Raw genomic sequence first — 60,948 nt, 5'->3', positions numbered from 1 at the left:
AGGCAACGTTTTTCCAATCTTCTATTGTCCAATTTCGATGAGCTTGTGCAAATTGTAGCCTCAGTTTCCCGTTCTTAGCTGAAAGGAGTGGCACCCGGAGTGGTCTTCTGCTGCTGTAGCCCATCTGCCTCAAAGTTTGACGTACTGTGCGTTCAGAGATGCTCTTCTGCCTACCTTGATTGTAACGGGTGGTTATTTGAGTTACTGTTGCCCTTCTATCAGCTCGAACCAGTCTGGCCATTCTCCTCTGACCTCTGGCATAAACAAGGCATTTCCGCCCACAGAACTGCCGCTCACTGGATATTTTTTCTTTTTCGGACCATTCTCTGTAAACCCTAGAGATGGTTGTGCGTGAAAATCCCAGTAGATCAGCAGTTTCTGAAATACTCAGACCAGCCCTTCTGGCACCAACAACCATGCCACGTTCAAATTCACTCAAATCACCTCTCTTCCCCATACTGATGCTCGGTTTGAACTGCAGGAGATTGTCTTAAACCATGTCTACATGCATAAATGCACTGAGTTGCCGCCATGTGATTGGCTGATCAGAAATTAAGTGTTAACGAGCAGTTGGACAGGCGTACCTAATAAAGTGGCCGTGAGTGTATACATATATATATTAGGGCTGTCAAAATTAACGCGTTAACAGGCAGTCAATTTTTTTTTTAAATTAATCATGTTAAAATATTTAACGCATGCGCAGAACAACCTACTCACGTATTGCCGCGAAAAGACACCGTTTTAAATATATTGAGAGTTAAGAGACAGAAACAAGCGAATGGAGTCGACACAGATATTCAGTGGAGCCGCGCTATTTAATGGTAAAAGTTTTGGCATCTCTTCCATAACAATTATATCTACTGTAGCAAGTGACATAAGAATGACAGGAGATCTTTTTCTTAACACCCTGTATTGTACACAACGCAGAGAAGATATACCGTTTGCAGTCACCACTGGCAGTCATGGTTGTCTAACTTCCCGACAATTATAACTATTGTGGCGAGCAACGTATGGAAGAATGACAGGAGATGATAATTTTCTTAAGACCCTGTGTTGTACACAACGCAGGGAAGATATACCATTTGCGGCCACCACTGACAGTCATGATAGCCCATCATGCATTTGGGCAGTTAAGTTAAAGGGGAAGTTCAGATTTTTTGACATCAGGCTTATTCTTCAAGATGGGGGGTTAAATAGTCAGTGGAGTTGATTTCAAAATATTCCGTATCATTTGTTAGTCTTCTATTATTCTTCAGGGCGCCGGAGTGGCTATGCTAATGCAAGTCAATATGGCCAATTAGCATGCTCATGAAAACAACATATGCACATAGGAGAATCACCGATGACGCATGCAATCAATAGTGTTGGCTATGTTTTCAGGATAAAGTTATTAAAACTTACCATTGTATGTCAATAACTGCAGTAAGAACAGCAACATTAGTAATTCAGTTGCCTTGCAGAGAAGAGAACGAGCTGGCTGCGCGGAGGGATATCACATTGGTCTTTTCACCGCTTTTTTTTTTCTTTTCTTTTTTGTGGCAACGAAGCGACTTCCCGCCCCCAAAATGCAGGGAAGAATTGGAGCTGAACTGTTTTCAGAACTCAATAAATGGTTGCAAGTGAACACCAAGACTTTTTCCCACTTCTCAACAAAGGTGTTCTTGAAACTTTTTTCTTCGTAGACAAGACCAACTGGAAAAAAACAGGCAGCTATCAATGAGGTAAGTGGAGTCCTGCATGCTTTATTTTGTCGCTGGGCGAATATTCGTATACTCTAAGCATAGTTCTACTTCAGGAAAGCAGCTATATCATCCCAACAGTAATGCATTGTGAGAGTAAAAGCATGTCAATATAAAAAGCAGTAGCAGTATGGCAATTATTTACAAGGATGTGCCTAAATTATCACGCAATATGTCAAAAATTAAAAACATAAAACTGACATAGGCAAATGTGTTGAACATAACTTCAAGTATTATTTCATGTATTTCAATTGCCGGTGATTGTCCCCTTAGAGCATAATGCATTTTATTTATAACGCACTTTACATTTGGAAAACAAATCTCAAAGTGCACAAGAGCACTTGATTTAAAAACTTGAAGTTACGTAATTTGCGGACTATAAGCCGCTACTTTTTTACCCCTCATTTTGAATCCAGCTGCATATAGTAGAGTGCTGCTTATGTGTTGGGAATATTGAACATGTGTCCAAGCTAGAGTTCTGTAACTTTTTTAAATAATGTATATAATTTTTTGATCTATCACATGATGATTTTGGCACTTTCTTTTTTAATCACCCTGTATTATGGTTTTGTTGTTTTAGGCAACTCCGATTGGTGGCATATAGGGTTGTTTTTGAGTGGGCGTTGAAAGGCAAACATCTGGGAAGAGGCCAGCGACGTGTTCTTCCATCATGTGTCGTCTCCTGCATCCGTGACAAGTGCACTTGTGGCATTGGGAACTACAATGGTTTTAGGGAAACTGAAGATGCTTTGCAATTATTCTCAGTACAACTCCTACATACCCAGAAACTTTTGATCTTTTAAACCTTCACATTTCACAAATAAGACAATATGTGTTTTTTTTTAATTATTATTATAGTACATTCAAAAATATCTATTAAAAAGAAAAAAGGAAAATGTCAGCCTAATTATTTTTTAAATCTACTGACATGTAAAATGACTTTCTTTATCAGGCCTTTTGATGCCTGGGGAACTGTAGTTGGAGGCTTGAAATAAAAGTCTGGATCAGCAAACTTCACTGATGAACCCTGCAGTCTTTCCAGGACATGCGCCACCAAATTCTGTCAGAATGTCTGCGTTGTTGGCTCGTAACTCCTCCGGGCAACCCATCTTTTTGTTTGCGTTGGAAACTCCAAGCTGTATCTCGAAGTCCCTAATAGAGTAAATTTGATTGAGATATGTACACATAAGAAGGGTAGACTGCAATTGGTAATGGGAAAAAAAGTTGATAGAGCCTACCATCAGCATTCCTCGCTTGCTGGCGCCCTTGCCTTCATGGAGTTGAAAACAAAGTGAAGCCTCTTCTGGGTGTACATAAAGCATCTCCAGGTCACCTAAAGATCACAGTAAAAAGTAGCTTGTTAGATGTGTCATAATAATAAGCCTGTGTTGTAGACACAACCGCACCACGGAATAAGGCAAACCCTAATATCTAAAAAAAAATTTCTTGGAATGTCATGTTCAGCAAAAAAGTTTTAGAATTATTTCTTAAATCGTATTTAGGAGCGCTGTTCAACGCTTTCCCAAAGACCAAATCGGAGATTACTTCTTGGTTTATTCCTTTATTTATTACAAGCTAGGTAGGTGTCACTTATCTAAGGACATAGAAAACCAAGTTATCACTCTGTACGCTCAAAAGGTTTCTTCTCAATTTTTCATGAAAGTGATAAAGTATTCCAATATCCCCCAGTTCACTCACAATCTTTATTATAAATAACCCTTCATTAACTGATTGGCTGAGGTGTCTGGGGCAAATAGTAAAGGTAAAAAAAAAATTGTATGATTGACATATTGATTACCGGTATTTACATACTACCGACTACTAGTCCCAATGAGGAAGAGTCAGAGTACGTGTCTGTGTGTGGGAGTGTGCAAAAAACGGCGGTTGCTCACGCACATAACCTACGAACGATTCGTAAACCAAATCCGAAGTGGAAGGATTTACTGCATTCGGGATGGTGATCTGGAAATTGACTGTACTGTTCCCCTTGTGTGTGTGTGTGTGCGTGTGTGTGTGTGTAGGGGTGTGTGTGTGTGTGTGAGTGAGTGAACACAAGTGTAAAGTCAGCTAAACTCCATTCAAAATGAATACGGGAGGGAGGTAGCGTCCGAGCTCCAGATGCTTTATTGTGCTGCACTGTCGCATCCAAAAATGAATCGGAGTGAAAAGACGATCCCTTCGAAGGTACAAACAACACAACCAGCTCTCACCAAACGACGGATTGACTAAAATAATACAAAAATGGCAGCCACAGTACTTCCTTCCTGTCAAACGGCTGTTTAAATAATAGCACGAAGGAAAAATGCACTTCGTGAGATATTGGACAGAACATTGACCATTGTTTCCAATTTAAAAACGCGAACCATAAATATGCATGGCGTTTGTTACAAGCCTCACTAACGCGAGCTGCGATATCGAGGTGTGCATGCACATATATGTGATATATTTTCATATATGATTTTTTTTTTTTTTTTTTTACCTGTTTATCGGAAGCTCTTGAAGACGTTTGGACACTCGAAGGCACAGCAATTGGGTAACAGGAGAGGATACCAATGAAAATGGGCGCTGCAAATACTCCAAAGCAGTACTTTTCCACCGGTGTGTGTGTATGTCATATCCAGCAGAGTAACCACATTTTATATAGTTCCTCGTCCATCACAGGCAAGCGGTGGAAACTTTCCTTTGTCCGTTTCTTCTGTATGTTTCCACAGCTTCTAAAAGCACATTTCACCATGTTGACGTCCTTCCGTGAACACTCTGCATAGCAGACCAAGGTGAATGCGAGTGGCCATAGCACTCCTCTGTTGTGGTGCCGTTACGCATATGGAAAAATAGTCCCGCAGAATTAAATGAATTACGGCAGTTTGGTGAGACATTGTTTTGGCTGCAGGGGGTTTTTGAACATCGAGCTGCGTTTTGAATTTATTTGACAATGTTAGATCTGTGAATATCGTTTTTTATTCGCATGCTAATTGGCCATATTGACTTGCATTAGCATAATCACTCCGGAGCCCTGAAGAATAATAGAAGACTAACAAACGACACGGAATATTTTGAAATCAACTCCACTGACCATTTAACCCCCCCTAACTCGAAGAGTAAGCCTGATGTCAAAAAATCTGAACTTCCCCTTTAAGTAATTTGCGGACTATAAGCCGCTACTTTTTCCCCCTCATTTTGAATCGTGCTGCTTATTTGTTGGGAATATTGAACATGTGTCCAAGCTAGAGTTCTGTAACTTTTTTAAATAATATATATAATTTTTTGATCTATCACATGATGATTTTGGCACTTTCTTTTTTAATCACCCTGTATTATGGTTTTGTTGTTTTAGGCAACTCCGATTGGTTGCATATAGGGTTGTTCTTGAGTGGGCGTTGAAAGGCAAACATCTGGGAAGAGGCCAGCGACGTGTTCTTCCATCATGTGTCGTCTCCTGCATCCGTGACAAGTGCACTTCTGTCAGTGGGAACTACAATGGTTTTAGGGAAACTGAAGATGCTCTGCAATAGTTCTAAGTACAACTCCTACAGTATATACCCAGAAACTTTCGATCTTTTAAACCTTCACATTTCACAAATAAGACAATATGTTTTTTTTTTTATTATAGTACATTCAAAAATATCTATCAAAAAGAAAAAAGGAAAATGTCAGCCTAATTATTTTTTAAATCTACTGACATGTAAAATGACTTTCTTTATCAGGCCTTTTGATGCCTGGGGAATTGTAGTTGGAGGCTTGAAATAAAAGTCTGGATCAGCAAACTTCACCGATGAATCCTGCAGTCTTTCCAGGACATGCGCCTCCAAATTCTGTCAGAATGTCTGCGTTGTTGGCTCGTAACTCCTCCAGGCAACCCATCTTTTTGTTTGCTTTGAAACTTCAAGCTGTATCTCGAAGTCCCTAATAGAGTAAATTTATATATATTATATATAATTGATATATAATTTATAGGGCTGTCAAAATTATCGCGTTAACGGGCGTTAATTAATTTTTTAAATTAATCACGTTAAAATATTTGACGCAATTAACGCACTAGGCCCGCTCAGACAGATTTAAATGTCAGTACAGTGAAAGGCCAACTTCTTAATTGTGTTTTATGGAGTTTTTCCACCCTCTGCTGGCGCTTGGGTGTGACTTGCATATGTTATGTGGCGTAATGTCGCCCTCTGCTGGCGATTCAGTGCAGCTAATTATTTGGGTTTCGGTGCGCTTTTCTGACGTGATTATACGTCGACGCGAACTCACACTAATAGACAGTGCTATTCAGACCAGCTAATGTCTGCATCCAGTATTCAGTGGCAGTTCTCATAGCCCCATCACACTGTTTGTGTCTAATACATGCATCGCTTGTGAGTTATATTCCTCCTTTGTTTATATTCATGAGCATTAGATAGTTATTGATGATATGTATTTGAATTTGTTCACATATATGGTGAAATGCAGTTACATTGTTAGATGCTTGTGAGCTAATTGGCTAGTGCTACTGCTCAAATGGACACGTGTGTGTACATTTTATGTTATTTTGTTATTTATGCAAGTTATTGACACATTGCCTTGTTATTTTCAGTTTTACAAAAATACAAGAAACGTGCTCCTGTCAAAAAGAGATGACTTCAGTAAAGCCCATGCAACTTTGCCACACCGTCTGATTTCTTTTTGGAACTTATGTTCGCTATCTGTCAATTTGTGTACTCACACACATTGAGGACAGAATAGGGCTATAGTTTATTTTTTGATTGAAAATTTTACAAATTTTATTAAAACGAAAACATTAAGAGGCGTTTTAATACAACATTTCTATAACTTGTACTAATATTCATCTTTTAAGAACTACAAGTCTTTCTATCCATGGATCACTTTAACAGAATGTTAATAATGTTAATGCCATCTTGTTGATTTATTGGTATAATAAACAAATACAGTCCTTATGTACCGTATGTTGAATGTATATATCCATCTTGTCTTATCTTTCCATTCCAACAATAATTACCAGAATAATATGTCATATTTTATAGATGGTTTGAATTGCGATTAATTGCGATTAATTACGATTAATTAATTTTTAAGCTGTAATTAACTCGATTAAAAATTTTAATCGTTTGACAGCCCTAATAATTTAATATAAATATACATATATATATATACACATATATATGCACATATACGTATATATACATATATATAAATATATATATATATATACACAGTGGGGGTGGGGGAGAACAAGTATTTGATACACTGCATATATATATATATATAGGGCAGCTGGATAGCTCAGTGGTAATAGCACTGACTTTGGCATGGGAGGTCGGAGGTTCAAACCGGTCAGGTCAGGAGCATAATGATATCCAGGTGGGTCCTTAGACCAGGCCCTTCATGCTCAAAGCCCTAGCTAGCCGCCTAAAGAGGTACACAGGAGAAGTAGAGCCCAGGAGAATAAACACTATGTTCTCCAATATTCCAGCTAAGGTCTAATCTCAGTGGCAGGGTACCAAGACCCACCCAGGGCTGAGACTGAACAATACTGGAAGAGTATCTGGGAAAAAGAGGCGTCTCACAACACGAACGCCCAATGGCTGGCAGACCTGCAGTCAGAACATCGCAACATCCCAGAACAAGACCCAGTACTCATCACAACAGCAGACATCCAGACAAGATGAAGAACTGGACAGCTCCAGGGCCCGACAAGATTCATGCCTACTGGCTTAAGAACCTAACTGCACTCCATGAACGCCTAGCAGCACAAATGAACCAGCTGCTGAGGTCGGGGACCCACCCAGAGTGGCGGTTGGACAGTCCTGATCATGAAAGACCCCCAGAAGGGGACAGTACCATCCAACTACCGGCCTGTCACCTGCCTCAGCACCACATGGAAGCTCCTATCAGGCATCATAGCGGCTAAAATGAGCAGGTACATGGAGCAATACATGCACAGGGCACAGAAAGGGATTGATAATAACACTAGGGGAGCCAAGCACCAACTACTGGTGGACAGGGCAGTCGCCAGGGACTGCAAAGCTAGGAGCACCAACCTGTGCACTGCCTGGATTGACTACAAGAAAGCCTATGACTCAATGCCACACTCAAGGATACTGGAATGCTTGAAGCTGTATAACATGAAAAGGACACTAAGGACCTTCCTCCAGAACTCGATGGGGCTGTGGAAGACAACTTTAGAAGCCAACTCGAAGCCAGTTGCACATGTGAGCATCAAATGCGGTATCTACCAAGGAGATGCTCTGTCACCCCTGCTGTTCTGCATAGGCCTACAGCCCCTCAGCCAGATCATCACCAAGAGTGGTTTCGGGTACCGGTTACGAAGTGGAACAACCATCAGTCACTTCCTTTACATGGATGACATCAAGCTGTATCCCAAGAACAAGCGTGACATCGACTCCCTGATCCACCTCACGAGAATATACAGCAATGACATTGGGATGTCATTCGGACTAGATAAGTGTGGGCGAATGGTATCCAGAAGAGGGAAGGTGATCTCAACTGAAGGGGCTGAACTACCTGAAGGTAACATAACAGATGTGCAGGACAGCTACAAGTACCTGGGGATCTCACAGGCAATTGGAAACCATGAGGAAGCAACTAGAAGGTCTGCCACAACCAAATACCTACAGAGGGTGAGGCAGGTCCTCAAGAGTCAGCTGAATGGCAAGAATAAGATCCAGGCCATTAACAGCTATGCCCTACCAGTAATCAGATACCCTGCTGGCATCGTATCCTGGCCACTGGAAGAGATGCAGGCTACCGACATCAAGACAAGGAAGCTCCTTACAATGCACGGAGGGTTTCACCCTAAGTCCAGCATCCTGAGGCTCTACACAAAGCGGAAAGAGGGAGGCCGAGGACTAGTGAGCATCAGAGCCACGATCCAGGAGGACACTACATCCCTCCAAGAGTACATCATGAAAATGGCCCCCAGTGATGACCTGCTCGGTGAATGCCTCAGGCAACAGAAGCCCAATAAGGAGGAGGACCCTGAGGAGCTATCATGGATGGACAAGACCCTGCATGGTGTGTACCACCAACAAATTGAGGAGTTAGCTGACATGAGGAAAACATACCAGTGGCTGGAAAAGGCCGGACTGAAAGACAACACGGAGGCACCGATCATGGCAGCACAAGAACAGGCCCTTAACACAAGAGCAATAGAGGCTGGGGTCTACCACACCAGACAGGACCCCAGGTGCAGGCTATGCAAAGAGGCCCCTGAGACAGTCCAGCACATCACGGCAGGGTGTAAGATGCTAGCAGGCAAGGCATACATGGAACGACATAACCAGGTAACAGGCATAGTGTATAGGAACATCTGTGCCGAGTACGGACTGGAGACCCCAGAGTCAAGGTGGGCGACACCTCCGAAGGTGGTCGAGAACAACCGAGCCAAGATCCTGTGGGACTTCCAGATCCAGATAGACAAACTGGTGATGGCCAACCAGCCTGACATAGTAGTGGTGGATAAACATCAGAAGACAGCAGTAGTGATAGATGTAGCAATCCCGAGCGATAGCAACATCAGGAAAAAAGAACATGAAAAGCTGGAGAAATATCAAGGGTTGAAGGAAGAGTTGGAGAAAATGTGGGGAGTGATGGCAAGAGTGGTGCCAGTAGTGATCGGGACACTAGGGGCAGTAACCCCCAAGTTGGGTGCATGGCTCCAACAGATACCAGGAACAACGTCCGACGTCTCCATTCAGAAGAGCGCAATCCTAGGGACAGCTAAGATCCTGCGCAGGACCCTCAAGCTCCCAGGCCTCTGGTAGAGGACCCGAGCTTGAAAGGAGAGACCATACCGCCCGGGTGGGCGAGACGGCAATTTTATATATATGTATATATATATATATATATACACATACATTTGCTAGATTAAATTGTTGTGATTAAGCTAAAGTATATTCATATAGATACGTACATATTCTCTCTATGGTGCAGTCAAACCGATTTTCTTATCTCACCTTTTGCCATTTCAATTCATTCATGAGAGAGCTCACTCTTCAAGATCCTAATTAACTACTTCAGCTGCTCCAAGTAAGGTTGCTTTATTTCAAATACAAACGACAAAATAGTTGCAAAAATGGAAAAACATGTGTAAATACAGAATAACCACAGGAGATTGTGTAGCACAATTTGAATGATTCAGTGAACTTCACTTACGATGTTAAAAACAAAGGGAGCATCCAGAACAGCGTACAGAGCATACTACAAAAGGATAAATGCATAAATATCGCAGAAGACGAAATTTAGACAATTAAACTCACTTACCATCAACATGAAGATGCCACAGTCATTCCCATATGGCTGTTCCGGAAAACCCTGACGTAAGAATTTAGCTGAGTCACCACCTTGAAGTTTTGATACAGTAAATATGGAAACTTTTACAAATACCTGTATTTTTGTTCCAATCCTCTCTTTCCAAGTCCCTGGATTCATAGACTGGCAACGTTTTCTGCATTTGAAAATACAGATTCATATCAAATACAGTAGTCAAACAATTACGAACGTTTTAATGCAAACACAGCACACCAAACAGTCAGGTTCAAATGACTCATGCAAACAAAACATACTCCATTTCAGCAGGCTTTTTACAGTGCCATTTTATAAATTCTGCTTCACATTATTGAATGAATCATTTGGAACGCAATGCTGTTTTAATTGAAGGGACACTATAAACACACTGGAACACAGGAATACCTTCAAAGAAAAACCAAATCAAGCTTTTTCGGAACGTCACGGAAACACCATGCCAATAGGAACGGATATTGAATTTTGTCAGTAAACTCAAAAGCTCTCTCATCTTCTGATCACCAAATGCACAGTTGGAGTCCAAAAAGACTATGTCTCTCTGTAATGGCTTCAAAACCTACATTGCTGTCCAAAAGTATTGGCACCCCTGCAATCCTGTCAGATCATTCTCAATTTTTTTCCTAGAAAATGATTGCAATTACAAATGGTTTGGTAGTAATATCTTCATTTATTTTGCTGGCAATGGAAAAAAAACCAACGAGAATGGGACAAAAATTAAATCATTATCATTTTACACGTCCAAAACTGGGCCGGACAAAAGTATTGGAACCCTTTGAAAAATCGTGATGCTTGGCTAATTTGCACCTGTTACTTATACATAACAGGTGGTGGCAATAACTAAATCACACTTGCAGCCAGTTAAAATGGATTAAAGTCGACTCAACCTCTGTCCTGTGTCCTTGTGTGTACCACATTGAGCATGGAAAAAAGAAGACCAAAGAACTGTCTGAGGACTTGAGAAGCAAAATTGTGAGGAAGCATGCATGGGCAATCTCAAGGCTACAAGTCCATCTACAAAGATCTGAATGTTCCTGTGTCTACCGTGCGCAGTGTCACCAATAAGTGTAAAGTCCATGGCTCGGTGGCTAACGGAAAAGAAAAAAATTGAGAGAAATTTCAAGAAAAGATTGTGCGGATCCTCGACTAACATCCAAACAAATTCAAGCTGTCCCGCAGTCTGAGGGCACAACAGTGTCAACCCGAATTATCCGTCAGCATCTGAATGAAAAGGGACTCTATGGCGCCGTGTAAATTTTCACCAATGTGACGCAATCCAGACTTTGGAGTTAAGAAAAATTCCCATTTCTTTTAGCACATGGGATGAAATGTGAATAAACCAGTTACAGCATTTGTTTAAAGATAATACATTCATGTCATATGAAAAAATACTACAAGATTTCAAAACCAGGGGGGTCAATTTCCTTCAATACAATAAAATCAGGGCAGGCAAGCAAATTCCCATGACTAACGGGTATGTTAGATCCACCACATTTTTTTAATAAATAAGCAAACATTCGTCCTCCTGGGTTGGCCCGGCCAGAGCCGCGTCTCCTCGTACCGGGGAGGTCCTCCCTGGTGTCATACCACGTATCCCTTCCGGCCGTTCAATAATAGGAAAAATAAAAAACGAATATAAATACAAAAATAAGAAATAGGGTACAAAAATTAAATATAAATACAAAAATAAATAGCTAATTAAATAAAAGGAGAAATAAAAATGAATATATATACAAAAATAAGAAATTACATTAAAAATGTAAGAATAAATACAAAAATAAATGTGGAAAAAAATACAAAAATAAATATATTGATTGAAATAAATGTCAATCAATAAATAAAAGCGCTTTGCCTTATATTTACTTATTTCATTGTCAGCACGAACGTGCAAGTGGAAATACTATTCAAATGAGGGGGCGGTCCTACATGTGTTGAACTATTCACCCATTGGTCGGTCGACACTCGTGCAGCGATCCTCTCGATCGACTTTGCCTGCTGGCCTGCCTGGCTGCTTGTTGCTAGCTTCGTAAAATAATGGGACTCGACGAAAAGGTCGGCGTCCAAGCCGCTACGGGAACGGGAATCTGGCAATCGGTTGGATGAGGACAAGGTACGTATTAAATTGGTAATTTGCTGTGTTTTTTAACTTTTTACTTAATTTGGTGTATTTTTTTTTTTTTTACTTTTTACTTAAGTCCAGTTGAGGTATGTTGAATCTATATCATTTTTAATAAGCTAATACATCGCAGTGGGTCTCAGGAAGGGGAGGCAAGGCGGGACACGGATAAATTTGCTAACAATATTAAACTCACAAGGAATAGTTTAGCGTTAGTGCAAATTAGTGAAGCGAAATTTACACATTCAAGTTCGTGTTTACGCTCGTAAGGGCTCATGTAGACTGCACTGGCTGGTGTCTCGTCTAATGCTTTCGTTTACCCTAAAGCTCTCCGAAGACAATTTACATTTCAGGGAATAGTGATGGTGAGCAGCTGGCCAGTTTTAGGGGAGGAGATTTTTTTTTTTTTTTTGCATTGATGAACGAGTTAGTTGTGCTGGAAGTCCTTTTTTATAGATCAATTGCCTGTTTATTATTTGTATTGTATTACACTGGTCATCAATAAAATGTTACTTAGCAGAAAAACAATCATTGCCTTTATTATTTCTGCACACTGGTGAGGGACTGTCACATCAACCACAACCAACATGCTATGCTGTCATTTCAAACAAGTCCAAATATCTGATGCAGGATGGATAGTCTCGCTGTAGACATTCAATAAATTAGAAAATTCTGACATCTGCTGAATTTCTTCGGGAGTCGAGGCTTGTTGCAGCTGCACTTCAGGGACTGACACCTACCATCACATAAAACTCCAAATATGTAATGTAAAGTTGAACCAACTAGTCCTGAAATATAACTAAACATGCACACATCCTTTATGGCAAATTTATTGATTAGCTTAACCTGTATGTGCCTAGACTGTGAAAGTGTTTATTTATATAATTTTATTAAGAAGGGGGAAAAAATGGTTGAGGACAATGGACAAGACTGCAAAATGGAAAGGGTGACACTCAGTTGTTACTTTTAGGCCGTTTTACACATAACCTTAAAGTGGAAGTTTAAGAATTTTTTACATTAGACTTAACCCGTTCAGTCGTGCATTTTTTTTCTGCTGGGCAAAAAAAAAAAAAAAAAATCTATGTATTTTTACTCAAGTACCAGAACAAAGTGTAATTTTTTTTTGTCGGGGGATATTTCATGCTTTTATTGGTTATTTTTAATGTTATGTGTGAGAAACATGCACTTTACATGATCCTTTTTGAAGTTGCACTTGTTAAACCATTTTCAAAGAGCCAACAAGCAAAGAGGGCATGCCAAACCTCATGATTTGATTTCGATGGGTGAAATTTCATCCAATCATCTCCCAGAAGTGTCAACTAAAACTATACCAACATTTCTGCAATAACAAGATGTGTTGCAATGTTTTAAATTTTTTTTTTTTATTTTGAGACATTAAACTTGAGGGGTTTTTTTTTGCAAGCCATAAACATCAACATTTAACTCATTGGCTGCCATTGACAGCGCTTGACACCCAATCCATTTTGACTGGGAGAGGCTGGCAGCGAAAGCACTCCCAATCAAAATTGATTCCTAGTGCGTAATAAAAAATAAAAGCATGAAATATTTAAACTTAATTTAAAATGGTTTATATTATATAAGGGTTTACCTTTCCAAAATGGGTGAAAAAAATATGGTCTTGATTTATTTTTGTACTTCCTTCCTAGTTCCCCAACATAGAGCCTTAATTTATGAGTTTATGGTTGCCATAGATATGCCTTTGACTGTTGGGGGCTGGCACAGAATATGTTCTACGCCGAACAGTTTGTAGTTGTAGTGTGCGGACAATTCCCGGTGGATCCAGACGTCGCATGGATTCTTGCACGCGAAGTCTTCCATGAAAAAACAGGAAAACAAGTTGCAATTTAAAAAGTTGCATTGCATAATAGCTGAAAAAGTAATTTCTAGAGTTTTAACAGGACTTGAATTAACAAAATGGTTTAACCCTCATGGCAAAATCATGATTCGGCTTGTTTGGTATTTTTTTAAGAAATATTTCCTTTTGACACTTCATTTGAATGAGTGAAAACTATAGTCCAAGTCAAATTAGTTAATGACATTCACTTACTTTGAACCTTTGTCCTTGCATCATTTTGAACCCAGAATTTTGAGGAGATCCTGGGATCTCTGTAATCATCCAGCATCCAACGTTGCGATGTCAGTGGAATTATTCAGGTCAGAAACTCTAAAAACAACGTTACATGGTGAGCAGGAATATCGTTTGCTATCATGAGAACTTAGTTGTAACTTCTGCTAAGCTACACTGGAGCAGTTACAAATAGCTTTGATACCCGTGGTAGTCAGATATATAGAGTGCAGCATGCCATACGAATAACCAAGTTTTCATTTTAAAAAATGCCACTTACATACAAACTCACCTTATACCATGCTGTGACATTCAACGGTGGATATTCTCTCACTTCACACCATGTAGGTCGGCTAAATCGCTAACTGTAAAGTCACGTCTTCGGTGGCAGGCATGACTAGTAGATTTCAGAATGTCGATCAACCAATAAGCGAATAGTTCAACCCAGGGCCTTAGAAAGAGGGTTACGACACTCCCATAGAGATCCATTACACGATTTTACTTCCGGGTACTTCCGGGTTACGGAGCCTCGTGTAGTTCCAAACATGGCTTCGACGAGAGCGGACCGCATTCATACGAATGGCTGGCTGTAAAGTATATTCGGAGGTAAGTTGGTGAAAAAAACGATCCCTTTTGAATTTTCAACAGTCTGTATTCTATCAGAGGCGCTTTATGATGTATATGTTGAGCTTTATTTGTAGATGCGTAGCGTAATTATACATATATTTTATCTTGGTTGACGAGCGATGTTCTGCTACTTTTTAAGCTGAGTCTGCTAACTAGGAATGTATCGTCAGGGGTAAATTCATTGTCCCTACCTCTTTTAAGTTGTTAACTCTTTCAGAGGCCCTTTGTGACGTACACACTCATCTGTATTTGTGAGTATTGGTCGACGACCGGCTTATTAGCTCCATTTTGTAAGCTTTGAAGTAAGGTATCCCCCTCATAAAAGAGTAACAAGTCAATGCATGACAACCTGTATTCTTTACACCAAAATGTTTGACATTATTATATTTTAGAGATGTGCATAGATTGAAAAGTTATGTCAACAAATAATACACATTTATTTAAAAAAAGTAATGTATATTATTATTTTAGGTTACTTTTTCATGATCCACATCATGCTGCTGTCGGTCTACGTTCCTACCCTAACCTATAGTCACGACCCAGGACACGCTGGAGAGACTGTGTCTCGGCTGGCCTGGGAACGCCTTGGGACCTCGCCGGAGGAGCTGGATGAAGTGGCTGGGGAGAGGGAAGTCTGGGCTTCCCTGTTAAAGCTGCTGCCCCCGCGACCGGACCCCACAGCAAGTGGAAGATGATGGATGGATGGACATCATGCTGCTGGTGGTGCCTGCTGATGGTGACTGCTGGTTGTGCGCACTAAGACCATTTTTTAAATGGCAACAAACAAACAAACAAAAAAAAAAAAAAGCATTTTTTTCATGTTTTGACGACTGACCATTGGCATCCATTTTTTTCTGCTGCTCTTGGTCCTTGGGGAAACCATGCTGCACACAAACCATCACAGTCCACTGATCTATAAAATGTTAGGTGTAAACAATGAACCATGTCACCAATTTCACCAATTTTTCAATAAATATTGTGATTTTCTTGATCAAAGGTAATAAGTTGTTATTGTTATACATTACACCATGTTGAGGAAAATCATAAAATGTTTTTCCTGTCTTGTAATCATTTTGTGTTGCTTGGTTCCAAAATGAAAAATGCCTCTAAAGAAGTACAGGTTTGGTTTTGCTAAAATTAGAGGCTATATTCAAAATTTAGTTGTTTTGCACTGTTAAATGTCATTTGTTTGTGTTTCAGGTCAAACTAAGTCTATAAAATGGAAAATGTACTCACACATATATGTAAGCATTTGAAAGTGCAACAGGAAAGAAAAGTGGAAAATAGAATTTAAAAGCCGTGACCACAAACCCAAATTTTTGGGGAAACAAATGTTTTTATATGTCAATACGAGAAAACAAACTTTAAACTACCACTTAGAACTAAGGAACAAAATATGTTATACATGGGGTCATCTTTAATATATTACCACAGGTAGGTGAATCAAGGAAATCTAGAAATTTTCTGGAAAAACAGTATTTTAGTTGTGAAAAATGAAAAACCATAGTCATCTAGTATTTCAATGTAAAAGTCGATTTCCCGTGCTCATGCTAACATCAACATGACATGTTCACTCCATAACATGAGAAAGTTCCCTTCTGTGTTAGTTTACATAGTTCTCAATTGTCGCCTGACCACTCCAAATGTAAAACTAGCCCTTAGATATATGTCATAATGCAATGACATAATCAAACAAGTACTTAGATACGTGATTTGATCCATTTTTCCACAAATGTCGCAATTACCGCTGTCAGTTCCATTGCAAACCACGACAGCGCTGCTTGTGTTTGGAACTACATGAACCACGTGACCACCCGCGGCGAGAACAGAGTCGCGACTCTTGAAATGGCTCTGGTTCAACCCATTGCACCCGTAGGAACGCCTCCTCATTTGAATAGTATTTCCACTTGCACGGTCGTGATGACAAGTAAATATAAGGCAAAGCGCTTTTATTTATTTCAGTCAATATATTTATTTTTGTATTCTTACATTTTTAATGTAATTTCTTATTTTAGTATATATATTCATTTTTATTTCTTTTATTTAAGTAGCTATTTCCATATATTTTTTTGTATTTATTTTTAATTTTTGCATCCTATTTTTTATTTTGTTTTTATAGTCGTTTATATTTTGCCTTTTATTGATTCATTTTTAATTACTTTTATTTTTAATTTTGGCAGCTTTGGTCCTCCATACAATAGAACCTTTCTTGTCTACTATTAGTATTTCAGGAAAAAAAAAAAAACATTTTCCTTCAGTACATTGTCGCATCATGAGTAAATTGGCTGATAAAGTGAAAGTGTGAACATTGAAATAGTAATGGTTCATAAAAAATATATATATCACATAATATCAGGATAAAATATGAAAAGTACTTTGAAACATTGAAATATACATATCTATAACCAATGGATTGGAGCTGGATTTATTGGTGGAATGTTGGCCCAATCGTTTTGAATGGAAAATCTGTTATCTGGTGGTGAAAATTGTACACAACAAAATCTGCTTTCAACCTCCCAAAATATTATGGATAGGTTTAAGAAAAACCATAACAGCTCGGGACAAAGGACTTACTTATTTTGTAAAAGTAAGAATAAGGTCTTTTTGTTTCACAATTCAGTATTGGTAAGAGAGAATACTAAATAAATAATGCCTCTTAACTTATGAGAGTTAAATCAAGTGAGCCAATACTTGGCAATAGTGTGGATGCACATCATACAAGGATTGGAATAAGCACATGTTAGGCAACAAGTGCCACCCTCAACAGGATTCAAGGTAGCTCTACAGCAGGGTTCACTAAATCCGGACCTCGGTGCCACTTTTCCTGTCGGGTTTTCCATGTCTCACTCCACCAAGAAACCTGAATCAAAATAATCAGGATCATTATCAGGCTTCTGGAGAGGTTGCTGATGACATAATCATTTGATTCAGGTGTGTTAAGGGAGAGAGACGTGGAAAACACGACAGGAAAAGTGGCACCGAGGTCCGGATTTAGTGAACCCTGCTCTACAGAATACAATTGTCCTGCGTGCACAATCTAATGGAGCAAAATGAATGAACTACAGGCAAAACAGTCATTAGCTACTGCTTTTCACACCAACACACACGTGTCGCTTAATCCGATCCTTCCGAGTGAATCCTTGACCACAAACAGAGCAAGAAAAAGGTTTTTCTCCAGTGTGGGTTCTTGTGTGTGTTTTTAAATTGCTCTTGCGACTGAATCTTTGGCCACAAACTGAGCAGACAAAAGGTTTTTCTCCTGTGTGAATTCTTGTGTGTATTTTTAAGGTTTGTTTATGAGAGAATCTTTGGCCACAAAATGGGCAGGAGAAAGGTTTTTCTCCAGTGTGGGTTCTTGTGTGTCTTTTTAAGGTGCTGTTGCGACTGAATCCTTGGCCACAAAATGAGCAGACAAATAGTTTTTCACAAGTGTGGGTTCGAGTGTGTGTTTTCAACTGTCTCTTGCGAATGAATCTTTGACCACAAACTGAGCAGACAAAAGGTTTTTCACCTGTGTGGGTTCTTGTGTGTGTTTTTAACTGGCTCTTGCGAATGAATCTTTGCCCACAAACTGAGCAGGAAAAAGGCTTTTCTCCCGTGTGAGATCGTGTGTGTACTGTTAAGGTGCTCTTGTGACTGAATCTTTGACCACAAACTGAGCAGACAAAAGGTTTTTCACCAGTGTGGCTACTCATATGCCTACGACAAGAATACTTATTAGCAAAGGTTTTCCCACACTGAGAGCATTTGTCTTCACTGTGAGATTTTTTATGACCATCATCATTGTAAGGTGAGTGTGTCGTGGCGCCATTTCTATCTGATGGAGTGATGAAAATGTCTGCTTGCAATCCTTCTGTTGAGCAGTTGCTGCTGCTGCCGCCGCCGCTTGGAGGCTCCACCCCTCTGCTGGCCTCACTCGGACCATCTTCACTCGTCAAGGGCTCACCAGTCGACCTGGTGATACCTTTCTCCTCTTTAACGTATGGCAGCTCTTCCTCCTCCTTTTTGATTATAAGTTGCTTCTGTTGACAGGGCTCTGGCTCCTCCTCTTTGATTTGGGGGAGCCCAACATCCTCTTTAACGCCAGGAGATTCTGTCTCCTGCCGCTCACCGCCAATATATTTTCTGAAACCTGCAAGACCCAAGAAAACAAAAGATATATTTTATTATGCGCCAGCGCAGCCCTTCCCTCCTCACGCAGCTCCAGCAAGGGGGCTGCCATCATCCCAGGGCGGTCCCCCGGATCATCCGTGCCCCCATTGATGTGCCACGCCCCCCACAACCGCCTGCCAACCAGCCCACCAGCCACCGCTGCAACCCCACAACCAAGACGGCACACCACGGGACCACCAAGGCCAATTTGGCCCGGAGTAGAACAGGGTCCCCACCCAAAGTGGTCGACTCCCCGCCGACCCACCGGCAAGCGACACGCGCCGGAGCCCAAGTGAATACCCGGGCAGAAATGAGAGAGGAAGGTGAAAGCAGGAGAGCGCAGAGAAGTCGCAGCGGGGCGCGCGGGACCGGAGACCCGATCCCCCCCTAACCCCGCAACCAGCAGCCAGGTGGTGGTGGTGGTGGGGGGTCGGGGGCCATGCCTTGGGGAAAAAGTGTGGGACCCACCAACCACCTAGAGCCAGGCGGTTTCCCGAAAACTGACTGACCATGTCGGTAAATTCGGTTATTTAATGAAATGAAAAATTAGAATCTTTTCAGCTCGCTTTGACAATGTGTTGTTTGCAGGCATGAAAATCTCTCACCTTTCGGCGAAATTCGCCGTTTTGAAGTAAAAAAGGATGACCTACGTGAATTGTGTAGATCCGAGGAGAAATGTTTTAAGGGGGGGGGGGGGGGGGGTCGGGTGTAGGCATGTGCCGGTTACCTTCACGGTTTACCATGCTATTAAAACGTCGCGGTTACAAAACCACTAAAATTTTCCGTCATACAGTAGTACGTAATCGTTATTTTTCATGTGTCAAAAATGCAGCCAGAAGTGGCTTGGCGTGGCAGCGCTTACCCTTTCCCCTGTTTGATGCTGCGTGTGCCATTGACGCTATTCCAGCAAACCGAAAAACAAGCACTCCAAACGCAAGGCGTACTTTTCTGCAATTTATTGATCTCTCACATCGTGGCAACTGAAATATACCAAATGAATACATTTAAAATGTTGTACAATCGTATTTTTCCAAGTGTGAGTAGCTTCAACAGTTTAGCTTCATGAAAAAGTTCGCCAAAAAAACCCCCCACACATTTTCCTTTCAAATTCAATACACAAAGTTACTAAAAACTTACAAAGCAGAATGATAGGCAAGGCTTAGCAAGGAGAGCAACTTCATTGAGGTTAATCACAGCCGCTGAGAGAGAAACAAGTTTGAATGCAGGGGGGAGAAAGAGCGTCAAAGATCGTTAATTACGACAGATGATCTTGTTCAAAGCACAAATTCACGTTCGCTGGAAGAGGAGAGGTCTCACTCCCAATTTTTTTTTAGAGGAATGCATTTGCCAGCATATTGAATTTGGTGAGTAATGGTTTCGATCGTTTTCATATTTTGCGTTATGACAAGTTACTGCCGTTCGTTCCAGCTTGCATTGAACACTGCCAGAGCTAGCCAAATCTCTGGTGAAAAAAATAGCTCCCGTTAAGTTAGCGTCAAGCTTGTGTATTTAATGGTAATATAAAAGCAGTGTTGTCAGTAACGCGTTATGTGAGTAATGCGTAACAGTAATCTGATTACTTTCTTTCAGTAAAGAGCAATCTAACGCGTTCATGTTTCTAAATCCTTAATCTGATTAAAGTTACTTTCCTTGATGCCTGTGCGTTACTATTTTGTTATTGCCCCATAATGTATGTATAATGAGGAATACTGTAGTCATGGGAGTGACATCACGTGTCACATTTTCTAATCGGGGATGGAAAAAAAACAGGTGACGTGTTTTACCATGATGCGTGAGCCGTGAGCGCTGGGAATTTGCGGTCAAAACAACATAGCCTTGCTATCTCGCCAGGATGCAATTAAATAGGCAGGAGATATACTACAAACGGCTGCATTTGCACACTGGAAACACAGCCATTACTTCACATTTTTGTCCAGTAAAGATGACAAAAATATCTCCTTGCGCTGGCTCTAAAAGACTGTTGACCGCTTAAGCATCCAATTCAAGCACCACCTGGAATTACAGCACAACAGGTAACAAGACAGCCAGGACTTTTTGATACTGCTCGTGCTCAATCCTCTGTTCAAGCTCAGTCGTTGTTGAGGGTTTTGAAAGCTTAGGTTTAAAGAAATTCTAAATATCCATCTTGCCTCCTCAGCTGTAGTTTTGGCTAAGCAAAGCAAACGGCTGTCTCTCAGGTGCTATAGTCACAGGATCTGTTCGAAAAATAATTTGGACCCATTATGAAATACTTTGAAGGATTCTTATTCATTTCATTCATTTTTGTTGTTTTAATGCTCTAAAACTTTTATAGACAACATTTTAATGGTCATATTCAATGGTCTATACTCTATACTTTAAAGGGGAAGTTCAGAATTTTTTACATTAGGCTTAATCTTTGAGTTAGCCTGGGTTCAATTAGTCGCTGGAGTTGATTTGAACAAATTCTGTGCAGTTCGCCAGTTACTTGATAGTTTCAGGGCTTCGGAGTGAGAGCGCGAGTCAATGGTGGTTGAAATCAACTCCTTCAACTAATTAAACCCCTGCTAATTTGAATATTAAGCCTTATGTGAAAAATTAAAATTGTCAAATTCGTCTCATGTTTCGCCGACGGAGGACATTTTGGCAGAACGCCGGAACATATTTCCTCCACACCCTTCTCACCTTTTTAACCCCTGACCCATTTTCATGCCTGTGTTTGGTTATGCTCATCCCCCTTTAAGAAAATCCAGCCAGTGATGCAGGAGCAGTGCTATGTGCATGGACTACACCTAGCAATTAGTATGTCGTGTTATTTTGTATCTGTGTGTGTTATTTCCCTGATAGCTTTTATGATTGTACTATTTTTACCGTTTACGATCAGCTCAGCATTCAGAATCAAGTATAATCCATCAGTGTAGCCTATAGTATGACCGTTCAATGGCCACAGCTATTTTTCTCTCTGTGCTTGCTTTATTCTGTGTCCTTACTGCCATCATAAAATCTTAAATGTTTCATTGGCATAAGAGAGCATTACTGCTTAAAGTGCATGTGACACAAGAAATTAGTTTATTTCATATTACATGTGGTATTTTATGCTCCTGAATGAAATGTTTGTTTTTGCACTGATGGTTTATGGCTTTTTAATGTTCTTTCTTTTGTAGTTACTGTTTCTTCCTGCATTTTCTTCTGTCATTTGTCTGTTGGTTTGTGTGCTATGGACTCCCCATGTGATTCCTGAATAAAGATCATACACATATACATACATACATATACAGTGGTACCCCGATATACGATCACTTCGACACACGATATTTTCGACATCTGATGTAAAAATTGACTCGCCATTTGTTTCTACATCCGAAGACATGCTTGAAATACGCCGTTCTATGACAGTGCTGCAGTTTCTTTGTTTTCCCGCAAGACGAACGCATGGCGGATTTTCTTGTGAAAGAAATCAACATGGGTTCCAAGAATGTTGGCACAGGTGGTGAAAAAAAGGAAAAAGGTGAGGCTTACCATCGAAATGAAGATGGAAATTATAGACAAATATGAGCTAGTAGTGTCTAAAATGCAGATGTTAAATGTTTTGTCACAAAAACGTGTATTTGTTTATTAATAAAATTATATAAGAATTCGCATTTTAGAGTGAATAAGGAATGAGCCATCTGTGCAGCAATGCGAGACGGACATCGTTTTTTTACTTGTTTCAGCTGTACAAGAAAATTGAAAATAAAACATGATTAAATGTGTGGCAACAGACTAAAGTATTTAATCTCTGTCTGCACCACGCTACAGATGCATAGCTACCTGCCGCACCTGTCCTTAATGTCACCTGATCACTGGCTTGCCAAAGGAAAAAATGTTTGCGCCCAATACTGGTTGCTCTTTTTGACGCTTCCCCTGTGTCTCTTAGGCCCGCCAGGTTTTCCCCGAGGTCCTAACGTCCTTCCCATTACATAACTTTTTTTTTTTTAAATTGAAGATTTGTCTGCAAGCCAGATGCCGCCGTCAAAAGAGCCATATCTGGCTCGTGAGCCATAGGTTCCTGATCTATGCCTCCTCCATGGTGATATTTTTTTAGCACAAACATATCTATATGAACTGCTGTTATAATTATACTGTAAAATAGCCCATCACAAAACCACATTAAAACAAAGAAATACAAAAAAAATTGAATTCCGGCGAGAAAAAAAAAAAAAAAGACAGAAATGAAGCATAATTTGTCCAAAGAGCATGAGTGCCCTCTCGTGGGGAAAATAGTTAATAGTTTTTAGTAAATAGTTAATAGTGAAAGTGAAAAGTTCTTTTCGTAGTTAATCTTATATTTAAAAACTGGGAAAGAGGTTAAAATCCACGCTTTCGAGTCATGTTGAGGGCAGCGCTCTATGTCAAATACTTAGTTTTTTACGGTGCTTTAAACACGCCACGTGATTGAACAGGCTGGCGTGATCATGCAACGGCAAAATGTAAAAAATCAGTGTTACTCATTATTTGAGTATTCTTTTCACCAAATACTTTTTTTCTTTTTACATTTTTTGGATGACTACTTTTACTGAGTAATATTATTTTGATGTAACGCTACTCTTGAGTAAAATTTTTGGCTACTCTACCCAACTCTCCCCATTAATGTGTTTGGTGTAAAGACTGGGCTCCAGACAAGCATTTTTTACTAGGAGACCCTAACTTAAAATTTTAGGGGAATAAGCAGAAGATTCAGGGGCGCACGCTGTAAATCAACATGCAAAGTTTTCCTCTAATTTTCACTGTTTAACCGATAAATACCTTCATCATAAATGCATAAAACTACACACTCATTAATCTATATTTTATCCTCTATCAGTTTTGACATCAACCAGTATGCGTCTTAGAAATTAGGTTAACACGGGAATTTTGTTCTACAACCAATCGGCAACGGATTTATTGATCGACAAATCACCCGCGAGGACACTGGCAGACCACACGCCACGCTTTCTCAACATTGAGGAGGCTATCATTTTAGCAGTGTGCATCCAGCACATACTTTACGATACCTCTCGGTATGATTTCCGGGACATAAATAAAAAAAGAGGGAGTATGGGAAGTTGTCGGCGCTCATGAAAGACCGGGGGCTCACCAGTCCACTTGGGGATGTCCACCACCTCCTCTTTAACATATGAAGAGTCCTCCTCCTCCTTTTTGAGGGGATGAGATTGCTGCTGCTCCTCAATGTGGGGATTCTCAACTCTAATGAAATACTCCTCCTTCTCCTCTTTAATATGGACGAATTCTTCTTCCACCTTGATGTATGGCGACTCTTCATCCTCCTGTTCTTCCATGCGAGCAGACTCCCGGAGTACAGGACGATGTGTTTGACTGACATCTGCAAGACCAAGACTATAATCACACATGGATCAAACCTTGTTTCTTCATTTGCCATATTCAGTATGCAAACTATTTATTGTTTCAGAAATATTCTTCCGTGACAATTTTGCATTTATCCGTATCCTGTTGTCATCCATCACGACACAATGTAATTCAAATCACTTGACATCACATTTTGATAAGACACAAACATTAACCCTTTGATGTTCACTCCAAGAAAAAAACAATGAAAAAATGATTTTTGGGTATTTTTTAAGTTGTTGTGGCACAAGTAACAGAAATAAATTGGAAAAATGTATATGGACTCCCCAGTTTTTTAAATATAGGTCTCTACCAAATGGTTGAGATGTTGCTCGATGGTAAAATTACCTAATACATAATTGTGAATGAGTATTGACAAATAAATGGATCATTTAACACCTAGAAATATGAAAAAAGGAACTATAAAATGTAGAAATACCAGGAAACAACTCATGTCAAATTTTATTTCAACAAAAGACCTTTGGTCCATTTTGGCATAAACACAACATGGAGTCTTAGGCATTTCTTAGCCATTTCCCACAGTCAAATCAACATTGAAAGACCCACGAGTGTACCCAAAGAACTTAATAATGTTCTTGCTTTGAAAAAAATCAAAAACTAAACATCTCTCAAACAAAATGCCTTAACACAATAATGACCCATGGAAACATTGGCCACTTTATTTTTGATGATATGCTACAAAACATTCTCTCTCACCCAACAAGTACAGAAAACATTGCACTTCCCGCATTTCCATCTTGACACACCTTTTGGGCAGAGGCTGCACCGCCCCCGATTGTCAGTGTGAAGTGGCCAATGTCCATAGTTGTCGTAGCGCACATCTGGTTGTGGGGTTGTTGGGGGCAAGCGCTTCTTCTCACAGGACATATTTGGTGGACTGGCAGACGGTGGTCGGCCTACTCTGGATGCTGGCTTGTTGACTTGTTTCAAAGTGTGGGACACAGCCAAGCGAAACATTTTCAGAGGAATTGGTTTTTCCTTCGGAAGGCCACAGTCTCTCTTGTAGACCAGCCAGGAATTGAAGATGCAGAGATCTAGGGCGTATCCAAACAGGGGGAAGTACCAACGGGTTGACTTGGCTGGGGTCTTGTATAGGTGAACTAGCATGTCGGAAGGATCAATGCCACGTAACAGCATGAATCTCCTCTTTGGCATGATGTCAGCAATCACGTCAAAACGTGATGCAGGGCACCGGTAGTCTGCTATGGTCGGAAATTGAAGAATACCCATGAAAAATAGCATACCCAGGAAATCTTCAATCTCACTAGGTTTGTGTTTGATGGGATCCCCCAACTTCTGGGCAGAGTACAGGTTGGTTTGAAAAGCAATATGTTGAATCATCCCATCAGTGAAGAGCATTTTGAAGTACTGGAAGAGTGTCTTGACAGGATCTGGGGATGCAAAACATGAATCAGGGACCTGGAATTCCTCAATATCTACATGCTTCTAGATCCTCCTGGCTTCTTTTTGTTTCTTTTCTGACGTTTTCTTCTTCTTTGACACCGGGGTTGAAAAGGGAGCCTCATCCACCTCTTCTTTGAATGTTTCTAGGGTATTTTTCCTCTTTGCAGATGTGCTTTTAGAGGGCAACTCTTCATCTGAAGATTGAGTGCAAAGATCCCCGATCAACTCTACTTATTTGGGCAGAAAATCAGGATCCCCTACTGTGTCATCATCACTCAGATCAGCCTCAGAGTCTTGAGGATCTTCTGGTACAAAGGCCAGAAAATTCCATGTTCTTGAAACATAAAAACATTTAGCATCCATCTTTTGAATCTAATCTAAAAAAATAAAATAAAAAAAATGGAAGGCTAAAAATTTAATCATGCACCATTTTATATAAATGTATTATCATTATATAAGTGACATATTGACAACAATGGATTAACAGAAGTATTTATATTTCAATAAAATTAGCATAAATTCACCGTAGTAACCATATGGTTGAGCTGTCACTCCATACCAATTTTTACCATCAAGTGACAACTCAACCGTTTGATCAAGCACATTCATGAAAAATTATTTGACCCTTATAATGTGGTTTTATCTTGTATTAAGTTACATGATTCTGTAAAGTAACATGTTAGAAGAGCAAATATGTTGAAAAAAGGAATCTACCTGTCATATTGTAGCCAAAAGTTGCCCACATGTCAGGAGTGATTTTTCTGTTGAAACCTTGCTAGCAGAAGGATGAGTGAAAACTCATACCAACGAAAAATACAGTGGCCTCTAGTGGATTTTTTATGCACAGCATATCTCAACCAAGTTGTAGAGAGGACACAATCAGGTTGAGTTCAGTTCAACACATTATACCATAAATATAGGGACACAAAATGTGATCTACCAAATTGTCGAGCTAAACATCAAAGGGTTAATGGGGGAGGGGGTCTGAGTGTCCTTCAGGTCTGAACATGGGGGTTTGATCTACTCCCATTATGGTTGTTCATTATGTTTTATTTATTAGGAGAAAACGGTTATCAGAGGGGATTAAGCGGAAGAAAGGATGCAGACAGAAGTGGAAACAACAACAAAAAACTACATTATTACCAGTATTGTTAAAATCGGCGTTAGAATATAACAGCGTTATTTTTTTCAGTCATGAGTCTTCTCTTCCTTTCGGCTTTTCCCTTCAAGGGTCACTCACCACAGCCAATAAGTTGTCTCCGTCTTACCCTGTCCTTTGCTCTCATACCAGCTACCTTTATGTCCTGTTTAACTACATCCATAAACCTCCTCTTTGGTCGTCTTCTAGACCTCCTGCCTGGCAAATGGAAATTCAGCATCCTTTTGCCAATATACACTGCTGGCCAAAACTATTGGCACTCCTGCAATTCTGTCAGCTCAATTTCTCACAAAAAATGATTGCAATTACAAATGCTTTGGCATTAATATCTTAATTTATTTTGCTTGCAATGAAAAAACACAAAAGAGAATGGAAAAAAATGGGTGAAACACGGTAATATACAGTGCCTTGCAAAAGTATTCGGCCCCCTTGAACCTTGCAACCTTTCGCCACATTTCAGGCTTCAAACATAAAGATATAAAATTTTAATTGTTTGTCAAGAATCAGCAACAAGTGGGACACAATCATGAAGTGGAACAAAATTTATTGGATAATTTAAACTTTGTTAACAAATAAAAAACTGAAAAATGGGGCGTGCAATATTAATCGGCCCCTTTGCGTTAATACTTTGTAGCGCCACCTTTTGCTCCAATTACAGCTGCAAGTCGCTTGGGGTATGTTTCTATCAGTTTTGCACATCGAGAGGGTGACATTCTTGCCCATTCTTCCTTGCAAAACAGCTCGAGCTCAGTGAGGTTGGATGGAGAGTGTTTGTGAACAGCTGTCTTCAGCTCTTTCCACAGATTCTCGATTGGATTCAGGTCTGGACTTTGACTTGGCCATTCTAACACCTGGATACGTTTATTTTTGAACCATTCCATTGTAGATTTGGCTTTATGTTTTGGATCATTGTCCTGTTGGAAGATCTGGAAAATCTCCGTCCCAGTCTCAGGTCTTGTGCAGATACCAACAGGTTTTCTTCCAGAATGTTCCTGTATTTGGCTGCATCCATCTTCCCGTCAATTTTAACCATCTTCCCTGTCACTGCTGAAGAAAAGCAGGCCCAAACCATGATGCTGCCACCACCATGTTTGACAGTGGGGATGGTGTGTTCAGGGTGATGAGCTGTGTTGCTTTTACGCCAAACATATCGTTTTGCATTGTGGCCAAAAAGTTCAATTTTGGTTTCATCTGACCAGAGCACCTTCTTCCACATGTTTGGTGTGTCTCCCAGGTGGCTTGTGGCAAACTTTAAACGAGACTTTTTAAGGATATCTTTGAGAAATGGCTTTCTTCTTGCCACTCTTCCATAAAGGCCAGATTTGTGCAGTGTACGACTGATTGTTGTCCTATGGACAGACTCTCCCACCTCAACTCTGCAGTTCATCCAGAGTGATCATGGGCCTCTTGGCTGCATCTCTGATCAGTTTTCTCCTTGTTCGAGAAGAAAGTTTGGAAGGACGGCCGGGTCTTGGTAGATTTGCAGTGGTCTGATGCTCCTTTCATTTCAATATGATGGCTTGCACAGTGCTCCTTGAGATGTTTAAAGCTTGGGAAATCTTTTTGTATCCAAATCCGGCTTTAAACTTCTCCACAACAGTATCTCGGACCTGCCTAGTGTGTTCCTTGGTTTTCATAATGCTCTCTGCACTTTAAACAGAACCCTGAGACTATCACAGAGCAGGTGCATTTATACGGAGACTTGATTACACACAGGTGGATTCTATTTATCATCATCGGTCATTTAGGACAACATTGGATCATTCAGAGATCCTCACTGAACTTCTGGAGTGAGTTTGCTGCACTGAAAGTAAAGGGGCCGAATAATATTGCACGCCCCACTTTTCAGTTTTTTATTTGTTAAAAAAGTTTATATTATCCAATAAATGTTGTTCCACTTCACGATTGTGTCCCACTTGTTGTTGATTCTTGACAAAAAATTGAAATTTCATATCTTTATGTTTGAAGCCTGAAATGTGGCGAAAGGTTGCAAGATTCAAGGGGGCCGAATACTTTTTGCAAGGCACTGTAACAATGGACAACAAGGAGTGGTCAAGATTTTCTTTCTTAAATATTTACCCTTTGAAACTTTTTTATTTTTTCCAAATTTTCTTTGTTTGGATCGATTATCATCTAAAATATAGATGAAAATGCAACAGTAACAAAAAAAATACAATTAAACGATAGTTATGAGGTGGATATCCTTGACCTATTTCCAGACACTATTTTTTTCATCGTGATGTAATTTGTAAGTTTAAAAAATAATTCACTCACATATTTTAAAGTCGTGTTTTTTAAACTAAATGTTAGACATCAATAAATGATTCTAAGCTAAAAATGATAGCCATTTGAAAAATAATTACAGAGATCCCTCGTTTCTCACGATTATTGGGGACCAGAACTCGTCGCGATAAGTGAAAAAACTGCGAAGAAGCCCGTCAACTGATAGTGAAGTCTATGACATTGTCTCATTTTCATTAGCCTCTATGTAGTCATACTAATGTTTTACAATGTTTAATATAGATGTGTGTCCTTATTTTGTATGTCTTTCCAGAAAACAGAATTGGATGTTAAAATTCCTGTGGTCACGTGCAAAAGACTTCTCGATGAATGTTGGTGGTGAACATGGGGGAACTCATTTGTGGGGATGCATCATCAGTAGTGGTCCACTGGCCCTGGGTGTTTCGGCCTTCGACACTATACACCCTCTCCAGAGGCGGCCAGCTGCAGGATGATCAGCCCTGAGCTTGCGTCCCAAGCCCAATCAGCCAAGACAGTCGCCTTGATGCAATGTGGCAAAAAACCCCAAGGGGACTATGCATGGCAGGGGTGTCCAGTTCCCTGAGCCAGGCCAAGGCTGACTGCATACCTCCTGACACACTACCTGGGGGCCCAGCTTGGGTCATTCCTCTTTAGCCATAGCCACTGCTTCTGACACAGCTTTAATCGCTGTGCGTTGGCTCTGGCCCCTGACTCCCTCAGGAGCTTTGTGTTGATGTTCCCACAAAGCCTCTGCACCCAACTTCCACTGGGTGGACTTCAGCGTTCCAGCCACGCTGTTGAGCTTCAGCGGCTAGCTCGAAGTACCGCAGGTGTTTCTGCTCACATGCCTCTTCTATGGAGTCCTCCCATGGTACAGTGAGTTCGATGAACTTTAAGCCTACGTCGTGTCGATGACCGATAAACATCGGTGAAAGGAACTGGAGTCTCATATGCAATCAACACGCAGGTGTGCAGAGTGCACGCAACACACACAAACACACGTACACGCGATAAATCGCAGCCGGGAAAATTACCGCTCATTTTTATATACCGTGCGATAAATTGACTTATAGCGTATCTTGACAGGCTTAGCTGTCTTGTTTATTTGTCACATTTTTGAAACTGAACATTTTCTTGTCGTTTTTTTTTTTTACATTGTCAGACATCCTAAGACTTAAGAGTGTGACAATATCTCGATACAGCGATATATCGCGATATTTTGCAACCCGATCGGTTATCGATATGCTCCCGCCAAGTATCGATACTTTTATTTGACATATTGGCCATTGGATGCTGTAAACTGCTCAGTGTTTGTTGAGCAATTCCTTGGCGGTCCATTAGGGGCGCTCAAGAGTGGTGGTGAAGGTAAAGTGCGCACAAGTTGTCTAGAGAAGTAGAGAGGAAGCTCCAAGTGGGTTGAAAAAAATTTAAAAAGCTTCGTGGGAACGGTGGCGGAAAAAGTGACCAAAATATTGCTACAAATCACACATGTGGACAAACTTTAGATTTTACACCAACAAGAAAGGAAGTAAGGTGAACAAGGACTTTGCTGTATGCAAGAATTGTCTAACAAAAATAAGGTTCACTGCCAGCTGGTGACGAAGTGGACACGGATTTCTTCACTGCTTCACTTTCATCACTTGAGGTAAGAAAAGTTTTGCAATGTAATTGATTTTTTATTTTACATGTATTATTTTGATTACATTTGGTGTTGAGTAATATAAAATAAACCAGGACCCTAAACTGGATGAAAATGAATATCGAACAAGCCTACAGCGCAGGGTCCCCCCAGGATTGATAGATCTAAATTCAAGACTTTTAAGACCTTTTTTAATCCCATTTCAACTGAAAATTAATATTTTTCTCGCACCCATTATTTAGATAATATTGAATCATATTAAAAAAATAAAGCACTGAACATCAAATTTAACCTCAATTACTAAGTGTGTTTGACAAAAGAATGCACATTTACTGAAGATACAATTACCGTAAAACACATTTAAATAAAAGGTCTTTCAGATTTTTTTTTCCCAGGATAAAATGGATTTTACACTATTTTCGTAAAGCAACTTCAGAAATTACATTTGCAATACAACAGGTTTCCCTTTTAAGAGGACCTAGTCAAGGTGGTAGGTTGGTGATTGTCAAGTTGGTCACCTTAACTGTAAAGTGCTTGGGAAAATCTTGCAATTGGCAGTGAAAGTTTACAAAACAGCCACTAAATGGCAGTAGTTTACCATTAATTACCACAAAATAAAAAAGCTAAACATGACCCTTTCCCTTGGTAAATGTTTTTTTCTAATCACATTACAAGAAGTATACAAAACACATGTTAATCCTTTGTTAGCTATTGAAGACATTTGCTTTAATCAGATAGAGAAAATTTTAACTTGATGTATTCAGCCAGCTATAACAGCAGACAAAGAGGAGTATCAATATTAATAAATAAAAGAATCTCATACACATTAAATAGTGCAATTGCAGACCCGGAAGGTAGATTCATAATAGTACAAGCTACCATAAGTAATAAACTGTTCACATTAGTGAACATATATGCCCCAAACAACGAGGAAACACAGTTCTTCCACAATATCTTTGGTAAACTGAGTGACATGTCAGTGAACTCAACAATTATTATAGGAGGGGACTTTAACACTACACTTGATCCAAGTATAGATAGCTCCAATTATAAACTCACTAAACAGTCACAAACTGCAAGAACCATTAGGAAATATATGGACGATTTTGGCTTAAGTGACGTCTGGAGAGCAAAACATTTAACAAAAAGGGAATATACCTTTCAATCCCTAGCCCATGGTTCGTGCTCAAGAATCGATTTTTTTCTAGCGAATAATTCCGCTATTAATAATATTTCGCCAAGAATACATCCAATAATCATCAGTGATCATGCACCAATTTCTTTAGCCCTTAAAACTGACTCCCGCACGATACCCCACGCAACCTGGCGCTGTAATGATTCCTTATTAGATGACCCAGCATTTGATACATTCGTTAAGAAAGAATGGAAAGACTTTATGTAACTTAACGATTCCCCAAACATCTCACCGTCATTGCTTTGGGAAACAGGAAAATGCGTAATTTGAGGCAAGATTATCTCATATTCATCATATTAAAAAAAACAAGAACAGAAGTTGGAAAACGAATTAGAAATGAAAATCAAACAACTGACGGAGGAATTCGCCAATAATCCCACAGACAATACCACAAAAGAACTTTTCAGCGCCAAAGAACGGCTCAATAGTATTCTGTCTAAAAAAACTCAGTTTCTGTTACAACAACTACGATATACCAATTTTAGAGCTGAAACGAATACTCGAGCAACTCGAGTAACTCGAGTTTAAAAACTGATCCGAGTAATTTTATTCACCTCGAGTAATCGTTTATTTTGACAGCTCTAAGCATCACGTTTTGCTCGGACTACTTTTAATGCGGGACAACGCGCTGATGTCACGTGCGTAGAGGAAGAAGCAAAAAAAAAAACTTACTGCAGCCGACAACCGCTACAAACGACGCCGACGTTGCTAAATACTAGCCCGCTCATGCTACGTTAGTTGCAGGTGGCGTCCAGTGAGTCTCATAGAGATCACATGTATGTTGAACTAGATGCGCAATGACAGACTAGGCCGCGTCTGGGCAGCGTTAGCAAACAGCCGCCATCTTAAAGCAGTAGAGCGCTAAGCGCTAATAAAGAGCGCTAAACGCTAATATACTGTATAAGATTAACGTTACTGTCACTACTAGCTCACCTTACGTTAGCACTGCGGAGGGCTAGGTTTCAATTAATTAAGACCGCTTTCGATGCGTGGCTAACGTGTCTTACATACAGGCTATAACATAACAGAGCGTTGTGGAGTGATGAGCGTGTCAAATAAAAACTCAATAATGCTAACTATCAATTTTAGCTCAGTAATCATTGCTGGATAAAACACCAAGTAGCACTAGTCCCTGATGTGCTCCAATACAGCCTGTATCATACATTTATTTTGAACAGTGCAAAAACTCAAAATCCTATCAGGACTTACAGTTTAGACTAACTTAAAACTTAACTAGAACTTAAAAATGGCTTGACACAAATAGAAATTTAATTGAAAAACGTAGGAAAAAATCCTAACTTTTAAGTGATGTGTGTTATCAAGCGTAAAGGCATTTTTAGGTGTGTTTATATATATATATATATAATATATATATATACAGTGGTACCTTTACATACGATCGCTTCGACACACGAACTTTTCGACATCCGACGTAAAATTTGACTCGCCATTTGTTTCTACATCCGACGACATGCTCGAAATACGACGACAATGGCAGCACCGCAGACGAATGCACGGCGGATTTTCTTGTGTGACAAATCAACACAGGTTTCAGAAAAGGTTGGTACAGGTGGTGAAACAAGGAAAAAGTTGATGCTTACCTTCTAAATGAAGATGCAAATGACAGAAAAATATGAGCGTGGGGTGGGCATCCGTGAAATGGCTCAACAATACATCTCCACGGTCCTCCTCCGACCATCGTTCGCCAGTCTTTATAAGTTAAGCTGACAACCCTTATTGTGGTAACATCTCCAAAGAAATCGCCAGCTTCGCCACGTTTTCATCATTTCTTTCACAACTTATTCAACACAAAACGCCTGCTGTCTGCCGCAATTGACGGTGTTCTCAAGAGAACATTCAAAGTGAAAGTGAAACTCAAGCTCACCGGTCCAGGCACGTCAGCCCCGCGGTGCGTTCAGGTACACAAAAAAACGTCCGTCTTATTAGAACCCGATTCGTTACACAATTACAGGAATTATTATTATTCTTTTTATTATATTATTCCCATTTTGATTTATAATTTATTTGTTTTGCTACGTGTAATTGCCATTTGTAATAGCACCAGCAGTATTTTTTAAGGATTTAGTGCAGGTTTTTGGGCTGTGGAACGAATTAATGGAATTATAATGTATTCCTATGGGAAAATCCTGCTCGACATACGACCATTTCGACTTACAAACAAGGTCCTGGAACGGATTAACTTCGTATGTAGAGGTACCACTGTATATATATATATACTTTTTAAGGGGGGTGCATGCGGCAGCCATGGTGCCCTCCCAGGTCCGCCCGGCCGGAGCCGCGTCTCCCTGTACCGGGTGCCTGGGAGGTGCCCTCTGGTGTCATGCCGCGCGCCCCTCCTGGCCCGGGGGTGGGTTGTGGGGGGCGCGCTTCCGTCCCCTTGGTCTGCTTCCGGCCCTGTCCGCCTCCCTGGGCCGCGGCGGCCGCTGCTGCCCCCCGGCCAGCGGGGTCGTTGGCGGGGCCTCTTGGGGCCCGCGGGGCCTTGGGTGAGGCTTGCTGTCCCTTGCCGGTGGGGTGGACGTCCCCTGGTCGCCGGCGCTTGGTGTGGCGCCTGCTCGGAGTGCGGGGTGGGTGCTCGGTGGGGGGGGGGGGCGGTCGCGGAGGCGCCGTGGGTGGTCTGGGGCGGAGATTGATCGGGGCCCTGACGCCTCTTCTGCCCTGCGGCCGGTGGTTCTGGTGGACGGGGCCACGCCCGCGGGAGCCTGCCTCTTAACTCACGCACTTCCTGTTGGGGGTGGGGGTACCTCACGGCTGCCTCCTCACCACAGGCCCCGCCATCTCTGCACCTTTTTTAAATGCACCACACATCATACTCCACAGGAGAGCTCTGGCAAAGGGCGGTGGGACGGGCGGCTGGGCAGAAGCTCCATGCTGCGGTCCCACTGCCCCAAGCCAAGCTCTCCTATTTTAATGCATACATTGCACTACCCTCCCCTCACACCCCCATCACGGTGCTGGGTGATGGCTGCCAGTCGGGAACCTGGCAGCCACAGTAATAGGGTGGTAGGTGGGTCCCACACTTTTTTATATGGCGTGGCTCCTGGGGTGTGGCCTCCCCTCTGCCTCGGCTGCTGGCCGCGGGAGTAGGTTGGGGGGTCGGGTCTCCGATCTTGCATCGCCCCGTGGCAGTTCCTGGGCGTTCTCCTGCCTCCGCCTTCCCCTCTCTTCTCTGGCTGGGCATCCGCCCTGCGCTCCGTCGCGGGTCGCTGGCTGGGCGCCGGTGTATCAGAGGGGTGTCGCCTGCACCGGCGGGGGACCCTGCCTTGCCTGGGGCTTGGTGGGCCGCTGGGGGTCCCGTGGCGTGCCGTGCCGGTTGGGGGGCTGCGGCTGTGGCTCGTGGCCCGGGTGGGCGGGCGGGGTTGGGTGTAGGCGTGGGGTTGGTGATGCGTCCCCTCCTGCCATCCCTGAAGGCCGGTTGATGGGTGCGCGGGTGGCCCAGGGGACCACCCTGGGTCCCGGGGGGGGGGGGGGGGGACGATGGCTCCTTTGCTGGGCTGCGGGAGGAGGGATGGGCTGCGCATGGCCCCCCGCCCCCGCCCTCCCTCCCTCCCTCCCTCCCCGGGCTGGCTGGGTGGGGGCTGTGGCCCTGGGTTGGCGCCCGCGCGGCTTCTCCGCCCGTCTGCGTGGCTGTCGCGCGCCCGGTGGGGCATGCGTGCTGCTGGATGTGGTAGGGTATTCTCGGGTCGGGGGTCCCGGTGCCGGGATTGGCGATGCGGCGGCGTAGGGTTGGTCGCCAACGGGCTTACTCATAAGAGATTCACACGATTACTGGGTTCTAGATCACAGAACTGATTTGTGTACACTCTACCCCTTTCAATCACTATAAGCTTATAGGCTTATAGACACCCCCACCCCCATTCTCCTCTTTCACTGGCCAATAGGCCCCCACATGGTGTAAACCGGAAATACATCTCGCTGACGATAGCACCAGCATATTAGTAACTAGTTTAGATGTTCAATGTATTTCTAGTTGTTGTTTGTGTATGTGTTTCTTTTCCTTCTTCTCTTGTATTTCTTTTCTTCTGTCCCCCCATAATCCCTTCCTGTTCGCTGCTTTGTCATAATAAAAAGGTACAGTGGTACCTCTACATACGATCACTTCGACACACGATCTTTTCAACATCCGACGTAAAATTTGAGCCGCCATTTGTTTCTACATCCGACGAGTTGCTCGAAATACGACGACATGACAGCACTGCAAACGAACCCACGGTGGATTTTCTTATGTGAGAAATCAACACAGTTTTCAAAAAAAGTTGATACAGTTGGAGAAACAAGGAAAAATGTGATGCTTACCTTTGAAATGAAGATGCAAGTCATAGAAAAATATGAGCTTGGGGTGCGCGTCCCTGAACTGGCTCAACAATACAGCTCCATGGTCCTCTTATGACCACCGTTCGCCACTATTTATAAGTTAAAGTGACAATTATTATTGTGGTAACATTGCCAAGGAAATCGCCAGCTTTGTCACGTTTTTATCATTTATTTAAGAACTTATCCAACACAAAACGCTCATTGTCTTAAGCAGTTGACTGCTCTCAGGAAAACGAAAGTATTATCTCTACCGCACCGACCTATCTCACTGGAGACGTCACCTTCGCGGTGCGTTCAGGGACAGTAAAAAGTGTCCGCCATATTAGAATCCGATTCGTTACATTATTTTCAGGAATAATTATTAATTCTTCTTCTTCTTATAAATAAATAATTCAGAATAATATAACTTATTTGTTTTTCTATGTTTAATTGCCATTTGTAACAGTGCCAGCAGTATTTTTTAAGGATTTAGTGCAGGTTTTTGGGCTGTGGAACGAATTAATGGAATTATAATGTATTCCTATGGGAAAATCCTGCTCGACATACGACCATTTCGACTTACAAACAAGGTCCTGGAACGAATTAAATTCGTATGTAGAGGTACCACTGTATTTTGAATGATCACAATGGGAGTATGTCAGACTCTCAATGTGAAACATTAAAACTGTTCAGAATCTGGGCACTTAGACTTCCATTCTCTGTGTCAAACAGGTTTAAAAAAAAAAAAAAAAAAAAAAAAAAAAAAAGAACAAAACTCTTCCCACTATAATTCATAAAGACCAGACCGGCTTTATTAAAGGACGTAACTCTACAAACAATATAAGACGCTTGTTAAATCTTATTAATATTGCACAGAATTATAAACAGAAAGCAATTATCCTCTCTTTGGACGCAGAAAAAGCATTTGACAAAGTCAACTGGTTTTTTCTCTTCAAAGTTTTGGAAAAATTTGGCTTCGGTGAGCCATTTATCCGCTGGATAAAAATATTCTACAACGCCCCAAAAGCCACTGTAAACACAAACGGGGTCATTTCACAAAGTTTCTGTCTTCAAAGGGGAACTCGACAAGGCTGTCCACTCTCACCCCTATTATTCGCTCTATTTATTGAACCATTAGCAATTGCAATAAGACAAAACGCTAATATCAAAGGGATCTGCTCGCACACATCGGAACACAAAATTAACTTATACGCAGACGATATACTTTTATATCTAGAAAAACCAGAATCCTCCCTACATGAGACTTTTGAACTAATAAAGACATTTTCACAAATATCAGATTATGCTATAAATTGGTCAAAATCAATTATAATGCCCTTATCAACAAACTCATGGAATCCTGCAAATCAAAATCACAATATTCCAATAGGGAATATAAAGTATCTTGGAATGAACATTTCACCAAAACTTACAGAATTAACTAAACTAAACCATACACCCCTCCTAGCAAAAATATGTGAAGATTTGACACACTGGAATAATCTACCCATCTCACTTTTGGGCCGGATAGCAACAGTCAAAATGAAAGTATTACCACAAATAAACTATTTGTTCTCAATGATCCCCTTTAAACCCACTCAAAAATGGTTTCAAGACCTAGACTCAGCCGTCACAAAATTCTACTTTAAAAACAAGAAAAACAGAATTAGCCTTGCCAAATTGCAAAGAAATAAACCAGAGGGGGGTCTAGAGGCCCCTAATTTCCAACACTATTATATAGCAAAGCAAATACAATATCTTATTAGGTGGTTATATCTTAACACTGAACAACAGTCATGGCTAGAATTAGAGCAAACAGACTGCAACCAAATACAATTGGCAAGCCTCCCCTTTATTAGTTCTAGTATTAAGCACCATAGCTGCTTCAAAAACCCAATGTACCTTGAAAGCCTGGTGGAGAGGTATGGAAATTACGCAATCACAACAAGCCCCGTGTAAATTCTCACCAATCTGGCACAACCCAGACTTTGGAGTTAATAAAATTCCTATTTATTTCAGCACATGGGATGATACGGGAATAAACCAGTTACAGCATTTGTTTAAAGATAATACTTTCATGTCATATGAAAAAATATTACAAGATTTCCAGATCAAAGGGGTCAATTTCCTTCAATACAATAAAATCAGGGCAGCCATCAGAAGCAAATTTCCATCACTAACGGGTACGTTAGACCCACCACCTTTCGTAAATAAAATAATAAATATACATCCTCAACAAAAAAAAATACTTTCAAAAGTATATAAAGCCCTCTTGTGTAACAACTCTACTTGCCTACCAATCGAAAAATGGAATAACAAACTTTCGGTAACATTAGATAATAACTATTGGTCCAACATCTGTAAAAATGCATTTACAATGACAAAGAATAAGAACCTTCAGCTTATACAGTTCAAAATACTGCACAGATGGCATATTACTCAATCTAAAATGCACAAAATGGGGTTCTCCCAATCCGATAAATGTACAAGCTGCAACGAAGATACTTCAGATACATACTTTCATGCTCTTTGGCAATGTAAACCAATACAAGATTTCTGGGCACAGGTAACGAAGAAACTCTCTTTCCTATTGAACTGCAGGATTCCATTGTCTCCAACTCTTTGTCTGCTTGGCGATCTGAATACAGTGAATATCTCTATCCATCAAACCCGTCCACTACTAGCAAGTCTAACGATAGCCAAAAAACAATATTGTTGAATTGGAAAAACAAACAGAACATTAGCATTAACCAATGGCTAAATCTAATCATTGAATATATAACATTAGAGAAAATATCTGCCAAACAGACAAATAAAATGGACAAATACGAACAACAGTGGGAAACGGTCGCAAGAATGATGAACATAGACTAAGGATTCTCTCTCACCTGCGAAGGAATGCCACAAAAATAATAAAAATGTATACATAAATGGATGTATGCGGGGTGTCCAGGGAAGTTGTATGCATCCTTCTGCAGCTGGAAACTGGACATGTTTAAATCCGAACTGTTTTATACACTCCCAACAGCATGTAATAAATAATTTTTCTTCCTTCACAGTTTAGTCGGTCAATGGGCTTATTTTACAAGGATACTCATAGACAATTTGGTTTCCAGCTACTGGGGATCATATGCAACTTTTTTTGGAACACCCTATATATTACTTATCAGACTTGGAACAATTAAGGAACTATGCGTAAATAATACACTTCACTGGTCCTTGGCATACATCTAATGGTGTTTGATAAACCTCTTCTTCTATCAGCTTTACAGGTGGAGTTTGTTGGCGTCCTGCCCTGGGCCGTCCCGCCGCCGGTCTTGGCCCCCGGGATTTTCGGCCGGGGCTTGTCTGGTTGCGTCTGGCTGTGCGGGGGGTCCCGTCGGGCGCGCGCTGGTGTCGTGGGCGGGTGGGGGGGGCCGCGCGGGTGCCGGTCCGGGGCCGCGGCCCTTCCCCGGCCGGCCGGGGTGGGGTGGAGTTGGGGTGGGGGCCGGGGGGTGTATGCGGCAGCCGTGGTTCCCTCCCAGGTCCCCCCGGCCGGAGCCGCGTCTCCCTGTACCGGGTGCCGGGGAGGTGCCCTCTGGTGCCATACCGCGCGCCCCTCTTGGCCCGGGGGTGGGTTGTGGGGGGTGCGCTTCCCTCCCCTTGGTCTGTTTCCGGCCCTGTCCGCCTCCCTGGGCCGCGGCGGCCGCGGCTGCCCCCCGGCCGGCGGGGTTGTTGGCGGGGCCCGCGGGGCCTAGGGTGAGGCTTGCTGTCCCTTGCCGGTGGGGTGGACGCCCCCTGGTCGCCGGCGCTTGGTGTGGCGCCTCCTCGGGGTGCGGGGTGGGTGCTCGGTGGGTGGGAGGGGGGTGGGCGGTCGCGGAGGCGCCGTGGGTGGTCTGGGGCGGGGATTGATCGGGGCCCTGACGCTTCTTCCGCCCTGGGGCCGGTGGTTCTGGTGGACGGGGCCACGCCCGCGGGAGCCTGCCTCTTAACTCACGCACTTCTCACTTCGGCACTGTAAATATTTTTCACCCTGGCACTTACATGCTCATACATTTCTCCGGGGAGAGTTGGGACGAGGCTTTACAGTCCCAGCCCGACTCCCCCCTGTTTTTAATGCACCACACACCAAGGTTGTGGGATGGTTGGGACCTGTTGGGGGGGGGGGGGGGGCTCACGGCTGCCTCCTCACCACAGGCCCCGCCATCCCTGCACCTTTTTTAAATGCACCACACATCATACTCCACAGGAGAGCTCCGGCAAAGGGCGGTGGGACGGGCGGCTGGACAGAAACTCCATGCTGCGGTCCCACTGCCCCAAGCCAAGCTCTCCTATTTTAATGCATACATTGCACTACCCTCCCCTCACACCCCCATCACGGTGCTGGGTGATGGCTGCCAGTCGGGAACCTGGCAGCCACAGTAATAGGGTGGTAGGTGGGTCCCACACTTTTTCTATATGGCGTGGCTCCCGGGGTGTGGCCTCCCCTCTGCCTCGGCTGCCGGCCGCGGGAGTGGGTTGAGGGGTCGGGTCTCCGATCTTGCATCGCCCCGTGGCAGTTCCTGGGCGTTCTCCTGCCTCCGCCTTCCCCTCTCTTCTCTGGCTGGGCATCCGCCCTGCGCTCCGTCGCGGGTCGCTGGCTGGGCGCCGGTGTATCAGCGGGGTGTCACCTGCACCGGCGGGGGACCCTGCCTTGCCTGGGGCTTGGTGGGCCGCTGGGGGTCCCGTGGCGTGCCGTGCCGGTTGGGGGGCTGTGGCTCGTGGCCCGGGTGGGCGGGCGGGGGTGGGTGTAGGCGTGGGGTTGGTGATGCGTCCCCTCCTGCCATCCCTGAAGGCCGGTTGATGGGCACGCAGGTGGCCCAGGGGACCACCCTGGGTCCGGGGGGGGGGGGGGGGGGGGCGGTGGCTCCTTTGCTGGGCGGCGGGAGGAGGGATGGGCTGCGCATGGCCCCCCCCACCCCGGGCTGGCTGGGTGGGGGCCGTGGCCCTGGGTTGGCGCCCGCGCGGTTTCTCCGCCCGTCTGCGTGGCTGTCGCGCGCCCGGTGGGGCTTGCGTGCTGCTGGATGTGGTAGGGCATGCTCGGGTTGGGGGTTCCGGTGCCGGGATTGGCGATGCGGCGGCGTAGGGTTGGTCGCCAACGGGCTTACACTCATAAGAGATTCACACGATTACTGGGTTCTAGATCACAGAACTGATTTGTGTACACTCTACCCCTTTCAATCACTTAGCTTATAGTCTTATAGACACCCCCACCCCCATTCTCCTCTTTCACTGGCCAATAGGCCCCCACATGGTGTAAACCAGAAATACATCTCGCTGACGATAGCACCAGCATATTAGTAACTAGTTTAGATGTTCAATGTATTTCTTGTTGTTGTGTATGTGTTTCTTTTCTTTCTTCTCTTGTATTTCTTTTCTTCTGTCCCCCCATAATCCCTTCCTGTTCGCTGCTTTGTCATAATAAAAAGGTATTTTGAATGATCACAATGGGAGTATGTCAGACGCTCAATGTGAAACATTAAAACTGTTCAGAATCCGGGCACTTAGACTTCCATTCTCTGTGTCAAACAGCTGAACAGGACAGGTTTAAAAAAAAAAAAAAAAAAAAAGAGAGAGAGAGAAAATCCATACTCTTATTCAGTCAAGAAAAACATTTAAGTATACCAGGAGGTGTTTTACTATCACCTACATTATAATTTGCCTATCACCATGCCATGTTATTCAGATCAACGTTACCCCGCACTCGTTCCAATAATAGTGTCAACCGTGTTGTGTATCTGAGGGTGATGATGGATCTACGACTCCGGTTTATCCATGCTAAGGCGAGTGCACCTGCCAATACCCCATTGAACATGGCTAACTCTTGAGTTAAAACTACGAAATTCACATTCATTCGAAAGGCAAACCGTGCAGAAATACATTATCGCATCTAACACATTTTAATTGGAGAAATTGGCAACTTACTTTGAAATGTTAAGCAGGTCCACTGCCTTCGCATGACCCATAAACTGCGACCAAAAGTATCTGGATGTGACTTGGTCGCCGATCCAATACCTCACATGCTGGTCCAACTGTTTGGACTTGGTTGTCTTGTTAAGGCTTTTGTCAAACATAACAACTAAGGCATCTGAGCAGTTCCTTACGTTAGCACTCAGTACTGTGCGATTGCCTGCTGTTGTGATGTTGATGCTAATGATGCTAACAGCGCGCACACACGAGGCGCATTATGATTTGTAGTGCAGTGCATCGTAAATTCTACGTGCATCTTCGTTATGGATTTAAAAAAAAAAACAAAAAAAACTTTGTCAAGGATATAATTTAGGTTGCACTGAGATGTTCTTCAAAATTAAAACCACGGTGAAAAAATTCCACACTTACGACAGCTAATTTAATACTTTTAATACCTTTAATCATGGAAAACTAAATTCAGTGCTTTTTTAATACTTTTAATGACCCGCAGGTACCCTGAATTCAGCGTCTTTGTGTGTTTTGAAAAGCGCTCTAGAAATAAAATGTATAATAATAATAACTAGGCCTGCAAGCAGGACTGAACGGGCCCTCGCAGTTTGGCGCAACTCGGGCGCCACGCAAACTCAAACGGCATGCAGGTCGGGGTGGTGGCAGACAGCCCTCCTCTACATCTCCCAAGTTATGACTGTTCAAAATGTGTGGAGAGTCAAAATGGTGACAGTCATTATCACTTTCCTGTTGGACCATTCTCCTTCAACCAAACCTCAATCATTTTCATCAGGCATCTGAACACATGTCTTAAGGCTCCCCTTATGCAGGTTTGAGGTAGATTGATTTTTTTCCCTTTAGAGGACGATTGTGTCCCGTAAAAAAGGGCATTTCCTGTTCCCACTAGGAGGCGCCAGGTACAAATGGTAAATTTTCAATCCAGTCCTGCTCAGGCTGGGATAACTCACACACATGTCAGATTTAAAATAGATTGAACGTTGTATGAGGGAGTTATCAGTAATTTTCCGAATTCGGTGTTTTGCCGAAAAAATGGCCGACTTTGGCACCCCGCCCAGGTCAGGCCCGTGAATGAAAACACACCATTTTGATAACTTAAGATTTCATATGCCTCATGAACAGTCTCGCCAATTTTGAGGATGATCAAACTAATTCCCTAGGTGCCAAGGTCTCAAATGTGCACACTGTAAATCGATAAAAATTTCACATTCAATCCAAAATACCCGATTTCCTGTTGGGTTTGGAATACACGTGTAAGAGACTTTTTGGAGCAATTTTGTACAAGGTATTGACTCTCCGAATTTCATCCCTCTACGTGGAAAAAACCTAAATGGAGAGGCCTTTTTGAAAATTTCAAGGGGGTGCCACTGAGCCATTTTGTTACATGTTTTCGTAACGTTGCAAGATTATCGCACGTTACGCAAAGCCGCATGTATGTGCAAATTTTGAAAAGTTTTCGTGAATGTTCAAGCCTCCAAATGTAAACTACTGTGAGCCGATAAAAATTTCATATTCGATGCAAAATACCCGATTTCCTGTTGCATTTGGAATATAGATGCAAGAGGCTTTTTGGAGCAGTTAGGCATAAGGTATCTACTCCCCAAATTTCATTGCTCCACGTTGAAAAAACCCAATAGGAGAGGCCTTTTTAAAAACTTCTTTCTGTCGCCACTAGTTGGCACTGTAGAGTTGATGCAAATGACCCCTACAAGACCCATCAAGGTATGACTCTCAACAAACACGGGAAGTTTGGCACAGATATGTTGTATATCTGCCGAGTTATGACTGTTCAAAGTTTTTGGCGAGACAAATTGTTGACGGTCATTTTCACTTCCGGTATGGACCTCTCCGCTTCAACGAAACCTCAACATTTTTCATCAGGCACCTGAACACATGTCTTGAGGCTCCCCTGAAACAGGTTTGAGGTCAATAGATTTTTTTTCCCTTGGAGGAGGAGCCTGTCTCATAAAGAAGGCCATTTCCTGTTCCCACTAGGGGGCGCCTGGCCTAATGGGTAATATTTCAATGCAGTCGTGTTCAGGTTGAGATATCTCATATACATGCTAGAAATGAAAAAGATTGAACGTTGTATCACAGACTTTTTAATCATTTTCTGAATTTGGTGTTTTGCCCAAAAATGGCCGACTTTGGGACCACGCCCAGGTCAGACCCTTGAATGAAAACTCACCATTTTGAAAACTTAAGATCTCATATGTCTCCTGAATAGTCTGACCAATTTTGAAGACGATCCAACTATTTCCTTCAGCGACAAGGTCTCAAATGTAAATCGATAAAATTTCACATTTGATCCAAATTTTCGGGCTTCCTGTTGGGTTTGGAATATGGGTGCAAGAGACTTTTTGGAGCAGTTTTGCACAATGTATCAAGTCACCAAATTTCATTGTTCTACGTTGAAAAAACCTAATAGGAGAGGCCTTTTTGAAAATTTCAAGGGGGCGCCACTGAGCCATTTTGTTAATTTTATTCATAGATTATCAAAATTTACGTAAAGTTGCATGTATGTGCAAATTTTGGTGAGTTTTCGTGCATGTTCAGGCCTCCAAATGTAAACTCCAACTGTGAAACGATAAAAATTCACATTTGATCCAAAATACCCGATTTCCTGTTGGATTTGGAATATGGGTGCAAGAGGCTTTTTTGAGCAGTTAGGCATAAGGTATCTACTCCCCAAATTTCATCGCTCTACATTGAAAACCTGAGAGGAGAGGCCTTTTTGAAAATTTTAAGGGTCAAGGGGGCGCCACTGAGCCATTTTTTGACAGTTTTTCGTAACGACGCAAGATTATCGAAATTTACGCGAAGCCACACGTATGTGCAAATTTTGGTGACTTTTCGTGCATGTTCAGGCCTCCAAATTGGCCGTTTTCATTTGCCCTGAAAAAATAAAAAAAATAAAAAAATAATAACTCTGCCTGCAAGCAGGACTGAACGGGCCCTCACAATCTAGCGCAACTCGGACGTCACGCAACTCGGACAGTGTGCAGGTCAGGGTGGTGGCAGATCGTCCTCTCTTATCATCTCATTAGAACCTAACATGCGCGAAAGTTGCCTCTTTACATTCACACACCTAAGAGATAAAAACCCCTATTGGACAGAGGACTACAAAAAAGGAGCGAATAAAGGGTCATCACAGCAACAGACAGAGACATGTGGACATGGGCCGTAAAATAAGTATTTTAAAAGGTCTTGAAACTACAATGACCAAACTGAAAAGAACTGGACATATATTTTAAAAAATGAGTGACTTTCTATTGCCACTAGTTGGCGCTGTAGGGTTGATGCAAATGACCCCTACAGGACCCTTCAGACTATGACTCAACAAGCACGAGATGTTTGGCGCAGATGTGTTGTAGAAGTTATGACTGTTCAAAACTTTTGGTGAGACGAAATGGGTTCAGTCATTTTTACTTCTCCTGTTGGACCCTTCTGCTTCACCCAAACCTCAGTATTTTTCATCAGGCACCTGAACACATGTCTTAAGGCTCCCCTCTTGCAGGTTTGAGGTGAATAGATTTTTTTTCCTTGGAGGAGGAGCCTGTCACGTAAAAAAAGGCATTTCCTGTTCCCACTAGGGGGAGCTACGCCTAATGGGTAATATTTCAATGCACTCGTGTTAAGGGTGGGATCCCGCACATACACGCCAGATATGAAAAAGATTTAACGTTGTTTTAAGGAGCTATTAGTCATTTACTGAATTTGTCATTTTGCCGAAAAAATGGCTTACTTTGGCACCACGCCCAGGTCAGACCCATTAATGAAAACGCACCATTTTGAAAATTTTAGATCTCCTATGTCTCCTGAATAGTCCAACCAATTTTGAAGATGATCCAACTAATTCCCTCTGTGACAAGGTCTCAAATGTGCACCCTGTTAATTGATAAAAATTTAACATTTGATCCAAAATACCCGATTTCCTGTTGGGTTTGGTATATGGGTTCAAGAGACTTTTTGGAGCAGTTTTGCACAAGGTATCGACTCCCCAAATTTCATAACTCTACGTTAAAAAAACCTAATAGGAAACGCCTTTTTGAAAAATTAAAGGGGGCACCACTGAGCCATTTTGTTACATTTTTTTGTAACGCTGCAAGATTATCGAAATCCACGCAAAGCCGCATGTATGTGCACAGTTTGGTGAGTTTTCGTGCATGTTCAGGCCTCCAAATGTATACTTTACTACAAATGGATAAAAAAATTCACATTCCATCCAAAATAACCGATTTTCTGTTGGATTTGGAAAATGAGTGCAAGAGACTTTTTGGAGCAGTTTTGCATAAGGTATGGACTAGGCCTGAACGATATTAGAAAAAACTATTGCTGCGATTTTTTTTGGGGTTGCAATATATTGCGATATTATATTGCGATATTAAAAAATATATATGTATATATATTTTTTTGCATTGGAAAAAGATACATATTATACATATATTAGACATGTTTTTTTCAAAATTTTCCCCCTAAAATATGCTTTAAAAAATGTATATGGCTAACTTTAAAAAATGATTCACTCGCATATTTTAAATTTTTAAACAAATCACGTCACAATGAAAAATATGGCATCTGTAAAAAGGTCACGGATATCTACCACATAACTTTCGCTAAATAATATTTTTTTGTTACTGTCGCATTTTCCCTGCTATGTTAGATGATAAATAACTTATCCGAAAAAAGAAAAATTGGGGGGAAAAAACTTTTAAAAGGGTAAATATATGAAAAAGAAAATCTCGACCACTCCTTGATGTCTGCGATTTCTGCATTGGGACCCCTGTTAAAGTACCATGTTTCACTCATAAAATAAAATGAAATAATCCAGCTGCGGCCAGTCACAGCTGTGTCTTGACACTCAGTGATACATGCGACATGGAGTTTTTGGATCGAAACAAGATAAGTATAATATCTCGTTAAAGTCATGGTGTCTGTAATTCTGCTATCGCATGCTCTCACCTCCAGCTAGGGTTTTGCTGTTTAAAAAACATTTTTTTTTTTTTTAAAATGCCCTCCTGTTAAAAATGTTCCTTCCCCCAGAAAGTTGAGATTTTAAGCTTTCCAATCATGTACCACACGAGCAGATCATTGAATCATTTTTAAACAAGAATAATGTCCTGTAGTAGAAAAATGCTTTGCTTTATTTAATGCTTCTGTTTATCTACCTTGGCTGCAGAATCACTTCTAGTGTTTATTTCCTTGACACAACACAACAGGTGTACAAAGCATACCCATTCGTCAGAACACCGGCTGTCCCAAACATTTCCACGCACACACATTCATTCCAGCGCACGCTTCCTTCATGCAACACCTTCTTAACAAGTTAAACGACGACTGAAAGATGCGGTGTGACTGAAGTCCGCCTCTGTGGCAAGATCAAACACAACCATCGTTAACTTTAATAAGCAAGTGCGCAGAGGAACAAAGACCGAGGAGAGGGAGGGAGGGAGGGGGAGAGGGAGGTTGTGTGCTGTCACTAAAGCGATCAGCTCAGGACAGAGAAAGCATGGAGCAACATACATTTGTGGATTAAAAAAAATAAAACTATCGCACGTCCTTGCGATGGAACTATTGCACATGTGCACATTGCGATGGCGATGTGTAAACGATATATCGTTCAGGCCTAGTATGGACTCCCCAAATTTCATTGCTCTACGTTGAAAAAACCCAATAGCAAAGGCCTTTTTTAAAACTCCTTTCTGTCGCCACTAGTTGGCACTGTAGAATTGATGCAAATGACCCCTACAAGACCCTTCAGGGTATGACTCTCAACAAGCACGGGACGTTTCGTGCAGATATGTTGTATATCTGCTGAGTTATGACTGTTCAAAGTTTTTTGCGTGACAAATTGTTGACGGTCATTTTCACTTTCCTGTTTGGACCCCTCTGCTTCAACGAAACCTCAATATTTTTCATCAGGCACCTGAACACAGGTCTTAAGGCTCCCCTGATGCAGGTTTGAGGTCAACAGATTTTTTTCCCTTGGAGGAGGAAACTGTCTCGTAAAAAAAGGCATTTCCTGTTCTCACTAGGGGGCGCTAGGCCTAATGGGTAATATTTCAATGCACTCGTGTTAAGGGTGGGATACCACACATACATGCCAAATATGAAAAAGATTGAACGTTGTGTCAAGGAACTATTAGTCATTTACTGAATTTGTAGTTTTGCCGAAAAAATGGCCGACTTTGGCACCACGCCCAGGTCAGACCCGTGAATGAAAACGCACCATTTTCAAAACTTAAGATTTCATATGTCTCCTGAACAGTCTCACCAATTTTGAAGATGATCCACCTAACTCCCTCGGCGAAAAAGTCTCAAATGTGCACCCTGTAAATCGATAAAAATTTCATATTTGATCCAAAATAACCGATTTCCTGTTGGGTTTGGAATATGGGTGTAAATGCTTTTTTGGCGCGGTTTTGGACAAGGTATAGACCCCCCAAATTTCATTGCTCTACGCTGACAGACCCTAATGTTATAGGCCAATTTTAAAATTTCAAGGGGGGGCCACTGAGCCATTTTGTTATATTTTTTTGCAACGTTGCAAAATTATCGAAATTTACAATTTTCCGCACGTATGTGCAAATTTTGGTGACTTTTCGTGCATGTTCAGGCCTCCAAATTGGCCGTTTTCATTTGCCCTGAAAAAAAAAAAAAATAAATAAAAAAAAAAATAATAATAATAATCCTTTGCAAAACAATAGGGCCTTCGCACGCTTAGTGCTCGGGCCCTAATAATAATTATGATTACTATTACACGAACTTACTGATTTATTTGATACTATTTGAGAACCACTTTCCATCTGGTTTACTACACAAACTGTTATTGCTGCCATTTTGATGCAATAAGCTATAAAAATGGTTTGACTAGCTTCCGAGATATATAAGGTGATGTGCATGATAATTAATATAGCCTACATATTAAAAATAGGTAAATATTGCATTTTTAATCTCTATACATTCAATTCAATTTTTTTAAATTCACTCAATACTTCCAACACAAAAAAATCAGGATTTCAACTCAAAAGCTGTTTAGTAACTAATATTTTTTGTTTTATTTTGTTGTTGTTAAGGTGAGGAAAATTGTGACTGAGTCTGACATCTCAAATGCTGAAGCAGATGGTGGAAGTGCTCAAACCAATGCTTTTGGCAACAAAGGTCATATACGAAGAAAAGACCCACCAATTTTATCATTGCCCCACTCCAAGCTCAACTGTTGACTGACACCTACAGCACTGTTATTTTTTTTTTTTTTTTTTTTTAAGATTTAAAACTTTAAAGAAATTAATGGTGTCATTCATCATGATCTCTCCAAGGGATATCAGTGGTTGTGGTTTGTTTCCTATATAAGTGCAGGTACACAATTTGCAGTAGATTCATATTTTACAGGAATGTTGCAGAGAAAAGGTGTCACTGTTTAATAAATGACTTAAACAGTACTTTTTCTATTTTGAAATATCTTTTTTCTCCCCGTTTCCACAGTTATATTGTAGAATATCATGTATCAAATTTATGACCAATATATCGATAATTGATGTATTGTTATATCGTGAGATAATCGTTATCGTGAGCCATGTATCGCGAATCGTATCGTATCGTGAGGTCCCCTGAGGTTCCCACTCCTACAAAAATCTCATGCACAAAAGGATTTAACATGTTGCGGAGTGTAAATTAAAATTAGTCAGTCTACTTATTGTTATTTAATTTTTTGTTATTAATTTTTTGGGATTGCATGTGTACCTCAGATTTTGTGCAATGTGGTGCATTTTGATGACTTCATGTGCAATGTTCTGCATTTTGTTACCTTTTAATTTTGTGCAATGTTCCTCATATTTGTGAAATGATATATAGCAGTTTGTCACCATCAATGTTGTTAATAACGGCGTTACAATATAACGGCGTTACTAACGGCATTATTTTTTTCAGTAGTGGGTAATCTAATTAATTACTTTTCTCATCTTGGCAACGCCGTTACCGTTACTGAGGACGGAAAGGCATGCGTTACTATGCGTTACTATATTGGTCGAAAAGTCTGAGGGAGACGGACTCACCGAGACGACAGAGCGGAGCAGGAGTGGGGAGAGGCAAGAAAGTTGTGACGCCGAGCAGACGCGATGCTAGGTAGCTCCAATAATCCATGTTGTAGCCGATAGCCTACAAACTACGCCCGCATGTTATGGTAGATATGGTAGACATGGTAGATACCATATGTACTGTATATAGATATAACTAGATGCAAAATGACAGACATGGCACTAAATGCGTTAGTAGACAGCCGCCATCTTGAAGCAGTAGACTTTTTAGGACGGCTCTGTTGTAGAGAACCTTCCTAGCGAACCTAAGTAACTTTTTATATAAAATACTTCTAAATCGGCAAAATCTTGACTTGAATCTATCTTTAAATGATGAAACAGTTTTAAAACTTTCATATGTCGAAACTAGAGAGAAGGGAACTAATGCAATAATGGGAGCAATTCCAACAACTTTTAACAGTTGATCCAGGGTAAAGAGTAAATTAGGGTGAAGAATTGGGCTCGGGCCAATTGTACCAAAAACCTTCACAAAAAAACTTCACATAGTGTGGCCAATATTTATTTATTTATTTTTTTTTTGAGGAAAAAAACAAAAGTAATTATCACCAATTACTTTGCCAAGTAACTAATTACTCTTACATTCAGGTAATTGAGTTACTAACGCAATTACTTTTTGGGAGAAGTAATTTGTAACTATAATTTAGAGCTGTCCCGACTAGTCGACATAGTCGACGTCATCGATGACGTAAATCCGTCGACAAGCAAAACATCCCGTCGACGGTTAATGAAGGGTTAAAAAATATATATGCGTGGAAAGTTCAGAATGTCGGATGCTCTGTATGCAAGCGGGGAAAGCGGCACAAAGCCAAAAAAAGCGCACCAGAGTGTCCAAAACATTGACATATTTCAAAGAAACAACGGAGGGTACACTCTTCTGTCCTGTCTCTTCAATGCCAAGCTTGGCTGCACGTCGGCCGTGAATAAAACACCTCAAATGCAGTCACCCAGTTTTTTTTTCTTTTCTTTTTTTGTACACCAGAGGGTGCTGTCGCCTTACTGAATAATAATGTTTCATTGACAATGGGCCTATAAGTGCTATTAGTATTGTCCTTAATGCTAACTGAAAGGTTTATTTCAAGTTATGGTTTATTTTATGGTATAGAAAATTATATAAGGTTAAAAGGTCATGAATATATACAGTATATACAGTGATTGCCCTCAAGGGAGAGATTGTCAATGAAAAGGTAATAAATTAAGGTAAAGGCAATTCATTGATATATAAATAAGGTTTAAAAGGAAAAAGGTGAAAAGTTTTTGTTAATTTCTAATTGTGTTGTTTTATTTGTGTGGACCGTAGCTCTTACAGTGTGATTACATCAAGGATGGAATTAGGGGTGGGCGATATGGCCTTAAACATGTATCACAATAAATGGAGCAGATTTATCTCGATAACGATAAATGACGATAAAGTCGTCCAAGCGGACTGTTATATAATTTGAAAATCTGAATCAATGCATGAAATACAGATTAACAGTTTCTTGTTGATTTAGTTACCAGCATTCAATTTGATATATTTAACAAATGTACATGCAGTCTAGACATTAGGTTTATACAAATGAATTGCAAACAATAAGAATTCAAGTATGAGCATTTATAACAGAGTGTATGGTTTGAACAATGTACATTGTCAAATCGATATGCCTGTGCAAACATGTCATTGTAACACAAATGACTTGCAGCTCGAACAGTACACTTCAAAAAGACAATTTATTGTTAATGGCTGCTGTGACATAATTATTCAATACAAGTGTTTACTTTATGGTTTCAGGGTCTCCCCCCCCAGTGCATTTTTTAATAAATGCACACATACATGAACCCCCAAACAGACAGACAGACAGACACACATTAAAGCTATATTGATCTTCTGCAAATGAAACACTTAAGATTTTATGATAGCAATAATGACACAGAATTAAACACATACAGAAAAATAGCTGGGGCCATTTGTGCTTTATGCTGAATGCTTTACCATCACAAAAGCTATCAGAGAAATCACACACAGTCAGATACAAAATAACGCGACATAGTAATTGCTAGATGCAGTCCATGCCCAATCCACTCATTAAATTCAGCCGTTTCGACAAGGTTAGAGCCGCTATCCGACTCCATCACGTTCATTTGTAGCGTTAGCCGCTAGCGGCCGCTAGCGTTAGCGGCTAGCGTTAGCCTGTGGCCTGGCTACCGGTAGAAAGCACTGAAAGCACCATCTCCGGAAATTGTGAGAACAAGGGAGGACAGCTGGTGAAAGCCCGTCTGGATGCCACCAAGAGTCTATTAAATGTCGGGTGTAAGTTTGGCGAACCTCCCTTAAGCCACACTCCATCACGTTTTGCTTGTAGCATTAGCTGCTAGCGTTAGCTTACCGGGCTTCTGTTTGATTGGCTTCCTGATGATCACGTGACTCCCTACGTAAGTACATTCACTGCTTTCTTAAAGGGGAATGAGCATAGACGAACAACACAGAGTCAAAGCGGGATGAAAAGACTATTTTCTTGTTTTATTAATTTACCGAATTTAACGACATGGTTAAAATTACGTCGGTCATCGTGAAGAATTTCGGTGACGGTAAATTTTCGGTTTACCGCCCAGCTCTAGATGGAATAAAAGTTGTAAACCATCAGTTTAAGAGACCACCTTTTCAACCGTGATGCTACACTAGTTAATTCTATCAGCATTTGAACTCATTGTTTATTTGTGATTTATTATTGTTATTTACGTGTTTATTTGTACTTTAATAAATAATTTAAGTGTTCCAATATGTGTTTTGTGAATTGATAAGCGTCAACAAAAATTTCATTGCTAAATTAGCAAACAAAAACAAAAAATATATATATATTTTTAAATTATTAGATTAGTCGACTAATCGTAAAAATAGTCGGTTGACTAATCGGGAGAAAATTAGTCGTTTGGGACAGCCCTACTATAATTAATTACTTTTTTTCAGTAAGATTAACAACACTGGTCACCATGCATGCATCTTTATTCTGACATTTCAGGGCCAAAAATTAGACTTCAAATTTGAAAGAAAAAATTATCGTGATAATTGTCGATATCGGCTGATAAGAAAACTTTTATTGTGATAACATTTTTTTCCAAATCGCTCTTGCTTAGCTTCAGTATATTCTAGCAAATGTTGCAGATTGTTTTTCGTTGTTGTACAATTTGTTTGTCCTTTTTGCAGATATTGTCGCTTGTGTTATATGTTCCATGACTAAATTAAGCCATTGGTTTGTGTTAATATTTTGTCTGTTTCCAATTTAGCAGTATTGTTTTGTTAATTTTAGCTATTGTCAAAGTCGCCAGTAGTGGACCGGCTCGTTTATTTGAGATAGTCACAGGATTCAGTTCTCCAAGCAGAAACATTTAGAAACAATGAAATCCTGGAGTTGAAAACGCATGACAGTTCCTTCGTTACCTGCGGCCAGAACAGTTGTACAAATCTACACTGAGAAATAGCATGCAAATATGTATCTGGAGTACAGTATTCTCTTGAAACTCCATTTCGTACATATAAAATTGAGTTATTTCAAACTGCATACGCTGCAGATTGCGATCGTTAGTTGTTGTAAATGTGTTTTTACATATTTGTGTCCAGTAACTATTATCGGACGTTACTGAAAAGTCGTTTATCCGTTTTTCGATTGGTAAATATGTAGAATTGTTACATGAGAATAATTTAAGTGCTTTACATTACATTAAAATCAGTAAGACACGATCAACAACAAAAACAGTAAATATTAGAATTAGATTGTAATGCATAGTATTTGCGCGTTGGAGAGAGTCAAAAGTCAACTCACCTGACATTTTTTTGTTTGCTCTGCGATGTGTTGATCCCAAGCGCGTTGTATGTTGGCGGCTAAAGCTAACTTAAGCAGTTTCAACGTGCACCCAAACGACTCGAAGCAGAAGCAAGATTGAACGGATTCTCTGCGTGACCGAAAATTTCTGCCACCTTTCAGTGGATTACATTCCTTCAGGGGTCCAAGGAGAGATGAAAAGTGGATTGTCTTCTATGAACTATACTATTATTCCAAAGCAATCGGACGCGACGGCGAGTATTGATGACGTCGTATCCAAAGCGACTTTTTTTTTTTTTTTTTTAATTGAACAAAACAATACAATAACGTTTGGAAGATAGGGAGTGCAAAAATTAAATAAATAAATACAGAATCAAATGAATTATTAAATGTGTCATTAAAATGCTTTTATTTCAATATGTATTTATTTCAATTTATATTTATTTCGATTTTTATTGATATATTTCAATTCATACTTATTTCAATTTTTATTTGTTTCACTTTTTATTTATTATTTATTTATTTCAATATATATTTGATTATTTCAATATTTATTTCCGTTTTTATTTATTTCAACATTTATTTATTTCATTCTTGCACTCAAGTTGTATTATGGAGGACCAGGAGTGCAAAAATTAAATAAATAAGTACACAATTGAATGAATTATTAAATGTGTCATTAAAATTCTTCTATTTCAGTATTTATTTATTTAGTTCCATTTATATTTATTTATTTCCATTTTTATTCATTTATTTCCATTTTTATTTCTAAATTTCAATTAATATTTACTTATTTCAGTTTATATTAATTTATTTCCGTTTTTATTTATTCATTTCACTTTTTATTTCTTTCTTTCAGTTTATATTTAATTATTTCAACATTTATTTCCATTTTTTGGAATTTCATCATGTATTTATTTATTCCAATATATATTTCATTATTTCAACATTTATTTATTTATTTCCATTTTTATTTTTTAAATTTATTTATTTATTTTAATAGTTATTTATTTATTTCACTTCTTATTTATTTCATTCTTGCACCCTTGTTCCCTTGGACCGCATGAAATCATTTTATCTGTCATTGGCTCATCAAACTCGGTGGGCGGGCGTGTACTAGATGGGGTTTGAGTTGAGCGAGTCTAGATTCCAGTGATGGCAAACTGAAGCATCATGTACGAATGAGGCTTTCCATCAAACTGGTTCGCTCCTGGGCCGAAGCATCATGAGGCTTCATTCGTTCTATTGCGCCTTCAAGTGGAAAATAAATGTCATGACAGACAGAGCGATTAAAATGATACCATGGATTTGATGGGGTCAAAAAAGCAGGGAGTTGTGATGTGAATAAAAGTGCGTGTGTTACTTGAAAGTAAAGCCTAGATCGGGCCTAAAAAATCCAGCCCGACCCGGCCAGCGTGTATTAAAACCCGACCTGGCCCAAGCCCGAGCAATTAACTTAATTTGCAGGCCCGAGCCCAAAAAACCCCAAAATTGTATTTTTTATTTGTATCCCCGAGCCCGAAAAAAGACAAAATTTTATGTTTTATTTCGGAGGACCCAGAAGGAGGAAATGCGGGGATGCGATGCGTCAGTCAGACCTGGAGAGAGCACTGCTTAGAAAATGGTTGCGTTTTGTGTGATCACATTGTCATGTCATGTCATTTCGTGTTTTATTTTGAAGGCTTCACCCTCCTCGTGTCTGCCCTTCCTCTGGTCACCTAATCACCTATTGTTTCCACCTGTTCCCCATTACCTCCTGTGTATATATTGCCTTAGTTTCCCTGGTCCTGTGCAGAAATGTCTTTCTATTCAAGTAAGTCACAGCAGCCTTTTGTCATAGCTTTCATAGTACCCCTGTATATTTATCCTCCATTTGGAGCGCTTTGTGTTAGTAAATTTTGATCATAGTAATCCTGACTTTGTCCTCTTTTGGAGCATTTTATGTTGTTAACTTTCCTCCCTTTTGGAGTGCTTTTTTGTTTCTAGTCATCCTGACTCATTCCTCCGTTGGAGCGCTTTTTGTTTGTATTTTTCTCATCCCCGCATGTCAGCGGAAGAACCTGTGTTTTCAAAATAAAAGTTTTTTTGCCCGAAACTCTGCAACTGAGTCCACCTCGTCATCTCGGCCTGACAAAACACTTCTGCCAGAAATGGACCCAGCGGAGTGTTCCAATTTCTTTGCCACGCTGCGAGAGCAAGCGGCTCGCCTCACCCGCCAGGAAGACTTTCAAGCCACGATGGCTGCACAGCTGGTCCAGATGAACAATCACATGATGGGGCTCATAGCCCAGCTGCTCTCAGCACACTCGGCCCCCACTGCCAGATCCCCCGCCTGCTCCCCTCCTGCTTCCTCCCCCACGGTCTCTGGAAGAGGACCTAGATTAGCGCCACCGCAGCGGTTCTGTGGGGATCCAGGTACAAGCCAAGCTTTTATTACTGAATGCGGCATGCACTTTGATTGTTCGCCTCACGATTTCACCTCAGATCGCTCTCGTATTGCCTTCATGGTGTCCCACATGTCGGGACGGGCCCGGGCCTGGGCCATGGCGGAGTGGGAGCGCGATTCACTATCATGCCATGCCTTGTCCTCTTTTAAAGACGCCCTAAAGAGGACGTTTGACCCCGTTTGCTCTGAGAGAGACCGAGCCCGAGAACTCAGCAGCTTGCATCAGGGTAAAGCCTCAGTCAACGATTATGCAATTCAGTTCCGTACCCTGGCCGCGGGTTGTGGCTGGTGCCACACTGCCCTGTATGACACTTTTTTCAAGGGACTCTCTCCCACTATCCGTGATCGACTCGTACCGCTCGACCTTCCGGAGGGGTTGGACGACCTCCTCGCCCTTGCCATACGCACTGACCACCGTCTTGAGGAGCTTAGCAAGAGCCGACCTATCCATGCTGTGAGATCACCTCCCGAGTCACTGGAGCGGTCCGAACCTCGACGTGCTCAAACCCCCTTGGTCGCACCTCATAGGGCCCATAAAGACACTGTACCCATGCAACTCAGACCCACGCGTACATCCCCAGAGGAGCGCAGACGCCGACACCAGGAGAGACTGTGTTTCTACTGTGGGAGCTCGGGACACCTGGTGGCGGTTTGCGCCGCCCGCAGAGCTAAGCCCAGCCACAACAATCAACCTGTGTGTGCCACTCCTCGCTCTACGACCACCATTCAAGTAAAACACGGGTCCTCCTCACATACACTCCCCACCCTCATTGACTCCGACGCTGATGACTGTCTGATGCCATGGAGTGTTTGCAACCTACTGGGCCTACAGGCTGTCCCACTCGATCGACACCTGGTGGCCAGATCCCTCAATGGGGAGAAACTGTTCACCATCACCCATTCCTGCGAACCGGTAGAAATCACAGTTCAAGGACACACTGAGACCATGTCATTGTTTGTTTCCTGCCCAAGCTCAGTCATTAGTTTTGGGACTCTCATGGCTTCGCAAACACCAACCCCACATTGAGTGGAACTCCGGGTCCATACTGGGGTGGGGTGGAGACTGCTGGGGACGTTGTCTGGCGGTTGAGAACCCGGGGTTTGGCGATCCTGGTGTTGGTGAGACTGTGATTAATAAGTTTTCTCTTTCTGTCACTCCAGAGCAAGAGATCGACATGAGCACCGTCCCCGAGTGTTATCACCACCTACGCCAGGTTTTTAGTAAGACCCGAGCCCAGTCTCTGCCACCCCACCGTCCCTATGACTGTGCTATTGACCTTATCCCGGGCTCCACTATCCCTAGAGGGCGCCTTTATCCTATCTCCGGTCCTGAAAAAGCCGCCATGCGTGAATACATTCAATCCTCCTTGAAAGCAGGGCTCATCTGTCCTTCCTCGTCCACAGCTGGGGCGGGCTTCTTTTTTGTAGGCAAGAAGGATGGGTCACTCCGTCCCACCATAGACTACCGCCAGCTCAACGACATCACCATCAAGAATCGCTATCCACTCCCCCTCATGTCTTCAGTATTCGACCAATTGCAGCAGGCCAAAGTCTTCACGAAGTTAGATCTACTCAACGCCTACCACTTAGTCCGCATTAGAGAGGGAGACGAGTGGAAGACGGCCTTTAACACCCCAGATGGCCACTATGAGTATCTGGTTATGCCCTTCGGCCTCACCAACGCACCTGCATTTTTTCCAAGCATTAATCAATGACGTCCTCCGTGATTTTCTTGACCATTTCGTCTTTGTCTATCTGGACGACATCCTTATTTACTCCCCAGATCTAGCCACCCACAAGCAGCACGTGGAATCAGTTTTGAAGCACCTTCTCACCAATGACCTTTATGTTAAAGCCGAGAAAAGCGAATTTCATGTCGACTCTATCTCGTTCCTGGGCTTTATTATAACCCCTGGGGGGATCCAGATGGATCCAGCCAAAGTAAACACAGTAGTTAACTGGCCAACACAGGGCAGTTGTAAGAAGCTTCAGCAGTTTCTTGGGTTCGCCAACTTTTACAGGCGGTTTATCCGCGGTTTTAGTAAGATTGCTGGCCCTCTCCACGCTCTTACCTCCACCAAGGTGCATTTCAAATGGACCCCTGCGGCAGAGGCAGCGTTCCGGGCCTTGAAGAACCGCTTCACTACAGCCCCCATCCTGACCATGCCTGATCCCCGTCATCAGTTCGTGGTGGAAGTCGACGCCTCCTGTGAGGGCATTGGGGCTATACTGTCCCAGCGAGCGGAGCATGATGGGAAGATGCATCCCTGCGCCTTCCTTTCCCGCCGCCTATCTCCAGCTGAGCGGAACTACAACGTGGGCGACCGAGAACTACTCGCCATCAAGACCGCTCTGGAGGAGTGGCGGCATTGGCTCGAGGGGGCGGAGCAACCCTTCATAGTTTGGACAGATCATCGAAATCTAGAGTATCTCAAGACAGCTAAGAGACTCAATTCTCGCCAGGCCAGGTGGGCGCTATTTTTTGACAGATTTTCCTTCTCTATCTCTTACAGGCCGGGGTCCCAGAACATCAAAGCGGACGCCCTCTCTCGCCTCTACGACCCCGAGCCTGTAGCCAAGGAACCTGAAACCATCCTGCCACTGAATTGTGTGGTAGGGGCGGTAACTTGGCAAATAGAAACGGAGGTTAAGCAGGCATTAGGGGGGGTCCGGACACCTCGGGGGTGCCCTGAGAACCGACTATTCGTCCCGGCTGACCTACGCCCCCGGGTGATCCAGTGGGCCCACTCCACGCCGCTTTCCTGTCATCCGGGAGTCAGGCGCACCATGCACGCCATCTCCCGAAGGTTCTGGTGGCCAGGCATGGAGCCGGAGGTCCGGGAGTACGTCGAGGCTTGCTCGGTCTGCGTCCGAAACAAGACGTCCACCAGACCACGCATGGGCCTTCTTCAACCTCTCCCGATTCCCTCCAGACCATGGGCAGAGATATCTTTGGACTTTGTCACGGGGCTCCCTGTCTCCCGGGGAAACACCACGATCCTCACAGTAGTCGACCGGTTCTCCAAAATGGCCCACTTCATAGCCCTGCCAGCCTTGCCCTCTGCTAAGGACACTGCAGGGATCATGATGAGACAGATATTCCGCATTCACGGCTTCCCCCGGGACATCGTCTCAGACCGGGGGCCACAGTTTGTGTCACGGTTTTGGAAAGCGTTTTGCCGTCTCATCGGAGCCAAGGCCAGCCTCACGTCGGGATACCATCCGGAGTCCAACGGCCAGACCGAGCGCCTCAACCAACAGTTGAAGACCGGCCTCCGCTGTCTGGTATCCCAGAACCCATCCACATGGAGCAACCACCTGGTCTGGGTCGAATATGCCCACAACACACTTCCCACCTCAGCCACAGGTATGTCACCCTTCAAATGCGTCCTTGGCTACGATCCGCCTTTGTTTGCCGCACAGGAGCGGGAGGTCTGTTCCGTCTGCCCATGCCTTGGTCCGCCGCAGCAGACGCATCTGGGAAGCAGCTCGCCAAGTCCTCGTCCGCCAAGGAGATCGTGTGAAGAAGGCCGCAGACCGCCACCGACGCCCAGCACCCGCCGGGTGCTAAGGCGGGACAGCGAGTGTGGCTGAGCGCCCGAAACCTTCCCCTCCGGGCCACCTGCCGGAAGTTGGCCCCCCGCTTCGTGGGTCCGTATCCAGTCTCGAAGGTTGTAGGCCCGGCGGCAGTGCGCCTGCGACTCCCACGTTCCCTGAAGGTCCACCCCACCTTCCACGTCAGCCAAGTCAAGCCAGTGGTGGAGAGCTCCATGGTGTCTACGCCACCTCCTCTGGACATCGACAGCGGCCCTGCCTACCAGATTCAGATTCAGAATATTTATTGGTCAAGAAACTGCTGGCAGTGCGATCCCGAGGTCGAGGCCGCCAGTATCTTGTGGACTGGGAGGGCTACGGCCCTGAGGAGAGACAGTGGATCCCCTCTCGGTTCATCCTGGACCCCTCCTTGATCAGGGACTTCCACAGGGACTACCCCGACCAGCCTGGACCGTCTGGTAGCCGGGCCTAGAGGGGGGGGTTCTGTCATGTCATGTCATTTCGTGTTTTATTTTGAAGGCTTCACCCTCCTCGTGTCTGCGTACTTGCCCTTCCTCTGGTCACCTAATCACCTATTGTTTCCACCTGTTCCCCATTACCTCCTGTGTATATATTGCCTTAGTTTCCCTGGTCCTGTGCAGAAGTGTCTTTCTATTCAAGTAAGTCACAGCAGCCTTTTGTCATAGCTTTCATAGTACCCCTGTATAT

At 42.1% G+C, this 60,948-nt stretch overlaps 2 protein-coding genes and 1 long non-coding RNA gene across 8 annotated transcripts; all 3 read right to left on the bottom strand.

The window, feature by feature from the left end:
- Positions 1-1,255: 1,255 nt before the first annotated feature.
- On the bottom strand, positions 1,256-17,697 carry LOC130905661 (uncharacterized). 4 transcript variants are annotated; one of them, XR_009061135.1, is made up of 8 exons: positions 14,550-17,697; positions 14,240-14,356; positions 13,781-14,003; positions 10,140-10,200; positions 10,017-10,067; positions 4,219-5,642; positions 2,978-3,072; positions 1,256-2,891 (listed from the first exon to the last, which is right to left on the bottom strand). It is a non-coding gene; the product is annotated as an uncharacterized LOC130905661 (long non-coding RNA). The 4 variants fall into 4 exon arrangements; XR_009061134.1 differs by having other exon boundaries at positions 2,978-5,642; XR_009061136.1 differs by having other exon boundaries at positions 2,978-4,453.
- A 54-nt stretch (positions 17,698-17,751) lies between these two features.
- Positions 17,752-54,502, bottom strand: LOC130905658 (gastrula zinc finger protein XlCGF17.1-like). 2 transcript variants are annotated; one of them, XM_057819244.1, is made up of 3 exons: positions 54,240-54,502; positions 24,132-24,377; positions 17,752-19,016 (listed from the first exon to the last, which is right to left on the bottom strand). In XM_057819244.1, the coding sequence occupies exons 1-3, from the start codon at positions 54,244-54,246 to the stop codon at positions 17,962-17,964; spliced, it is 1,308 nt and encodes a 435-aa protein (XP_057675227.1). In that variant the 5' UTR covers positions 54,247-54,502; the 3' UTR covers positions 17,752-17,961. The 2 variants fall into 2 exon arrangements, with proteins under 2 accessions (XP_057675227.1, XP_057675228.1); XM_057819245.1 differs by lacking the exon at positions 24,132-24,377.
- Positions 24,437-26,784, bottom strand: LOC130905659 (uncharacterized). Of its 2 annotated transcripts, none has more exons than XR_009061133.1 (2): positions 26,540-26,784; positions 24,437-26,159 (listed from the first exon to the last, which is right to left on the bottom strand). XR_009061133.1 is itself a non-coding variant. In XM_057819246.1 (2 exons), the coding sequence occupies exons 1-2, from the start codon at positions 26,568-26,570 to the stop codon at positions 25,097-25,099; spliced, it is 747 nt and encodes a 248-aa protein (XP_057675229.1). In that variant the 5' UTR covers positions 26,571-26,784; the 3' UTR covers positions 24,437-25,096. The 2 variants fall into 2 exon arrangements, 1 of the variants encoding a protein (XP_057675229.1); XM_057819246.1 differs by having other exon boundaries at positions 24,437-25,812.
- Positions 54,503-60,948: the final 6,446 nt, after the last annotated feature.

The sequence above is a fragment of the Corythoichthys intestinalis genome, chromosome 17, assembly GCF_030265065.1.
Source record: "Corythoichthys intestinalis isolate RoL2023-P3 chromosome 17, ASM3026506v1, whole genome shotgun sequence".
Classification (NCBI taxonomy): Eukaryota; Metazoa; Chordata; class Actinopteri; order Syngnathiformes; family Syngnathidae; genus Corythoichthys; species Corythoichthys intestinalis.
This window is presented reverse-complemented; position numbering and strand designations above follow the sequence as displayed.

What these genes read in the sequence shown, in the direction of transcription:
- LOC130905659 (XM_057819246.1), bottom strand. Translation starts at nt 26,570, where the DNA reads ATGTGGGCAACTTTTGGCTACAATATGACAG. An exon ending in TTTTGGCTACAATATGACAG is followed by an intron (nt 25,813 to 26,539) that starts GTAGATTCCTTT and finishes TTGCATCCCCAG; the next exon opens with ATCCTGTCAAGACACTCTTC.
- LOC130905658 (XM_057819244.1), bottom strand. An exon ending in GGACATCCCCAAGTGGACTG is followed by an intron (nt 19,017 to 24,131) that starts GTGAGCCCCCGG and finishes TGGGTCTTGCAG; the next exon opens with GTTTCAGAAAATATATTGGC.